The sequence below is a fragment of the Phyllopteryx taeniolatus genome, chromosome 4, assembly GCF_024500385.1.
Source record: "Phyllopteryx taeniolatus isolate TA_2022b chromosome 4, UOR_Ptae_1.2, whole genome shotgun sequence".
Classification (NCBI taxonomy): domain Eukaryota; kingdom Metazoa; phylum Chordata; class Actinopteri; order Syngnathiformes; family Syngnathidae; genus Phyllopteryx; species Phyllopteryx taeniolatus.
The window spans coordinates 25,479,020-25,551,108 of record NC_084505.1 but is presented as its reverse complement, the minus strand read 5'-3'; the positions used below and the strand labels follow the sequence as shown (position 1 = coordinate 25,551,108).

Below are 72,089 nucleotides of genomic sequence, written 5' to 3'. Positions count from 1 at the left end.
TTCATCACTGTTCTATGTTTTCACCATTTGTGAATAATGGCTCTCACTGTGGTTCGCTGGAGTCCCAAATGGCTTTACAACCTTTTCCACACCGATAACTTTCTTTGTCGTTTGTTCCTGAATTTCTTTAGATCTCGGCATGATCTATTTAAGTGATTTCTTGATTGAGAACAGGTGGGGCAGTATCAGGCCTGGGTGTGGCTAGAGAAATTGAACTCAGGTATGATAAACCACAGTTATGTTTTAACGGGGGGCAATCACTTTTTCACACAATACTCTCCAATGTTTACATATGTTGTTTTAATCTGCAACTCAAATAAAGATCCGCACCTCGACATTGCACCGCTCCGTGCAGCGTGCCCATCACGAAGCCCTCGAGGCACACGCACACGAAGCTGCCGAAAGTATTCTTGCATGCCCGGCGCGGCGGGCAGGACACGCGGCGACACTCGTCCACATCTGCAACACACACATATTCAAGCTTTCAGCAACGACCCAAATAGCAAACACTCAATGTCGCAGGGGCTTGCCGTAAAACAACAATTAGCCGCCCAAATGACTATCTTGACCTTGAAGGCGGCGCTTTGAAGTGGGAAGCGCTTTGAACAAGCGCTGACCCAAAACACGCAAACACGTCCCCCTCGGGTCCACGATAAATCTTTCATGAGCCCTGCGACCCCCTCACCCTCAAAGCCAAATGCCTGAAATTGACCCACAACAGTTTTTTTTTTTTTTTTTTTTTAAAGGTGATCTACTTGACAAGAGGCCTTAAAAAATGGTCTACTTCATCTGGAATGCACATAAAAAGGCATAGCCAATAAAAGCATTTCGTTAGCATCACTGCCGAAGTAAAGTTCAGTTGTATTTAACTTTTAAGTTAGACACGTTTGCATTTAATCTTTAAGAACTATTTGTTTTTAAACATTTATGTAGGTACAATTTATGTGTAATACATTTTCATTGAATCATTATTTAAGTACAGTTTTTAAAAAATATATATATTTACAGGTAAGTACAGTGTTAATGTTCAAACTATGCATAATGTTCCAAGGGCTTACAATATTAAATATACCTGTTTTGGAATAAAACTCTTATTCGCCTATTACGCTACTGTATTTTAATGTTGGTCATTCTGGCGGTACTTCAAATTTAAATATATTTTTTTAAAGTGATACTGAAACCAAAAACCACTATTTTTTTCTTGTTGTTTGGATAAAAACAAAACAAAAAATAGTAATATTGCAATAATAATAATACTGTACATTAATTTATACATAACAAATAAAAGAATGTGTGAGCTTCCCATAAACATTTTGGGTAATAAATAAATACTCGTTATAAATAATAAAACAGACGATGAAACCAATTTAAATAAATAAATAATTGAATAAATACATTTTTTAAACCCTTAACAACAATGAACAAACAAAAAAGAAATCATGACCAAATATACATAAATGTATTTATGTTGGATCATAAATAAACAAAACAATTAATATACAATTAAATAAAAAAATAAAAATAGGTAAATGAAAACAAATTTAAAAAAATAGAAAACAGAAAAATACAAACATATAACCTAAGTCAGAAACTTAACCCTAAACTTCTAACCCTACCCCCTTAAACATATACACATACATCAACACATGGTTTTCTTTTCTTGGCGTGAGACTGGGGGGGCGGGGCTTGACATCATTACATTATAATTTAATTCATGTTTTACATTTAGTGTTTATATATAATTTATAAAACTTGTTAATATTCAATTAAAACTGTGAAACTGAAACATATTTTTTGGATCTGAAATATGATAAGTTAATTATTTATACTTTTTAATTTTACAATATTTTCTTTGCATTTCATTCGAATAAATTTAGATAACCTTTTAAAAATGGATGTTTCTGATTTTGTTTTGTGATTTATTTTATTTTACAAAATGTATTACTTCCATTTACAATTTAATTTGTTTTATTGATAGAAAATGTTTTATAAACACATACAATATTTACAACGGATTTATTTTTAATTAAATTGCAAAAGGAATGCGGATAAAAACATTGACCGACTCTTGTGGGTTGATGACAACATACAGTACAGTAAGTAACTGAGCCCGATGAATTCTGCCGAGCAACAAGTGACCAGGCACATGTGACCAGGAAAGCGAAATGAAGGAATTTCGGGTTAACCATAAGGAATCAAAAAAATTTAGTTATGGACTTGAAAGTTGGTAAATTCCATTTCCAGTAGCTCAAAACCACTGGAGATATGGTTTATGTGAATCTGATAACTTCTGAACTGCGAATGGACTTACGCTGACAAACGCTGCTCACATTGGTCCATCCTGGACAACAGGAAGTCATCAGCCCGTAGCTGCACAGCCCCGACTGGGCCCGACCCAAAGGAGACCCTGTCGCCCCATCCTCGTCTGACCTGTTGTGGGAGAGAGGGTTACTCATAAAAACAACATTTCAATATATGATTAGATGAGCACCAATAACGTGGAGAAACGATGGTGCCTCGAGAGAATCTTAATTGTATCATGGACCTAGAACACTTCCCTGTGGGGTGCCACGTAAATTAACATGCTTCACATGCACACCAATATCCTGTCTGTTTTAGTATTAATGACAACATAAAATTCTGCTGGAACATGTTCTTTAACAACAAGTATGCTATGTATTAGTAGATGAATCTCGTGAACATGATAAAATGTTATATTTTTGTAATTTTAGTTCCTGGGGAAGAGCCAGATTTCCGAATTTGGGGTCTTGAGATGCAAATTCTATGTCCAAATTTGGTGAGTTGATTTTGTTTGCAAAGAATATACTCCTAATTGTGTGTAGATTTGTCAGACTAACGTGTTTTGTATTCAATAGAAAATTTTAATTGGGAAAAAAAATCATGCCATTTCCAATCTTTTACATTTTGAAAATTTAACTATGCACATCAAATTTGTGATTTCTTTTCTAAAAGCATGTTTTGTTATTAAATACACTAAAAAACAAAAAAAATTGTTTTTTTTTTTGGGCTAGCATAAAAGACATCTCTATGCTTAGTGTTTGTTATTTTTGAAAAGCGTGCATCCACATATTGCATGCATTTTTTGTGAGACTTTTGAACCAAAACGTTTTTTTTAACCGTAAAACGCATATCACCAAATTTTGTGATTTTTTTTTCAAAGATTTATTTTAGAATGTATGTACAGTAGCTCAGAAATGCATTCATTTTTTGTTACTGTCCAAAAACATGACCAATTTTTCTTTTACATTAAAACAAATAAATATCTGAGAAGTGCGAAAAAAAAAATTGTAATCTGCACATAACGACACATTTTGTGAGTTGAAAAAAACAAAACCTTACATTTCAAGTGATTTTTTTTTTTTAAAAGCATGTTTTGCCAAATTGTGCTTCTTTTAACTTTGAAGACAGTCCAGCATGTATCTACAAATTTTTAGTTATTTTGAATCCAATATTATCTCCAAATTGTATCTTTTTTTGTTGGACTGTCCAACAAAATACATGTACATCATCTACATATTTTCTATTTTAACTTTTGAATAAAAAAAAAATAAGAAATTTGGCTTCTTCCCAGTATATGTGGATGACAATACTGTGGTCATCCACATGTAAGGCATCATTTCCCCCCCCTACACATTATTTGGAAGGAATTAGTACAAGTTGGGAAATATTCAGTATGCTTGTTATTGGACAGTCCAACAACAAATCCGAAAGCAACAACAAAAACTGCCGGTCCAACAAGAAACACACATATCTCGAAATAAAAACATCAAATATCAACAATATGGATTTTGTTACCTGGGCTGCTGATGAGCCAAGCAGATGGTAACAAGCTGTAGCAGCACCACAAAATCTTGACACCTTAACGAACTCATTTTCTTTCAGCGTAGATTTTAATAAAAAGCTTTACCGACATATTAGCATCCGCAATCCATCAGTGCTCTTCCCCAAAAAAACACACGCCCACACACACAAAGTTCTTCTGCAGGCGTCGGCTGTCGTCCTCTGGGGAAGGGCTGGAGGCGGCCTTGGGGGAGGTCACCTGGTTTAATTGCAGGGTGCCGGAGGTGAGAAGGTGCGACCCTGTGAAATGAAAGACGAGGTTAAAAAGGAACAAAAAAACATACACCAAAAAGGATGAAGAGAAAAGAGAGAAAAAAAATCCAAGAAATGACAAGATAGGAAATATTGAAATTTTTTCCCGTGAATCAAAAACGCACCCAAAAAATAACTGTAAAAAAAATATAGTGCTTCTCACACACGCGCACACACACACACACAGAAATGCAAAATGAACATTTGGAGGTCAATATTGCTGTTGCGCCGATGTTTTTGCACGTGCACTTGAAGTAGACATGCAGGTGCACATGAAAAGAGAAATATGAGGCCGTACAGACAAATGGAGGAAATAGCTGAGCAAAGTGCCCACCAAAGTGGTCTGGATGCTTCAAGACTCCACGCAGGATTCGGGTTAGCGTTCGGGGGGTCCACGAGCTCCAGGGGACCACTGTGTTGGTCTGAGCTCCACGTGTCTGAATGAATGCAAAATATTTTGCTACAGTTCCAATTGTTATGTATTACTTTTTGCTTAAATTCAGACACATTTTGGCTATATTATATTTGCTTGAAATCCCACTATTTTTTTGCGAGGCATTTTTTGGGTTGAAATTCTACAGATATTTTTGTGCGTTACGCTAGCAATTTGTTTTAAATCCGTCATACTTTAGTGAATTATTTTTTTGCTTGAAAACATGATATCCTGCATTTCTTTTGTGAGGTATTTGACACCATTTAAGAACTTCTTTTTCTTGAATTCTACAAATATTTTGTGCATCATTTTTGTTTGAAATCCTCATTGATTTGTGCTTTTTTTTAATTTGTTGAGTTGGGAGTGACTTTGTAAAGTTAGTTAATTTGCTTTAAATATTTTTTGTGCAGTATTTATTTGTATGTTTTTTTTGTTACAATTCTTACTTTTTTGGTCTTATTTTTGTTGAAAAAATACTGTTTTTTTTTAGTGCATTACCTTGAAATATTTTCTTGTAGATTATCTTATTTGTTTGAAATCTTACAAAATGTTTTAGTGCATTTCAATTGTTGCGAATTTTTTTAAAAATGGATTACTGATTGAGCTCTTACTCTTTTTAGTGCACACTTTTTTAGGAGAGTTTTTGTGCATTCTTTCTTTGCTTGAAATTTTTTTTTATCTACTTTGTTATAATCTTTTTTTAAAATCTTATTTGCTAAAAGAAAATGGCATTACGTTTTTTGCTTGAAATTCTAGAAAATGTTTGAACATTTTTATTTTTGCATGAAAACAAAAAGTTCCTACAATCAGTAAGGCACTTTTTGGGGGGTTAGACATCCTACACGTATTTTAGTGTGTTAATTATTTGGCTTGAAAGCCAGATGTTTTTTTTTTTTTTTTTACAGTGCATTACTTTTGGCTACTAAATGTTCTTGTTCCTGATTTTCTGCTTGAAACCATGCATCAATTTTCAATACCGCTTATCCTATTCAGGGTGCTGGAGCCTATCCCAGCTGACTTTTGGGCGAAAGGCAGACTTTTTAGTGCTTTATCTTTTGCTTGAAATCTCCCATTTCTTTGGTGGATTATTTTGGTGTGAAATCCTACTAAATTTGTTGTGCTTGGTCTTTGATTTCCCAGCTCTGCTGCGTCAATTTTGCAAGATCTCTGCTAATCCATTATAAACATTTGTATTGTAATGATTATTGACACGGGTGCCAACGTACAAGTACACGAGCTTAGATTTGCCGCCTCCTTGCTTTCCTTCGGTGCTTTTGCGTCAGCGTGTTCTCCGTGCCGCCAGCTCGCCACGGCAGCAGCCATTGGACACGGAGCTTTGCACGGATTAGAATGCGACGCAGGCGGCCCCGCGTACCAAAACAAGGATTAGCGCTTTGGCGAAGGCGGTGCGAAGAAAAGAGAAAGCGCCAAGCAAGAAGTGAATAGGCAATATTTTTTCTCCCCGTGTTGATGTTGTTTACTCGTCTCCATTTTAGGAGCGGATTTATTTAGCATTCATTTTTGGAGCCTGATTGGATGCCTTTCAATCGTTGCGTGTGGGTTTAGAATTTTGTTATTAGAGCATAGCCAGCTTAGCATGTTAGCATGTACCCCTTTGTCTATTACAGTGCAAGCTTCGGTTCCCTTGGGTTGAAGTCGTCTTAAAACCAGGGCGCAGGAAGCGAGTTTTGTTAGCTTAGCATGTTGACCTCAATCTATTACAGCAGTACCTTTAGAGTTTTTGTCTTGAGCTCACCTTAGAAACAGTAAGCAAGTGATGTTAGCTTAACATGCTAGCGTGTTCGCCAGTATCTATTCCAGTAGAACCTTTTGTACGTTTGTGTGCATCGGCCGCTGGCTGGCTATCAGAAGTGGTCACTTAACGGGCAAAATTGGAGTAGCGATTGCAACCGCTGTTTTCTGTGTTCCACAGCGTTTACGCTAATCACCTAATCACTATACACCACTAATTTCGACAAATGATAACACTGATGTAGAACAGGTGTCCTACTTTTAATAAAAACAAGTGCCCACGTTATAATATTCGGACGTACATTTCCTGAATCTATAGTTGATAAACACACCTCAAAAACTTCTAGCTGAGTAAGGACATTTTTCAAATCCATAAGCGAATCTTGATTGTATATTTTCTATGTTTCTGCCAAATGTAATGTAAACTGGTCGGCCTGCACACACATTTTTGGGACCCACCGCTGACCAGGTCCCTTATGATGTTACTCTGACTCTCTCATTTGGAATTTGATATCTGCACCACATTTTCAAAGGGAGACAACTCTGGACTGCTGGTGGGCCAGTCTAGTATTTTTACTACAAAGCCACGCTGTTGTAACACATGCAAAATGTGGCTTGGCATCGTCTTGTTGACATAATCAGGGACGTCCTGGAAAAAGATGTTGCTTGGATGGCAGCACATGTTGTTCCAAAACATATATGTACCTTTCAGCATTAATGGTGCCCTCACAAATGTGCAAGTTACCCATGCCATGGGCATTAACACACCCCATACCATCACACGACGTCCATCCATTTTTTGTACCGCTTTTCCTCACTAAGGTCACGGGCGTGCTGCAGCCTATCCCAGCTATCTTTGGGCAACAGGTGGGGTACACGCTGAACTGATCGCCAGCCAATCGCAGGGCACATATAGACAAACAACCATTCACACTCATATTCACACCTACGGGCAAATCAGAGTCTTCAATTAACCTCCCACGCATGTTTTTGGGATGTGGGAGGAAACCGGAGTGCCCGGAGAAAACCCACAGAGGCACGGGGAGAACATGCAACACACACAGGCGAGGCCGGGATTTGAACCCCGGTCCTCAGAGCTGTGAGGGAGATGTGCGAACCAGTCGTGTCGTTTCAAATTGTTTTTTTTTCCCAAAAAACAATTTGAAACGTGGACTCGTCGGACCACAGCGCACTTTTCCACTTTGCATCAGTCCATCTCAGATGAGCTCGGGCCCTGAGAAGCAAGCAGCGTTTCTGAGCCCACGTGGCAACATCCTTTACACAATGCTGCAGATTTTCAATGCAGTGACACCTGAGAGATTGAAGCTCACAGAGAGTCAATGTTGGTTTTTAGCCTTGCCGATTATGTGCAGATATTTCTCCAGATTCTCTGAATCTTTTGGTGATTTTATGGACCGTAGATGATGAAATCCATAAATTACTTGCAATTGTACGTTGGGACACATGATTCTTAAACTGTTGGACTATTTGCTCACGCAATTGTTCACAAAGTGGTGATTGATTTGCAAAAAAAACCCCAGAAACATTAATCAGTTTGAACATTTAATATATTTTCCCCATTAGAATTCAATAAGATTTTGTACAAAATACATTGTAATTAGTAGAAATTGAACATACTTTTAAGTTATTTATTTATTATATAAAAAAAGATTAGTATACCATTATACAAACCCCTAACGGCTAAAATTGTAGTGATTATGATCTATGATTTATTTGGTTACTTTGTATTCATTTTCAGCCCCCGTCAGTCTTACCTGTGGTCCGGATCTCGGCGACGGGGGTCTTCTCATGACAGATTGAGCCTCAGTGGGACGCTTTTTTGCATCACTCCATGGACAAGAGTCAGTACTGAGATCTGAGCCAGTAAACAAGCTCGGAATCTGCCGTGTGACGACAGAAAGGTAAAGCCAGCATAATAAATAGAATAGGAGATATCATCTGATAACAAATCAGTGCTGGAGCCAACACACAAGGTCCCACTCAATCCAATGTTGCAAGATTTCATACAAAAATGCCATCTAATTGTAAGAAAATGAACATATTTTCGAGTTAGTAAAGGCAGCATACTAAAAGTACAGTAAATGCAAAAAAACTTCCAATTAGAATTTTGGAAGGCTGAATACAAAAATACAATGTCATTAGTAAGAAAATCAACATATATTTGCGTTGGTAAAAGTAACAAAGCAAAGTTAAAAAAAAGTTAGGAAATCAAAATGCTCAAACACCAACCCCGTATTGCAAAGATTTGAATAAAATATAGTAATTTTGGGGGTAAATGTAAACCATTTTGTACAATCTCCTAGTGATTTTTGTGCACCAGATCCAGAGGTTTTATTTTGCTCACATCTGTTGCTTGGTTTATGATGCTAAACAGCGAACACCTTTCGCAATATACTTCGCCTTATATCATTGGAATTTAGTAGGATTTTATGCAAAAATGCACTGTAATAAATACAATATGAATATTTTTTTTGTGTTAGTAAAAGTAAAAAACCTAAAAAAAAAGTAAAAAATAAGATTATGAAAGGAATATGCTTGCAGACCAACACATCATTGCTAACATTTTAGTAAAATATAGTCATTGTACTAAATGTTTCCTAATTTCCTACTAATTTCTCTGAACAAATGAAAATGTATTGCTTTGATCACACTGCAAATGAAACATCATAAGCCAAAAATTGAATTTTGTAAGATTTTCTACTAAAACACTGCAGTAGTGAAGTACAGAATAGGGAAAAGGCATATGTGTCATATGATACTGGTCTAAATGAAGGTTTAGTTCCAAGTCTGACGTCTAGGGGGCTGTCCTTGATTGCATTCAGCACTTTTCCTGATTCATCACTGCAACACTGGAACAACTCCCATGTCCAAGATGGAGGCGCCCATCAAACCAGGATTCACATCCTACAAAAAACATTCTAGAAAGTGAAGTTCCGAGAGTGATAGAACATAACATTTGAAGTAGGGCTGTCGCTATCGAATTCTTTTTAGAATCAATTTTCCTTCGGATATTTCATCGAGTACTCGAGTAATCCCCCCTCCACCCCAATAAATTTTTGTGGTCGATTTAGCCGATTTCTTTTTCACAGCGCTGTTTAGAAGGTAAGTAGTGCTTTAGCTTGGGTATCAGTGCATCTGCATGTTAGTTATCATCTTTCACTGAATTCTATCAATTGATAGATTTGACTGATGTTTGGACGTAGACCACTATTGCACTCAACGTTTTTGTTTTAATCCCAGTTGGTTTGTTTTCTTACAGGTAACCTAGATGATACTGACCGGGATCCAACCTACGAAACAGAAGAAGACGACAGTACCTCAGATGGCTTAAGAGCCGGGATACAGAGCAGTTAACTGCAGTTGAGATGGTGAGACTTTGAAGACTGGGATTTGGGGCAAAGTCATGCAATGCTCTGTCATCCACAAGTAGCAGGCAAGGATTGTTGTCTGAATCCACAATTCACAAAGAGCAGGACGAGGAAACTCACGCTTTGTTGTCTTAGTAGCAGAATCCGTGATAGCCACGGGGACAGGCAACCAAACATGCTAATAAGGCAGAACTCGTAGTCGCAGGTAAAAGGCAGAGGGGATTCACCGGGAAGTGTTTTGCGTCTTGCATGTACGAATGTCGAACAATCTGACAATGAGTGAGTTGTCAACAAAGCCTTAAACGGGTGGGTGTGGCTGACTGGCAGAGGTGGGTGTGGCTTACCGTGGTTGACAGACTGTGACAGCGCCAGCAGTATGATCCAATGTAAATATCCAATATGCCTCCCAAAAAACACAATTTCTGTTAAAACAAGAATGCAGAAGTCAGCATTGCCATATAAATCACCGAGATAAAAATCCCTCAGATTTTATTGCAGCCATAAAAATCGAAATCACTCTCCTGCAGAATGACAAAAATATAGTTAGCCCACTGTAGTTCAGTCTCTCGATATTGCATTTTTTTTTTTCCCACCTATTGCGGGTGTCTCCGGAACGTATCTCCCGCAATAAACGACGCTTCACTTTAATGATTTTTACTGCATCGAAACGACAAAAAGCTCATTAAAACACCAATGGAGGACATTCACATTGGTGTATACAACATCAGGGCCGTCTCAAGTGTTTGGTATACAGTCCACCTCTTCCTTCTCCTTCGTGTTTATTCCCAGTCATGTTTGGGAAGAGATAGACCACCGGACCATGAAGGGTCCTCTGGGAGGAAAAAATTATTCCAAAAATGAAAGGTCATGATTCATGCAGCTGATATATGATGTGTAAACTCGCATAGATTGGACAGTTTGGACTGGACGCCAATAGACAAGGGTAGGATTGCATTACCACTCACAATATTGCAACGTGTGTGTGCGCGCGTGAGGCAGTGTGGTGGGTGGTCTGCGCTCGCTATCATTAAACAAGCCAAAACCTCATTGGTATTTTCATAAGGAAATTAATATCTACATCGTGTGTGTGTGTACTTCCGAAAAAAAGTGAAGTGAAAAAAGATCACCCACATTTTCCTGTGTTTATTAGCATCATTGCTCTTTTTTTTTCTATTTTCAAAAAATATATATAAATAGGTACCAGAAATAACCGTTTTACTGACCACATTGTCTCAGTGGCCTTCAAAGTCATAGACGGCGTAGATATAGAAATATTAAATGATACACCTAAAAAGAAACACGCCTCCTTTCCTGCCCCACAGGGTAAAAAAAAAAAAAACACTAGGGGGAGTTTTACTACATGTTGCAGCTACATATTTAATCATTAAAATGCATACGTATAGAAATATTAGATAATTTTGCTGATATACTCTTTAGTTTAGGTTTTATTGGTGGAAGAAAATTGAGCATTTTATGATACAGATGTTTTCAACAGTTAAAAACAAATGTATAACAAAAATACATGATTACTGTGATTCATTTTAGCAACAAATATTGAAAAAATGTAATTTAATTTCCACATGCATTGTACAAAACATTTTGATTTATGTCATTTACTTATGATTGTTAAAAAAGCTAATATTTTTGACATTATAGAATATAATTGGTACTTTTTAATATAAAAATGCATTTGTACATTTCTAATGCAGCATCTTGTTATAATGATAAATAGAATTTGTGGAGAAATATATCATTTTTTTAAATCTAAAGATTATTTGTATTATTTGTGGAGAAATATATAATATTTAAATCTGAAGATTATTTGTACTAAGTGTAGTATCGGAGTATAACATATTCATAATAAATGTTTATTTATCATTAATACATTTTAAGATTTTAGATAAGTATAAGCAATTTATTTTATGGAAAAAAATAAAAGTCAATTTTTTAACAGAATGTTTTCTTATAAAATATAATTGTTTATTACAATGTACCGTATATATGAAAAATCATATTAAATACAAAAATGTAGGATTGAATAACTTTCGGTATTATGATTTATTTAATATAGTTTTAAAAAATAAAAAGTGTTTTTTATTTTTTACAAAAATAAATAAATAAATGTCTCCTAAAAAAAAACAAAAAAAACACCAACCCTCAATAGACACCTGGTACTCTCTGCAGTTTGGAAAATAGACACCCTTGGAGGGAAATACAAAATACTCACCTTTCGGTTATCTCTGCCATTTGGCATCTTTTAAAAATCAAGTGTTCTTGCTTTGTCCTGTTGGAAGTAGACACCGAACACCCACATTTGAGACATGCTATAGATTTTAATAGACATATTGATATTTCTGAAGAGAGAAAGTTATCCCTAAAGTTGTATTTACAATACATGAATGATACAAAACAAATATAAAAAGAAAAATACACACATACAGTACAATGACATACTTAAATAATTATCTCATTTTGTGTAACTACTACTTAAATAATGAAAATGGTTATTCTATTCACACCATGCCGTCTCAGCAGCTACAATGCAACAACGTTCACATTAAGTGCTAACAAAAAAACAAAAAAAAAACAAAGAAAAAAACAAAAATCTTTTTTTTTTTTTTTTTTTTTCATTTTACAGCATAAAAATTCCACTGTGGACTTGTTTTCGACCAGGTAGACTTATTGATTTATGTCAACAAACACACCAGCGAGGTGAACCAATACAGGTTGAAACCAAAAATAATACTAACAACAACAGCGTGTTGGGGCTTGAACACAAATAAACGCTAACATCGTGGATCTGTAGTGAAGCTTTGTGTAGCGTATTATTGGGGGACGGGCGTTTAAAAAGCAAGCTGCAAGTACACTAAAGGGACACAAAGCTTAGTGTAAAATGTATTTTTATAAACACCACTCTCTCCCATATATTATTACACTTAGAAAAATAAACCCCCTCTATCATAATAATGCTATGTTTTTTTTTCATAATTTTTATTTTTAAATGTTTTAATTTTTTTTTGGAAAGCTAAGTAGTAGTGGGTAAGCTCTATAGAAGAATATACATTACCATTCGCTACCTCTTCTTCTTCTTCCCTTTATGGTTTGGATGTCCACTAGCCCCTTTTATACCGCCCAGGAAAAGACGGCATTTTTAAATTAAAAAAAAAAAAAAAAAAAAAAGTTTTTTTTTTTTTTTTTAACAGTGTCGATGTTTTGTGTTAAAGGCACCGACACGACATGGAAGGTGTGCGGGCGATGGAATCAGCCTGGCATTTTTGCGCCTTTGGAGGTAGTATCTAATCTACAATGCCGGGGTATACATTTTAAAACCTTGTTGCGTCGAAAGCAATTGTTACTGTCTGGAGTCGACCCGGCAATTTTGAACCTTCGGAGGGAGAATCTGAGCCGTAACAGAGACGGGACACCACCTGTGTGTAAGGTTATTCTGCAATTGCAAGGACAGGGGTGTGAAGTGTAACACCTGACACTCACTACTCCGGCCTTGATGTGTCGAAAGCAATTGTAACACCAGACACTGATGTCATCAAATTTTCTGATTGCGGGATGCTGTTTCACTGTGTGGGGTGCCTTCGCTGGATTCTGTGTAAATGTTGGTGAGTGAAGTCTAACACCTGAAACTAATTTTTCCAGCCTTGTTTCGTTGAAAGCAATTTCCTCACATCAGACACAGAGGTCGTCAAATTATCTGATTGCGGGATGCTGAGTGGCTGTGTGAAAGCAAGGGTTCTGCGCAAAAGATGGATAAATGCTTGCTCTTGTGTCATGAAGGTGCCAATTTTACAGAACACGAACAGGGAAAAAAGGCGTAATGCACGAATGGAGACCCGTAACAGAGGGTGGGGCGCCACAGGAACTGAAACTCACTACACCCGCCATGTTGTATTGAAAGTAAATAGTACTGTTTGACAAGTATTCTTTTTTTTTTTTTAACGTAACACCAGATGGTGACGTCATGTAATGATCTGATTGTTGGAGTGCTGTGTTCCTGCCTGAAAGTTCAGACAGTTGCAGCAATATGCCGCCTTTGCTGGGTTCTGTGTGAAAGGCAAAGGCAGAAAAGATCTTTCCTGCAGGGGAGGCAGTATCAGAGCTGTAACAGAGGCGGGACGTCGTCACGCATGTTTGTGAGGGGGAACTTATTTCTTCCGCCCTGAAATCACTTGTCGCGGCCCGACAAGTATTTTTTACGTCACACCAGGCACTGACGTCATCTAATTATCAGTCTCTGTGTGAAAGACGTACAGTACAGTTGCAGCAGTATCTCGCTCCGTTACAACTCTGATGCTGCCCTTTTGCGAGGTCTCTGTGTGAAAGAGGCCAGTGTTAGGAACCTGCGCAAAGGTGTTTGTGTTTGTTTTTGAAACGTTTTGTCAAGAATGCAGCGCGGGGACACGGGGGCGGGTTTGCAATCAGGCGTCTCTTCTTCATCCTGCGTTGAAAATGTCCAACAGTTGTGGATGTGTCCTAAAGACATCACAGCAAATCGCCAAAATAATCGGTTACTCCGTTGCCGTGTTTTTTATATTTGTCCCGGAGAGGAGCAGAAATGTCTTGGCGGGGCGTTTTCTGTGACTTGGATGCCAGGCCAGGTGCTCAGGGGAGCAAGTAGCTTATCGTCCGGTGAGGAACCGTAACGTCCGGTGGTGTTGACAAAAGGCAGCTGTGACGGAGATCCTTCTTTCTTTTGTGTCAGCGTGGGCCCCCCAAAAAATTAAGGCTACCTCGTTGGAGTCAGCCGGTGGCGCTAGGCAGATTCGTGTAGGTGGTGCAGTCTCTCTATACGATGTAGCTGGTCAGGTCTAGGAGGTACGAGGTCATGTCGATGATATGGTCCAGGAGGCCGTCCTTCTCCTGATCGTTAGGCATGCCCTGCTCGCTCTGCTCGCACTGGCCGCCCGAGTAGCCGCTCTTGCACAGGCACTTGTTGGGCTCCATGCACACGCCTCCGTTGCGGCAGCCTGGATCGCACTTGGCTGGAAAGGGAGGGCGGGTAGAGAAAAGACAGGAAGTGGTTACGGTGGGTCGGATGAAGTCATAATGAAGGTTTTTGAAAGGTGAAGTTTGAAGAGCGGTGGAAAATTGTGACCAGTAACGCCAAACAGCTCCTGTATAGTATTGAGCCTTTTTGAACACTTAGGACCACCATACTTACAGTATGCAGAAGTGGGCTAAAACTGCTCTTGTCATATGACTAAAAAGAAAACATTTACTATAGCAATGTGACAAGAATTCCCCAAAATGACAGTGTGTCAAAATGCTGAGTCTGGTTGAAATGGCCACTTCAACTTGAGTATACAGATGATTTTGAAGTTTTTTTTTTTTTTAATATAGTCTTTTTGATCCCTTTAGGGCCACCGTACTTCATGCACAAGTGGGCCAAAACTAGTCCGAGATGGCTTTATCATCGCAACAGGTAACTCCTAACCCGGGGGACCTGTGGCACATTTAAGGTTAACTCTACATCATGTGGAATTTAGAGGTGGTGTTCGTAAGTTATACCCAGTTTGTCTGCCCATTGCAACACTGAAATGGTGTTTAAATTATGACTGCTACTACTTCTATTACAACAACTATTAACTTTCTCCCCAAAAAACTTAGGGTGGTCAATCACCCTCAAACCAATCCCTGGGTCAAACCAGTACAACATTGACCCTTTACAGCCACTGTACTTGTTCTTGTTCATGTTGGGCAATACCAAAGTGAGGCAAAACAAGTCCTTATTTGGTGTGTTTAACAAACCACATCATGTTTGTTTGTCCCGGGGCACAAATGTTTGTGCATTCACATACACACATTGTAAAGGTCAGTGTGAGAAGGGGGGGGGGAAAAAAAATGGAGGGAACAAGTTTTTTTTTCCTTTTAAAATTATAACCACTGATACCTCTAAATTTCATGTATAGGGTGATCGCCCCCCTTCCCAGTCCACTACTGAATCCTTTTGACTCTATAGGAGCACCGTACTTCTTGCGGGAGGAAGTAGGCCAAAACAAGACCTTGTCAGCAAACGTCAAAGAATTTATTCAGCAATGCTGACCCTGTTCACGTCATTACTGTCTTCCGTCATGCCAAACTGGGATGGGTTGAAGGCTGTAGCGTACGTTCTATATGGTACGCAGGCGCACCGAGTTCGCACACTGAACGCATGAGGTCAGGGATAGGAAGTGTAACTGCCTCACACTCCAGCCACTCCATAAACGATGCACACAGTGCATTTCAGCGTCTGGCTCGCGGAAATCAAGGCTAGCGATATGCTTTTGGCAGGACGTCAGACTGCTAGCTTTCTAGGACGACCAAAGACCTTTGAGAGTTTTAGCATGATCACAACTTAAGTCATGGCACATTTGAAGAAATTTGAACAAAACAAGCCTCACCGATGCGGCACAAGAGCCCCTCCCAACCAGGGCTGCAGCAGCACTTGCCAGTGGGCGTGCAGTGTCCGTTCTTGCAGTGTCTGGAACAAGCTGTCATCAACAGCTCGGGAGGCTCCACCTGACGCTGGCACTCCTTGGGGACTAGGGGCCTGGAACAGTTGGAAGAAGGGGGGAAGGCAAAGTCAGTTTTGTCTGTGTGGGGTGAGGGACATGTTCAGAGACTCCGTTCGCGAATTAAAACATTTGCGAACTGAAGCAACGGATTCCACTGAAATGAATGGAAACAGAATGAATCTGTTCCAACCCCAGAACGAAGTTATGTTTACCCTGTTTTAAATCGGTGCGTATGTAAAATAAATACAGTACAATATAAAAATAAGTGAAAAAACACTTTTTTAAAAAAATGAATAACAGTGTTTGCAAGCAAATTACTGAGGGATTTCTGTGCCTTTTTAAAATAAAGAGGCTATAGCGATAGCTAGTGATGCTAACACTATAAACAGTCAGCTCTTTTTCATTTTCCCTCACCAACAATCATTTTTCTACTGCTCATGAACCAAAGCATAGAGCTTGAACTGAGGCAATGTTTCATCTAAAATGTAGTTTGTAAACCCCATTGTTCATTAACTGGGGCATTTGTGAGCTGAGGTTCCACTGTACCAGGGAATTTGGCCAAATGAGGCCCAATCGGACGCAGGTATCGTAGAGAGAACATTTTACAGCTTCTTTGCCCCTACGTCATCTAATGAATTAAATAGCCCCTGACACCAGTTTCACATATCGACACGCAATTCGGTGTATAGGTCAGTCATAATAGGATGCATGAAAAAGTCTCAAGGACCCATGCTCAAAATGGAAGAGGAAGGCAACCATTTCGGTTTGAAGGAGCCATTTTGGGTGAAATCCAAGGCTTTTACGAACTCCTACTTGGGAATTCACCCAAATGCTCGCCAATCAAAACCAAGTATCCTAGACCAGTGGGTCCCAAACTTTATTGAGCCAAGGCACATATTTTACTTGAGGAAATCCCCCAACACACCGCCAAATAAAAGTGTCACATACTGTCCACTGAAATAATGATAATCCACAGCACAGTGGTTGGGAATCACTGTCCGAGACAGATGGCCAACGATAAACTGGAATAAGATAAACTGAAAGTTGTGGGGAGAAGGTGCGTGAGGGCCCTTTCATTCCCACCCGCAGATTAAGTATTTGTTTGAATCTGCAGCTGAAAAAAGGCAAAAAAAATCCTATTTTTCAACCATATGACTATGACAAAAGTAGGGAACGCAAACTTATGATGTTTGACAGGTCGAGTAATGGATGGTCTCTTCCTTACCCCGAAACAGGTTCTGTTTGTCTGTAAAAGCTTTTGTGCAAATAAATTTTTAGGGGTAACAAAATACGACTCCCCCCCCAGAAAACATAGAACAAGCAAGGAGCGGAGCAAAAACAAAACTTATTTGTTGGCCCCGGTTTATGTCATAATTCAACACATTTGGTTGGAGCGGTGCCGTAGGAAACATGCAGCATTGTGAACCAAAGATTCCTGAGCCAAACATGTACTGTAGGGGTCATCATTTACGAAACAGTGACTGTCTTGAACTGGTTGCTATGTTTTGCTGAGGGACTGGCACACTTTCTAAAAATTGTCACTTGTATCCTGCATTATGAAATCCTAACTGAGGAATAAAAGTGCAGCTTCAGATAAAAACCAGACCCACCGCATATTCAACATCATAGCAAGCACATGGCTAAAAAGGGGGTTTGGAGGGGGGGGACGGGACATGCTGTGATCATTCCGTATTAAGACAAACACCCAGACACGCACATCGGCAAATGGGCTGTAAAATAATTATTCCATATCACGCGCTACAAATCTGGAAGTAATACGCCAAGTGCATAATCAAGTTCAAATGTGCTCGCCACACACACACACACACACACACACGCACACACACTGCGACAGAAGAAACACTAACGAAAAGCCCAACACAATGCGAGTGACCAGGAATGGTGACTGGACTCCCGATGCTGGTTGGAGGCCAAGGAGAACTTGGAGGCCTGGATACTGACGTCAGTACGTGTAAGTCAAGTCCACAAGAACAGGCGTCATCAATCACGGCCGGGGGAGCAAATGGTCACTCGGCAGTCGAAAGGGAAAGTGGAGATAGGATTTAAGACCGACTACTGGAGAGATCACGATGCGGATGAAAAAACAGGCGCCAGTGTTTAGTTTAATTTACCTAAAGCACTTTAAAATCACTAGGGGAATTCAATCAGTTGCCTTTCTGATGTTACTTTTGTGCGCTAATGTTCCTATGGCTACAGAGGTTCTGACTGATAAACTACAGGGGGAAGGGACATAGCGTGAATCCCCGTTTATCACGGGGGACGCATTCCAGAACCAGCCACAAATCTGCAATATTTAATGTTCTGCAAGCGTTTATTAAACGGATGAAAAGCGCATGGACAACTGCGGCTCTCCTTTATCACATGCGAAGGCATTACAGTAAGTAAATATACTGTAAAAAAAAAAAAAACATTTAAAAAATAAATAAATAAATGATTGCTTAAAAAAATCTGCGGGGGCGTGAAAGATATAGAAAGTATATTAAAGAAAAAAAGATAAAGAAAGTATATTGGTAACATGATATATTTTGGTAAAGTATCGATACACCAGCATCAGATAACGACTGTAGGTGTACGTATGCGAGTAATTATGTCGACTTTTTAGTACAGGGGTCTTCCATTTACGACAAGTGCCATTGATACAGTGGCGATGTAAGCCAGATTTGTATGCAAGTGGGAGTGCCAACTAACCTATGCTAGTGCTATGCACGCCATGCATGTAGTAAAGTCAGAATTGCAGTAAATATTTGTATGGAAAAGACTTCTAGGCCATAAATATAAAACAGTCAAATGGAAAACAGTAGTGTGGTACCGTAGCGATTCTGTAAAATCTCTAATGTTCCATGTCATGTTCACTTTTGATAGAAAAGAAAAGATTCAAATCGCAAATAACCTTATATCTTCAAATTTCATTTAAGAGTAACAAGTCAAATTTAAGATTTAAAAAAAATGGCAATTTGTTTTGTGTCGTAAAATATATCGCTATCGTCTGATATGAAAAAAAATATCGCAATAGGCTTTTTACCCCCCATATCGCTCAGCCCTAACGTCTTTACAAGAACTGCACCAAATCAGCAGATCGTGCTGTGAGTCATTAAGTTCTTCCAGTGAGGTTGGAAGGTCGGGTAAAAAAATGAGTACCTCCTTTGAGAACCGTGTCATGTGCACTCTTGGTTATAGTGATTCGAGACTAATTAAAAATGTGTCCAATTTTTTTTCTTTAAAGTGTGTCAAAGTATTTCAAAATGTTTCTGAGGACAGCCTGTTTTTGTACAGTGTCCTTGAGCGCCCAGCAAGGTGCCTGCATGTAAAAACCAATCGATCAATCAATCAATCAGTCAAAACTTTATTTTTAAGCGCTTTTCATACAACAAAGAATGCAACCCAAAGCACTTTACAAGTAATGTATTATGATGTGGAAGAAGACATTTCCACATCTTTAACCTTCCTTAGTTATATTGATATCATAAGGTATTGCAGATGACTTTCTTATAATTTAATGCAATCTTGCGATATTACCGTCATTGTCAGCAAAATATTGCATAATACAGTACAGTGGTACCTTTACTTATGAGTGACCCAAATTTCGACTTTTTCAAGCTGTTACTTTGTCGCGTTTTGCCTTCTGTTGCTAGCTAAAAACAGATATGCCGCTGCTCAAGTGAAGTGAAAAAAAAAAAAACAATAGCGCAATTAAGGTACTGCAATGCCCCTGCATGTAGGCAAGGAAGGGGCTAACAGTCAAACACACAAATTCAAAATGAGAAGACTTGCAAGGAGCTGCGGTGGGCTTGAGCTTCACCGGGGACGCTCACACGCAGACTGACCGGACAATTTGACTCCAGCTCCTGATGTCACTCAATAGGCCACACCCCTTAAAGGCACACACAATACAGTGCTATTTGTCTTGATTACGAAAGTAATTAAAACATTTGTGGTGTTCTTTGGGGGGCTGGAATGGATTCATGAGATTTAAAATAATTTCAATGGAGAATACTGATTTGAGTTACATTGAGTTACGAGCTTTGTCACGGAAGGAATCAAACACGTAAATCAAGGTAACACTGGAATTGTATGAGTCCAAGACGATGCTGGGTTCTTAAAATTTGCCTCCAATTTCGGAAGATGACGATGGTGACGGAGAAGGGGCGGGATTCCCATGCTCCCATCAGCACCCAGCACTCTAGACTTCATCCCTGCTGGCCCTTATTTGTGGCAGGGAAAAAGGGAGTGAACGAGGGGAAAAAATAGAGGAAAAAAACCCTTGGGGATTGTAGAGGGAAGGGGCGTGTGAGTGTGTGTGTGTGTGTGTGTGGGAGGGAGGGAGTTCCACAGCGAACACTGTTAATAGCACGCATGGGGTCAGCGGCGCAACTAAACAGTCTACGACTGCCAGGGTGGCTGTGAAAACAGCACCTGCTGGTAGCGCCACTTGACAAAGGCAGCTGGGTCAACAGCCACTGTGGGAATTTAGCAACTTTGGGAGGGGTGGGAGCCACAGAGGGCTCACACATGAGCTAGTTACACCAACACTGAGCATGAAGTCAGATACATAAAATGCTAATAGAAATATGATATGAAATATGATAACTGATTTGTCCATGTGATCTCTTTTGCCAATCATTGTTGGGCTGGCTGACTTTTGTAGCTCCTCTTTTTAATTGTGCGAGAAACTGACTTTATTGTGAAAGTTGCGGCTAGTCCAGCTTGAATAACCAGAACAGAGACAGAGTTGGACTTTTTAATATGATGCAAATCTCATTATTCTCATTGTTCTTGTCCATGTGTAATCAACAGTGCTTATCTAAACGACCAAAGCAAAAGGCTGTTAAGTTCAATTAAAAGCTATGGAAAGTGAGTGATCCAACCATGATAGTGGAGTGTTGTGACACTTTTCATTTCTGTTCACTTCGATTATTTTTTATTTTTTTACCATGTGAAAAGAAACCAAACCTATCAATTCATTTGAACCAGCCAAAAGCCAGCTATCAGTTCAATTAAGCCTGTTTCACGTACGAGTCAGAGTCATTTTTTATATCAAGTGTGGTCGGATGTAGTTAGGCACGTCATGTACAGGGGCAACAGAAATGAGGATGTTAAGAAGAATCAAGAGAGAGACATTGAAGGATCAGGAGAGAAGTCACATTAGGACCTAAGAGCTAGGGGTGAATGATATCAATGAGAAGGTGGAGGAGATCCCAATAAGGTGGTATGGACGTGATGAAGATGGAAGAGCATAACCTTGTTCGGGAGGGTATGTAGCTGCAGTTAGAAGGAAAAACAAACAAAAAAAAAAAAAAAACTGAGGGCCAAAGAGAAGATACTGTACTGTACATCAGGATTTACTCCACTTCAAAGTGAAGGCAGAGGATGCCCAGAACAGGAGTTCCAGGAAGTTAAAGACAAGGGCAGCTGACCCTTGCAGTTTAGTGAGAAAAGGTGTAGGAAAAGAAGAAGAAGAAAAAGTATGGCGCTAACTGCTGCTGCTGAAGCACTAGTTCATTGTGCTCTGTTTGTAACCACAAAAGATCATAAACAGAGGAACCCATATACAGCAAATCGCTGCTATATCGCGGTTCCTCTTTCGCGACCACCTCTATATTGCATATTTTCAAGCGAGCTTTTTTATCGGTCTTACGGCATATACAAGCAACTTGGAATTCAGAGTTGCGCCCTTCAGTGTAGTACCACGTTTCGCCGCAATAAGTAAGGTAGCACTAAACTCGTCTGGATGTAGATACAGCATAATGAAGAGAAGAGAAAAAGAAGCAGAGAAGGTCTCCTACTGCGCAGAAAGAATACAGTGTATGCCTGTGAGCAATTGTAGTATTGTATGGTTTGGTTGAACATTTTGGTATTTAAATATATGTTTGATTCTATTTTGTTATATGTGATGCTCCTCACTGTGTGTCAAAGTACCAGTTGTGTGAAGGTTTATAATTCCCATAACATCTGTACTAATTTCCGGTAGCCTGTCTATAGCTTTTTACTTTAGATTGTAGCACTAAGCTAGCAGAGTTGCGTTAATATAAGGTTTGGTTGAACATTTCGGTGTTTAAATATACAACCCCAATTCCAATGAAGTTGGGACGTTGTGTTAAACATAAATAAAAACAGAATACAATGATTTGCAAATCATGTTCAACCTATATTTGAATACACTACAAAGACAAGATATTTAATGTTCAAACTGATAAACGTTATTGTTTTTAGCAAATAATCATTAACTTAGAATTTTATGGCTGCAACACGTTCCAAAAAAGCTGGGACAGGGTCATGTTTACCACTGGGTTACATCACCTTTTCTTTTATCAACATTCAATCATGGCACCCACCTGTTCCCAATGAGCCTGTTCACCTGTGGGATGTTCCAAACAGGTGTTTGATGAGCATTCCTCAACTTTCTCAGTCTTTTTTGCCACCTGTCCCAGCTTTTCTGGAACGTGTTGCAGCCATAAAATTCTAAGTTAATGATTATTTGCTAAAAACAATAAATCATTGTATTCTGTTTTTATTTATGTTTAACAAAACGTCCCAACTTCATTGGAATTGCGGTTGTACAATGTTAAATTATCTTTTGTTTTAAGTGTCAGTTTTTCAGTAAATTAACTGCTTAAAACAAGCACACTCTGCCTCTTATTTGGCAAACTGTGTGAATGAGAGCGTGAGAATTAAGGAATACTTTTAAAAGTCTATTAATAAATTTGAATCTAAAAAGTGTAGGGTACAACTATAAATAAAATGTTTTTATTTTATCTTTCTACTGTATATCACATGTATTTTTGCAGGTAGGTCTGGATTGTATCAACGAGGTTCACTGTATACCGCGTGTATATTCTTGCAGTAAGAGGTGGTGCTGAAGAAGGGAGCGTGTAAAGTATACAGAAAGAATTTTCCTGTTTGACAGCCAACGTCACACAAGTCACATATCGGCGAATGTCTCCAGCTTCTTGTTTATACGCATGTATTTATCTGAGCGTGCGTGTGTACGTGTGTTTGCTGTGTACAGATATAAACTGTGTGGGTGGCGGGTACATGCGAACATGCACATCTGTGGGCCTGTGTGAGCGTGTGATATGCTCACTCCCAGCATGGTGTCGCACAAAAAAAAAAAGCCCTTTCTTTTCCTGTCCCCCTTAAATCTTTCACTATCTCCGCTGTGGTCCTTGCCTCAACAAAGCAGTCTGAATAGCGGCTGCTACAATACACAGTAAATATTCTTGCACAAATAAAATGAGTGGAGATACAAAAGATGGCAAACCCCAAACAATGGATGGCAACTTTTTTTTAATTTGGCAAGAGTTGTAACGTTAGAAGAAAAAAAGTTGTAATTTTACGAGAAAGTCATAATGTAGAGGTGTACGTAAAGTTGCGTGAAAAACATTGTAGTTTTATGACCATAAAATCGTATTACAAGAAAAAACAATTTTACAATAAACAATAAAGTCATTCTAACATGAGAACAAAGTTATAATATTACCAGAAAAAGGTTGTAATTTACGGGAATAAAGTCATAATGTATTGGTGCACTTTTGTGAGAACAAAGTTGTAATGTTACGAGAATTGTTTTTTTACTTTTATAAACATAAAATCACATGAGAATAAAGACAATTTTACAACAATAAAGTCATTACAATACGAGAACAAAGTTATATTAAAAGAAAAAAGTATGAATTTTCTGAGAATAAAGTCGTAATGTAAAGATTTACTTTCATAACAACAACGTTGTAATATCAATTGAAAAAAATACATTATATTGTGAGAATAAAGATATTATATTACAAAAATAAAGTTGGAATGTGACAAGAATTTTTTATTTTTGAGAATAAAAGGCATAATACGAAAAAAAGAGATAATTTATGAAGGCATTATATGACAAGAATTGAGTCGGAATGTTATGAGAAAAATATGAATATAACCAAAAGAGAAAAAAAAACCCATTGTGACACGAGAACAAAGTAATATCAGGAAGAAAAAAAACCATATTGGCACAATTCAACGTTTAAAGCCGGATTTCTGGCCTGAGTCAGAATCTGCAAAATTAGCAGGATTGGCTTACTTCAATCACACCGCAAAACCATAAACCACCACAAGCTTTGCTGTTTTCTCTCTTTGATTTACAACCCCCACATTCAGCAGTTTTCAATGCATGGTGGCCTATTTATTATCGGAGGCACACTTCCACTGACAAACAAATACCTCCAAATGAAGTCATCGGGCCAAGACATGTTTACACAAAAACTGCTGAGGGGTTTTATGGCTAATGTTTCCTTGAAGGGCCTTTAGCGTCCTACCCAACAGCTCCTCCATGTTCCCAAACACACACGAGGAGAATTAAGTCACAATGACATGACAAAGCAGACATATTTTTATGACAATAAAGGCGGAACATTACCAGGAAAAAATGACATAGTTACGTTGAGGCAAAAATGTTGACAAGCTACAAGAACAAAGTAAGAATTTTGCAAGAATAAAGTCGTAGTGTCATGCGTAAGCGTTATACTTTGATGACAGTCATTATATTACCAGAAATTACATATCACTTCATGACAATAACATTAAGAAAAAAAGTCAAATAATTTTGATAAAGTCGCAATGTTAGGGGAAAAAACATTTTATTAAAGAAAATGTAGTTGTAATATTACGTGAATAAAGTCATTAGGAGAAAAAATAACATCTGAATTTTGCGAGAATAAAGTCGGAATGTTACCAGAAAAAAGGGACTTTTTTTAAAAAGTTGTAACGTTACGGGAAAACGATCATTTTACAGCAATAATAGAGTCGGAATATGAGGAAAAAAGTTGAAAATACAACCCCAATTCCAATGAAGTTGGGACGTTGTGTTAAACAAATAAAAACAGAATACAATGATTTGCAAATCATGTTCAACCTATATTTAATTGAATACACTACAAAGGCAAGATATTTGCCTTTGTTTTTAGCAAATAATCATTCACTTAGAATTTTATGGCTGCAACACATTCCAAAAAAGCTGGGATAGGGGCCAAAAAAGACTGAGAAAGTTGAGGAATGCTCATCAAACACCTGTTTGGAACATCCCACAGGTGAACAGGCTCATTGGGAACAGGTGGGTGCCATGAGCTTCCCTGAATTGCTCAGTCATTCACAAGCAAAGATGGGGTGAGGTTCCCCTCTTTGTGAACAAGTGCGTGAGAAAATAGTCGAATAGTTTAAGGACAATGTTCCTCAAGGAATTTAGGGATTTCATCATCTATGGTTCATTATATCATCAAAAGGTTCAGAGAATCTGGAGAAATCACTGCATGTTAGCGGCAAGGCTGAAAACCAACATTGAATGCCCGTGACCGTCGATCCCTCAGGCGGCACTGCATCAAAAACCGACATCAATGCGTAAAGGATATCACCACATGGGCTCAGGAACACTTCAGAAAACCAATGTCAGTAAATACAGTTCGGCGCTACATCCATAAGTGCAACTTGAAACTCTACTATGCAAAGCAAAAGCCATTTATCAACAACACCCAGAAACGTCGCTGCCATTTCTGGACCCGAGCTCATCTAAGATGAACTGATGCAAAGTGGAAAAGTGTTCTGTGGGCCGACGAGTCCACATTTCAAATTGTTTTGGGAAATTGTGGATGTCGTGACCTCCGGCCAAAGAGGAAAAGAACCATCCGGACTGTTATGGACGCAAAATTCAAAAGCCAGCACCTGTGATGGTATGGGGCTGTGTTAGTGCCAATGGCATGGGCAACTTCTGTGAAGGCACCATTAATGCTGAAAGGTACATACAGGTTTTGGAGAAACATATGCTGCCACCCAAGCAACGTCTTTTTTCATGGACGCCCCTGCTTATTTCAGCAAGACAATGCCAAACCACATTCTGCTCATGTTACAACAGCGTGGCTTGGCATGTGGCGCATTATGAAGCGTAAAATACGACAACGGAGACCCTGGACTGTTGAACAGCTGAATCTGTACATCAAGCAAGAATGGGAAAGAATTCCACCTACAAAGCTTCAACAATTAGTGTCCTCAGTTCCCAAACGTTTATTGAATGTTGTTAAAAGAAAAGGTGATGTAACACAGCGGTAAACATGACCCTGTCCCAGCTTTTTTGGAACATGTTACAGCCATAAAATTCCAAGTTAATGATTATTTGCTAAAAATAATAAAGTTTATCAGTTTTAACATTAAATATCTTGTCTTTGTCGTGTATTCAATTAAATATAGGTCGAACATGATTTGCAAATGATTGTATTCTGTTTTTATTAATGTTTAACACATCGTCCCAACTTCATTGGAATTGGGGTTGTAAAACTCCAAAAAATGTTGTTGGTGATTTTCGTGGGGCTGGAATGGAGTAATGGCATTTCTATTGATTTTAATGGGGAAAGATGATATGAGATACAAGTGTTTTGAATTTCAATTGTGGTCAAAGAACAAATTAAAATCTTATTTCAAAGCACCACTGTATTACGAGAGTAAATTCATTTATCGTTATGTCTCAGAGTGATGGTTAGTGACCAGGCACCTCCACAGTGTGGAAGACCTGCCCGACTTTATGCTGCTCTGAGGTCAGAAACTTTAGCCCTCCCCCGTCCTCTCCATAAGAAGATCCGAATAACGTTTAGTCTGCAGACTAAACAAGTCCAGTCCACGGTGGAAAGAATTGTTGTGACGGGGGGGGAGAAACGCATCGAGCGCTGGAGCCAGAAAACATAAATACGGAGCAAGTCATCGGGGCCCCTTCTTGAAACATCTGCGGCGTAATTAATTGCGCAGACGCCTGGGTGGCACTGTCGTCACCCGCGACTGATCAGCTGCATAACATATTTCAAGTGTGATTCCCAGTCTGCTTTTTCGACGTAATCTATCTCTCTTCATTTAAAAGGAGATACTTCATTGCCAGGCTTTTCGTTTGGCTCTTCCCAGTTAAATGCCACCCATTTACTGACACGGAAAAAATATGTGCACGCGCTGCGTACAGTGGAACCTCCAAAGTCAAAAATGCTTCGCTACTATTAGAAATAATGTAATGCCGTCTTTTACGGGCTGTGTGACAGAGGGCTTCTAATACTATTTCAGAAGGCAGAAAATTGCCAAGGTCGACTTCATACCTCCAATTCAATGTCGGTGCCATTTATACAGTACAGCGAACCCTTTCAAATTCGCAGTTCAGCATTTACGAATTCGCATATTAGCAGATTTTCTTTTTTGAACCTGTCATCCGTTATTCACTGAAAATCTTGTCCATTTGCTGTTTTTTTTGTGCTCAGGCAAAAGCAGTAAGTATTACTTTGGCTTCATGGGCTGGAATCTTGGCATTGTTGTTAGGTTTAATTAATCGATAGTTTTAATTTTCTGCATTTCAGATTTCCTGTTTTGTTGGCGGGAATTAAATGCACCTTGTGCTTTCAAAAAGGGAAACTAAAAGTTTCTGCTTCTCTCCCATGCTGCTAATAATAGCCCGTGTAGTCTACAATTTATTATTGTGTGTAAATGGAAAAAGGTGAGAACAGTGACAGTACCATTTGCGTAAAGTGCAGTGCACACATTTGTTTGCCCGTTTGTGTCACATCAGTTTGTTCTAGTGTCTTATTTAAACTAAGTTGCTAGATAATACTATTGATCCAAATACTGTTGATCGGCCTCAAGTGAAGGTGGTTTGTTTGTGCTGAATAATTTAACTATCGAATACAGTCCTTTATGTAACATGGGTTCATGATTGTTTACATGCTAGATCCACGGTGTTGGTACTTTATGATCCTTTCTGTTTTAAGTGCTTTGCCACCATCTTTTGGTATTTATACGCAATTACAGACCCCATTTACACAAACGATATTTTGTTTCATTTTGCTCCCTCACTGTACTGATTGTGAATTGAACCTTGAACTTAAAACCAAGGTACGTACAGCGAATGTGCTGTGTTAGCGAATGTGCTGAAATAAATGGCGTGTCAAAGTCGCCGGGCGGAACGAAACAGGTGCCCTGGTGTTTTTCCGCCACTCTCAGCAAAATAAAACCTGCAGTCCGACTGCTCTGAAAATAACCGGCGCACGGTTACGTTGCCAATTACAGCGCGCATCCATCCAGCTAAGCTGTTAGCAATACCTGACACTAACGTAGCGAAATGCAACGCTCGCTCTCCGGTTACATTTCCATGCTGGCGGGGGCCGAGGCAGGGCGTACCATCATGTGACGACCCATTGGCATTGGTGAGGATTTGCAAGACTGGTGATTAACGGTGGCCTTGTGGGTTGCATCAGTGCCGGATCGTGTCACACCGGCCATTTTATTGGGTACACTTCCACTATGGCTCCTCTGCGTCTAATTCTGCCTCCTTGAAGATATTTAAGTCCACAACCTACTGCACACATCGTTAAGTGGCATTAAAAAAAAATGGATAGCTGACACCATACGTTTGCAGCAGAAAGATCCAATTCTGAATTTGTGGTATGTGCACCCCGGGGGCTGAGCGAGATTTAAAAGTGTAATGGCGATCTGGTATATTAATTACACATTTACATTATGTTTTTCCGACGTGTGCATGATTAAACACGATGCCTTGAAATTTTTTTTTTCTATTAAGGCAAGAGAGGGGGTGCACCATCTCTGTTGAAAAGGTTTGAACAGCGTTTTTGCTTCTTTACATTTTTGAAATGTTCTGCATATAGGCAACAATGTCATTAAAATGCAGCCATGTCGCACACTGAATCACAAAATTGCCTGAAGGCAACGGAATTTGCAAATCGTGACTGTATTGCAGGCGCACCAAAGTACCTCGCCAAATATTTTAGTCGTTGAGAAATTTCAGTTAAGGGACGAGAAACATTATCTTGATTAATTAATCTTGTTTAAGGAGGGTTTCATACTTTGAGACCTGTTTGTGTGCGACTTTTTACTTGAGTCTGTGTGTGGGGAAGAGCACCGTGCAAGCAAAGATGAAATGTTGAAAGGGGTGTGCCTGGCTTAAAAAAGTTGCGTCTGACATACTCACGCATGGACATCCCATCCGTTTTACAAAACATCTTTCAATGTTACAATGGCTGTACATTGCTGAAAAAGGACCACATAGGGACCACCACAACGTTTTTAAAACTCACACAGAATTTCAAAATTGCCGGCTCACGTTTGCAACTTTTTTTTAGGGTGTAAGCAGGTAAGAACGGGCACACCATCTCTATTGAAACGGTGAAAGCTTTTTTTTGTTTCTTTGTGTTAATTTTTTAAATCCAACTGATTAGCCTCTCTGTATTTATTAACAATTTTGATTTGTGAATTTGAGCTATGGGAGGAGAAGCGTTATGAAGCTCATTATAACAACAGCAAGGCTGTGTTCAACCACTGACGGATGAGTGCACAAAGTTTAAGAAGAAGTGCTGAAGTGTACCTTTTGGGGTCCACCAACTTGTAGAGTTTCCCACTGTGCGACTGCGCCATGCTTTTACTGCTCGCCAGTAAGTAGCCTTCACCTGAAACGAAATGGAAAAAGCTCACATGAAAGACTTTGAAACACTCACGACAAGGAAGCATGCGGGGATCATTTAATGAAGAACAGCAAAATTCCATAAGGGGACAATGTGTAAACATGTCTGCGGGGTCCCGCGTCTTTCGGGACGCACGCCCGCGAGCGGGAATCTAAATACCTCCTTAAAAACAGCAAGTGTGACAGCTGGCGTGGGCGAGGTGATCAAACATTTATGATGGCTGTTGTTGAGTGACTGTTTGACTTAATCAGAAACACTGCAGCTGACAGTTTATAATCCCGCCAGTGACTGGTGGTCTGCAGCTGATATAATGTTCTGTATCACATTAGGCCGCTCACCTCACTTCACCCGAGCGCTCCCAAGTTGACAGCAACACAGTACACCCGTGCAAAACATTGCACCGTAGGTGGCCCGGTATGCAAAATGTGAGGGTTTTGGATTATATGTGTGCTGTTTTATGGAAAGGACATTTAATCCAGCAGGAAGTACAAATTTAATATCCTGCTGACTGAAAGACAAAACCGTATTTCCTCAAATGGTGGCGGTCCCTCGCAGGGTGGGTCATCCACTGACAAAACAAACGCCTCCCTCAAATAGTAACGTTGCTTATCTCGAATTGCTCATACACGGAAATTCAAGCGTTAACTGCATCCTGTTGCTCACCAAAACAGCAGCACCTACCAAAGCATGTAAACAGTCGCTAACAATGATTAGCAGATGTAGTCAATAGCTACAGTCTGCTTCTGTCCTCGTTATTGTTTTAAACTCTTGTTTTGTTTAGCATAAATTATAAAATGGTAACATTGGTTAGTATTAGTTTAAAAAAAATAAAAGACCTCCCACCAATAAATGCTACCGACCACCAGTATTGGCAGCAATAGAGTAAGGTTAAAGGTCACTTTGAAAATTGCAGTTTTTCCCCCCAATCTTGTTGCCAGAGTCATGACAATTGATAAATATATAGATATATATATTAACAGTTTTCTCCGGGCTTCCTTCTACATTCTAAAACCATGCATGTTAGGTTCAATGAAAACTCCTAAATTTTACATGGTGTGAACGTGAGTGTGAATGGCTGTTTGTCTACATGTGCCCTGCGATTGGCTGGCCACCACTGCAGTGTGAACCCCGCCTCTCGCCCAACGTCAGCTCGGATAGGCTCCCACACACCCGCGATCCTAATACAGCTACAGAAAATGGATGGCTGTACTACACTGGTAAGCTTGTTTAATATTCCTCAAATAAAGGCCTTGCGCCAATAAATATTACCAGCCAGTATTTGCAGGAATACGGCAATCTTACAAATCCCTTTGAAAATGTTAGTTCATTTTACTCCCCTCAATCTTGTTGCCAGAATCATGAAAATTTTAAAATGATAAACCAGAATAACATTCATCCATCAATCCATTTTCCATACCGCTTGTCGCGGGTGAGTTGGAACCTGCACTGCAAAAATTAAAATCGAACCAAGATTAAATGTCTCAAATCAGGGAAACTATGGTTTTTATTTTTTTGTCTGCCAAGATATTTCTTCTGACCAGGGAGTTGTGTTTTATTGTAAGAGCATTTCAATTGCTTTAAGCATTTGTAGATTAAATTATTCCTCAATTCATTACAGGTCATTTGTAGGGCAAATAAATAATGAAAAACAATTCATCATCATTGCCACACTGACCCAGTTCATCTTCTCCGAATCCCAGGATGTTTCCCACTAGCATGGAGCCGCAGGATCCGGCTGAGCCCAGACAAAGCGGTTTCTCCTGCCACTGGTCGCTTGCTGCTGACGGCGTTATCGATGACTTCTGGAGAATCCGCAGGTTTCTATGACAAACACATAGATGGGACATAACAACAACAACAACAAATAATAATAATTCTTGCTTGCTATTGGTTGGTTAGAGAATGTCATGGAGCACATGACCTCGTAGACTGTCCTCCACTCCAATTGATGCCTCAATTAAACATTGGGTGTGGCTTCCAATTGAATGAATAAATGCTGAAACTCAAATGGAAGCATGGACGTGCCATCTGTAAAGCCGATGGTCGAGTTCAAAGAGAAAGTGCGGCTATATGCAGCGTGGAACATTCCAGAGTTTGTTTGTCGGCTGTGTCACGTTTTTACTGTAAAACACAAAGTTGCCTAAAGAGTCTGACATGGTATGTGTAATGCTTACAGTAGAGGTCAAAGACAAAGAAACGAAACAGAACATGGTTATGGAGCATTTCAGCGAATAGCTGATAGGTTCCACTGAAAAAAATGTGAATAGCTAAATTTGTGAATATCGAACCGTAAATAGGTTCACGGTATGTCAAATATGGACAACATTGTGGAATGGCCACCTCTCTACTGGAGCGTTACATTACATGTTTCAGTAGGTCCTGCTGTTTTGGTTCACGACTGAGCACAAACAGGTTAGCTTTTTTTGTGTGAGCACCATAGTTTATTTGTGGAAATAAGCGATATAATGTTATTAAGCTAAATGCCTTAGTCATTGTACATGCTCTTTACTCTCAACAGTATAGTAAATAAACAACCCTGTGGCTGCTATATGAGAAAATGTGGTGATAAGGGGTATTTATTTAATTTTGTATAGCGATAAAGCGTGTGAACTGTTTACTTTGTGCAATATGGTACTCTGACCACTTTCCTATGAAGCCACTTGAGACATCGTTGCATCACCAAGACTTTTTTCAGCCACAACAAAACACCCGCAAATTGGCACGTAATTAAGGCCACCGCACATTGTTTCAAACCCAATCCCAAACATCCTAAGAGGAGGGGAATTTTCTTGCCGTTATTTACTTCCTTTTTGCCTCTTCAAGCGTCAGCGTTTGACATCAACAATCAAGGATGAATTACAAACCAAAGAAAAGTGTGAACAGCGCAGGGCAGGATGTCTCATCTCCATTTACACCGAACTGGCCGGGCCACTGTGGCGAGAGTAACACAATATCTGCATCCCCCAAATCCCACCCCCACGCAGTTGGAACTTTGTATTTACCCTGGTACGACCTGATGCAAGGGACAGACTGAATAGGCTGAGAACGAGAGAAGACAGTCGTGATCATGTTTAAGTAAGAGCAAAAATGGTGAGCCAGTCTCGTAGATCAGAGAAACAACAAAACTTTCTGAGGCTAAGAAATACAAGATTTCACAGGTTATTCTCAGGGCATTGAATCAATCGTAACTGGACTGTTCTGTTTGTTTTTCTAAGACAAACAGAACAGTCCAGTTGCGATCCATTCAATGCCCTGAGAATGAAATGTTCTGGATGAATGAGAATATTCACAGGCACATCACAGGTTATTGTGGCAAGAGTTGACTGCGAAGCCCCTTTGAAAGTTCCCAAGTCTGTCTGATGGATACAAGTGTGTGTCGCACCTTTAACTGTAAAACATGCACATGCCGCAAGGGCGCGATGTGACATCTGTAAAGCTGACGTTAGTTTGAGAAGAGAAAGTACTGACATAGGGCTGCAGCTCGCTATCGAATATTTTTAGAATCGATTATTCTATTGATTATTCCATCGATTCTTCCTTTCTTCGAAAATTATTTTGCAGCAGTTTACTTCAACACCATTTTACCAAATGACTGTTTATTAACTGATTTTTGTTGTTTATTTGGTATTGTTTAATCATTAAACAATACCAAATAAACAACAAATAAATAACAATTAAGCAATATCACACGAGAGGGAGAGACATTGTACTCACCAACCTTTTTGAAACAGAGCTACATCTTTGGTACTGATTAATGAGAAGGTCTACTAGTTCTATATACACTTCTGAGGCTGCTTCAGGTTGAACTACTACGTCAGTTGCAGGTTATTCACACTATGGCTGCAAAGAATGATTATTTTCATAATAGATAAAAGCTGACTTTATAATGTCCTTACCCAAGCCTATCTCCAAACACGTAACTGCCATACAATCTTCTAGACTGGCAACCCCTGTAGATGAAGCCCCCCACTGGTGGTGCTCCTCGAATGGACTGCAGGTCGTAGACGGAAGGTTCGTTCTCTGCACAGTGTGAAGAAGAGGAAATTTGGGGATTTAGTCAGTTGTTAGTGTTACGATGGTCTCTGTGTACCGAAAAAATATCAGAATCAATCCCCTGCTTCACAATAGGTATACTAAAAGCAGCAGAAACCATGCAGCATTTATCGTATCAGTCAGAATGAGACTACCTGGTTTTGCCCCCAAAAAGTGTCAATAGTGCGCAGAGCCGCACAGGGTCGAGTAGGTACGATGCCATTTTATGGCAATATTTTCCCAGCGATAATGATAATATTACGGTAGAGTGATCATGGGAAAATGGATTGTGAACGGGGTCAGCAGTATTTTGTAAAAACACAACACAAACGACTTGGCATTTGGTGGAGTTAGTGCACACAAAACAATCCGTACTTGTTTATATTTGGACAGGGACAGTATTGATATCTGTTGTTGCCGTATTGATACTGCCTTACAAGAGATAATGATGTGACATATCGCAAACACACTCATTAGACTGTGCAGGTAGATAACATTTTGTGAGTGTATATCTTATTAGACAACACTCAGATTGTAAAATTTGTATTATTATTAAAATAAAGTCATATTTCTAGGTGGAAAAAAAGCTGGGGGGTTTCAAGAGAAAAAGTATTTTTACACAAATGAAGTCATACATTTTGAGAAAAAGCATTAAAATATTACATGAATAAAGTTTTTTTTTGGGCGCAAATTAGCCATAATAAGAATAAAAACATTTCCAGAAAAAAAGTAGCATTTGTTTTTATGAACGAAAATTTTATTTTTCGAGAAAAAAAGTTGTATTACAAAAATTGTCATAGTATTAAAATAATACATGAATATTTTCTAGAAAAGGGTAATAATGTTATAAAAATCAATTTTTTATTTTATTTTTGTGTGTAAAAAAAGCAGTATTTACTATATAACTGACAAACTAAGTACAGCATCACTGAGTATCTGGAAAAGGGAGGTTAGAAACTAGTGTCTTGTCATAATTACAGTATAGTTTGTGAGAAAGATTAGGCCAAACAACAATAGCGCCATGGCCATTAAATGTGACAGTGGAGCCGTTTCTGAGGTTTTCGCGGAACAACTCTCTGGGTCGGCATTTTGTCCGTACCGCATGGACTTTGGCAGACGTCCGCACTGTCCCCCTGTCCGGTTCATAAGTTTGACGCTGATGTAATAAGACTTATTTTTGGAGTGCAGTGGTCTTGGCAATGGGAAATGTGAATGGCGGCTGGCGCGCTGATTTCCCAACGGTAATGACTTTCCAGTTGAGATAATTGGCCCCTGTCGTGGACCATCCCTCATGGGGGGGCAAGTATACAATCTGGTTGCCAAAGTCGTCGTTATTAAGACAAACACCCGTAATTTATTTGTGGAAGGAAAGTGGGTTAAAATGATCAATACCACCATTTTTACCCTCTCATTGTGAGCGGAACCCCGCTGAGATTTGCGTTTTCAACAATGCTTAGCCGTCACCCCTGCGGTTATAGCTGTCGACAGCTCTAAATCGAAAGTGTGAATGTAATTTTGCACTATGTTGGCATATTTATGCTGCACAAGAGGGGTGAGGATGGAAGTGTGTGTATGTGTGCGTGTATGTGTGCATGTGCATAGGGGGCGTTATTTCTCTGGCACTCACAACATTTTTACATTTAACCTTCTCTACCTCGGCAGTTGTCCTGAATTGTTTCTCAACATGTAGCCAAAGCTGTGTTCTTACAAAGTGCCATTTGTAAAAGAAGAGGTGGAGAAAACGTTTGAAAAATCTTTGTTCTCGATTTAAAGCCAAAATCTCAAGCAGGCACTGTGTTTCCAACAGTACTTACATCATGAACAATGCTACAGAATAAAGGAATTCTGAATACCACATTTCTTAAAATACTTCTTTGAATTAGACGCCATACCTCAATTAGTTGCTGGGCACGTATTTAAAAAAAGAAATAAATAAACAACCTCTATTGTATGCATGCCTCCATTTTACTACCCATTTTTGTCGTCATAGTAATTACTATATCAGTTCACACAAACATTAAGCTGACCCCATTTGAACTTCATTACTAACCAACACAGCAACATCCACCGAGGCCCATAAGCAGTTACGTAGATGAATTCATGTGTGGAGATGAGTTTCCTCAAATAGAAGTCCCCTTTTCCCCCATTGGTAAAGAACATGTTGTTCCCATTAAAGAATTTATTGCTGAGCCCAGTTGAAAACTGTTGCTAATGAATTCAGGAGCAAGCTTAGATCTCATTCAGATGAAGCGTGGAATCTTTCTCTGTGTTGTCAACAAGGTCCCTCAAATGGACACCTCGCTTTTCTCCACCGGGAAGAAAATGTAGACTGTATGGTTCCCAAACAGATATGACAAGAGTTAACTGCTGAGCGCAGTTGAACTCTGTTGCTAACCAAAACTCTCTCAGATTAAGTGAGGAGTCTTACCCTGGGTGTCGCGCTCCCTGAAATAGACACCCCTTTTTCTCAATGGAAGAAGATCCATCCATTTTCTTTTATCGCTTATCCTCACTAGGGTGGCGGGCTGCTGAAGCCTATCCCAGCCATCTTCGGGCGGGAGGCGGGGTACACCCTGAACCGGTCACCAGCCAATCGCAGGGCACATAAAAACAAACAACCATTGACACTTACGGGCAATTTAGAGTCTTCAATCAACCTACCACACATGTTTTTGGAATGTGGGAGGAAACCGGAGAGCCCGGAAAAAACCCACGCAGGCACGGGGAGAACATGCAAACGGCACACAGGTGGGGCCGGGATTTGAACCCCGGTCCCCAGAACTGTGAGGCAGATGTGCTAACCAGTCGTTCACCGTGCCGGCATGGAAGAAGACGTCACCAAAAAATGTTGCTAACCAAAATAGCAGCACCATACCACATACACAGTCTCTCGGGTAGTTAGGAGATTTACCGTCTGCACAGTATTAAAGATGAGCTTACATTTTTACCTTTTTCTAGTATGATAAACTCCAGTTTCACATGCTATAAATTGTAAAATAATTCTAAAATAAATGCCTCTCCCCCATCTGCAGTTGAGTCATTTGCACCTATACAGTAAGAAACTTGAACTCACCGTAGTCTTTCCCCTTGGACATCTCCAATATTCTTCCCGTGGTGGAGTTTTTGCCACTAGCATCCGTGCAGAGCATGAGGAGGCTCCCGTTCTCCGTCTGGAGCCGATCCACACTGCACCTACGCCACATAGAACGGCAAAAAATTAACACAGAACAACACAATATGTGTGACGTCTGTGTGTTCCACCCCTTTCTTTTTTTGTGATTGACTAACCTGCCCGGGTCATGTAGGCCTTGTGCAAAAATTTCCGGGGGCTGGTTGGTGCTGTTGAAGTACGGGTTGTCCCGAGGTATGGAATAGGGGGACGTGCAGCCGTCCGTGTCCACGTCTACCCTGAGCATGGACCCTGTGAAATCACTGCGTACAAATGCACCCTTTAGGCTTTGGACCACCTTCTTGCCTTAATACCGTTAGAACCTTACTCACCTGAGTCCATCCATCTCCTCCATGTCGTCCAGGGTGATCATCCCGTCCCCCAAGACGATGTACAGCAGACCGTCGGGGCTGAAAAGGAGCTGCCCACCCAGATGTTTCCGGTGCAGTTCGGCCACTTCCATCAGTACCCGAATGGTCCGGGTGTCCACCTGGTTTGGGTTCTTTCTGAGGGAAAAAAGAAAAAACAGACTCTTTCACACACGGATCCTGTGTCACAGACCTGGCATGGGGTTGTCTATGTCTTTTATACTGAACCCAGTGAAGAGAGCTATCGCCATGACAGTGTTCACTTTCAGCAAAGTGACACAGAGCAGCTAGTATAAAATAGTTGTCGTTAAAGGTCGGACTCGCCATCTAAATCCCCAATCACTATTCGCATTGACAGTAAAAAATGACAAGCAAATCAAAACTGAATCTTTACTGTTTATACTATTCCCAAATAAAGACACCTGCATGTCATTGTCCAACAGATAAAAAATCCAATTTGATTATTTGAAAACTATTTATGGCCTCCTGGTTACATCCTGGCAGGTTTGTGTGTGTGTGTGTGTGTGTGAGTGTGTGTGGGTTTGTGTGTGTGGAGGGGTTGTTTTTCGCAACACCAAAGAGGCTGACGCATTTTGGTAACTGCCAAAAAGGTTTTCAAAATGCTTCTTTTTAAGATCCCTTGCCGTACTGTGGCCGTATCGGTGCAGTAAAATGCGTAAATGCCTCCAGATCTCAATCAATCAAGAGTTCATACCTTTCTCTATTTAGTTTTTTTTTTTTTTTTTTTTTAGGCCTTGTCATCATCTGTGGAGGTTTAAAAATGGAACAAGCCTATTTTAACAAAGTAATGAGTGTGAAGTACAGATACTGTATCGGTTTTCAAATGGAGGTAGTAAAAATACAGTTGTCAGAAAAATAAATAAAATATAGATACCTGAAATATCTACTTAAGTGCAGTAACAAAGTACAGTGAAAACCTGCATGTTTGCAGTTCGGCATTTGCAAATTCACCTATTTGCGGATTATTAATTTTTTAAACCTATCCTTTGTTATTCACCAAAAAAACTTAATTATGAGTTGATTAGTTTCATGTAGTTTCAAAAGTAGTGCTTTGCCATCATCTTGCTGGATTCTCTCATCAATGGACTACGTTAAACTGAGTTGAGGAGTTTCGTTTTGACCCCCAAAATTGTGCTTTGCCACCATGTTGTGGCATCTTTGTGTCAAGAAACTACGTTGAAGTGAGTTGAGGAGTTTCATTTAGAAAAAAATAGTGCTTTGCTGCTATGCTATAGTATCTATAGGCAATCGTAAAATCATCAGTGGGGGGACCTCAATTAGTCGTAGATTTTTGCTGTTAGCGACAAGGCTACATCCCCATGTCCCACGAATAACACAGTGGTACGTTGCGATACAAACTTTTTTGCTTTGACTTGCAAGTAAACATTTGAGATAGGAGCGCTGTATGGTGGCAGTGAACTCAACTCAACTCACAACAAGCAGCAGTTTGGTATATACTGAACAATTCTTCAAAAGAGGCTTCAAGCTGTTTATTGCCACTCCTAGTTGAAGTTTCCCTTCAAACTAAACCATTTTTTAAATACACGTATATTTAAGACAAGTACATAACTTAAAGTCTGTTAGCTTAATGCTAACACAAAATGGGAAACGCCACAGAATGGCTAACGAATAGCATCTATATGGCAGTGTTCTATTAATAACACTTAAAGCAACCTTATTTGAACACAAATGGTGAAAAAAAACATGTAGACAGAACATAAGAGTACTCACAGGCATACATTCTTTATCCTCTGCGAAAATCGACTAATATTACTGCAGCCTTATGGCACTTAGTTGTAAAACATTTTGTGTATATATTTATGCACGTACTTTACTCTCCCCTGGTGGCCAAGTTGCACACAATAGAAGGAGCTGCAAGGAATTAATCATGATAGAAAAACTAATTATTTGCATTCCATTTAATAATGTCATTACTATACGTCTTTAATGAAGTACAAAATTATAGAATGCTACGTTCCTTATTAAAAAACACATAGCAAACATAGTTCTTGGGGGGCTGGGGTGTGGGGGTCCTGGAACAGATTAATTGCATTTCCATTCATTTCAATGGGGAAAGATGATTTGAGATACGAGTGTTTTGAGTTCTGAGCATACTCATGGAACGAATTAAGTTTGTAGCTGAAGGCACTACTGTTTTTGTAGTTTTACATTATTTCCCGCCACTGATGAACGAAAGGTAAAAATACTGACTGAGACCAAGTGAAACCCATCAGTGGCATTAAAAAACCTAGAAATGTCAAATTGAGACACGAGGCAGACAGTGGGCGGGCGATGACATTACACAGTCTATTGCAAAGTGAGGCTTTGGCTTCGCTCGTACGAGCAACAATTAATCCTCGCTTGTTTTCAGTGACTAAAGGTCCTGCAATTTGCCAAAATAAATACATAAATAAATGAATAAATAAAAAGCAGCTTTATAAAGAAAATAACGACGCTGTAAAAGTGCCATCGAATACTCTAATTGAGTTACGGCCCCGTGCAGCGCAGTCAGTCAGCAAGACGGCGTGCCAAAACTGTAATTAAGATTAGATCATTAAGGCAAATGGACTGGTGTGATTGAAAAGAGGTTTGTGAGAGAAGATTGTTTTCACCAACAACCCTTTATCGTAGGAGATTCAAATGAATGCCATAATGTTAATTTAGCAGAACGCTGAGGTGTGCCTGCTCTTAACACCTTTTTTTGTAAACTGTCTAAAAACTGAAGTATTGAGGATTTAGAGTCAATTATATGATAGCTCGAAATGTCCCGCCCCCCCAATATTTTATAATTATTATTTCAGTGACAGAGGCTTAAAAATGTATCATTAAATTGTCAGAAATAATACGTTTGTTAACTTATCGTTATATACAGTCCCATCCAAAAGTTTCAGAACGGCGAGGTCAATTCCTTGTTTTTGTTGCATATTGAAGACATTTGAGTTTCAGATCAAAAGATTATTAGACAGAAGTTCAGAATTTCAGTTTTAATTTCATGGTATTTACATCTAGATGTGTTGAACAACTCGGGACAGAGCACCTTTCGTTTGAAGCCACACACTTTTCAAGTGAGCAAAAGTATTGGGACATGTGAGTGATGGGTGTTTGTAGTTGCTCTTAGATTGATTGCTTAAACATTCGATAGTGCTTGTTTTTGCCTTTGGGTTTCACCTGTGAATACTGCATTTGCTGTTAAGCAAACATGAAGACCAGAGAGCTATCCATGGGAGAAAAGCAAACCATTTTGAAGCTGAGAGAAGAGGGAAAATTGCACAACCATTGGGCGTAATACAACAATAGTGCTTGTTTTTGCCTTTGGGTTTCACCTGTGAATACTGCATTTGCTGTTAAGCAAACATGAAGACCAGAGAGCTGTCCATGGGAGAAAAGCAGACCATTTTGAAGCTGAGAGAAGAGGGAAAATTGAAGAGGGAAAATTGCACAAACTTTGGGCGTAATACAACAATTTCGAATGTCTTGAAAAAGAAAGAAACTACTGGTGTACTGAGCGACAGACATCGAACAAGTCGGCCAAGGGTATCAACAGAAGTTGATGATAGAAACACTGTGAGAGCTGTGAAGAAACACTCAAAGACAACAGTCAGTGACATCACTGCCAACCTCCACAGGACAGGGGTGGAGGTATCACAATCCACTGTTCGAAGACTTTGAGAGAATAAATATACAGCCCATACCACAAGATACAAACCACTCATCAGCAAAAAGAATCGAATGGCCAGATTGGACTTTGCAAAGTAGTACACAGATGAAATACAAAAGTTTTGTAACAAAGTTTAATGGCCTGATGAGACCAAGATTAACCTGTACCAAAGTGATGGAAAGGTCAACGTATGGAGAAAGAAAGGATCTGCTAATGATCCAAAATACACAAGCTCATCTGTGAAGCATTGTGGAGGTAATGTCATGGCTTGGGCTTGCATGGCTGCTTCTGGAACGGGCTCACTTGTCTTTATTGATGTACAGTAAATGTACTGGCCAGTTATACTACTTCTGCTTGTTAGTTTTACTGGCAAGGTAGCTTAAAACCACAAATTAACTTCATGCGCATAATGACAGTTTGGACGTTTCCATACACTTTGAATTATTGGCTGGCGCCAATACGTATTTTCTCTAATGCATAATGTATACACAGAGTATAAAGCGCTCTAACACCAGTAAAAGTAAAGGCTGTTTTTTATATTGACTATAATATGATTAAATATTTCATTAAAAACAGAGTAATTGTTTTTGTAAAAATTACAACTTCATTCTTGTATTTTGATTTCTGTGCTCATAATAGTGCAACTCCATTTTTGTATGATTGAGTCTTTTTCTAATAATATTACAACTTTATTCTTTTTTGTTCTAGTAATATATATATATATATATATATATATATATATATATATATATATATTTATATATTTATATAGGAGTAATATATTAATACTTTTTGTCTCATAAAATGTAATTTTTTCTCGCAATATTACTAGTTTACTCTAGCAATCATTTTTCTCGTATTCTTTTCTCATATTATAATGACTTTATTCGTGTAAAATAAAATAATAATTCTCGTAATTTTATAACTTTTGTCCATTTTATGTCATAATAGTGCGAATTAAATCTCTAATTATTTTGGGTTTTCTTCATAATATTACAGTGTAGTTACACATTTTATTTCTTGAGATTTTACGACTATATCCTTAGAATATAATTGTTTTCCCCTGTAATATTACAACAAATGTTTTTGTTTTTTTCTCGTAATATGACTGTAATCTCGTATCTCAAAATATTACAACTTTTGCCTCCTGTCACAATGTCTTCTTGTAATATTACAACAACCGTATTCTTGTAAAATAATATTTTTTTCATTTTCCATAAACATATTTGGGTTTATGTTGGACTAAAATCATTTTTGTTTAACTAAATATGCAGTTGCATAGAACTAACTTGTGCACTTGTCATATTTGTAAGATTTGTGTACTGTTTTTATTAAAAATGCAATGACAAAAGTTTGCTTAATGGAAACCATCCGCGAATATACCTTTTCATAATATTTGTAAACAACCTGCGCCAGGGTACTTCTGGCCGTCAGAAAGTGATATTCTACTGCTGACTTGAACTGAAAACGATAACACATAGAACACAACGTTAGATACTTTCTGCTTAAATACAGTAATCCCTCGTGCATAGTGTTACTATACACTATGTATATTTTATTCGTTGTAATATGGTTTAATAAGTTTTTTTTTTTTTTTACAAACAGTTTGAATGTTTTAGGCCAGGAAGCGTTTATTTTACCACAAAAAATTACAGCACACTCAAAATCCCGCAATATGGTGAATTGTGCGGAATATGAAGGTGAACTGCGATATAGCGAGAGGAACACTGGAATTGTAAATGTTCATACGGACAATAAAACATTACCACACCCATATTCTATCACTAACCGGGATTGCTTTCTTTGTGATAACAGAATGTGATCAACGTGCACTTGTGCTTGACTGGTCTTACGTTACCTGGACACGGTGTACTCCACTACGCGGAGAATGTGGTCGTGCGGCCCGATGGCCCAGCGCTCCTGGTTGGTGGTGTAGGACACGTAGAGCTTGCCATTCTTTTTATAATTGGGATGGAATGCCAGGCTTAGCAGGCCCCTTTCATCTCCGCCCTGCAGTCAGATGGCAAAGCACAAAAGATCCAGGAGTTAATTATGTCCCGCCTCGGCCTCTCCTTGGTCGTGTGAGTTCGGAATCGCCCCCCTCCACGTCCCCCCCAACACACCCTCTAATCCCCCTTTTTATTTATCCATCACATTCTCTTTGACAGCCATCGCATTCTCTCATTCTTCCCTTTCAAACCATCGCCTGTTTCACTTCACACCTCCACCAACCTCCTTGAATATACCATTACCCGCCATTATAAAGCATTTGACTCCGAGCGCAGCGGTTCGCGCCTCCTCTTACAACCCCGCCCACTCCTCTTTGGTTATGTGCGCTTGTCCTCAGGGATCAGGGTCCCCGCAGCCGCCCACCCCACCCCTCCCATGATGCCCCGGGGCCCTCCGAGGTGGCCCCCCATTGTGCGGTGATTTGTGTGTGTAATCTTTGGGGGATATCCGTGAATGCGGAGCTGAGTGGCTCAAAGAATTTATTAGCTCGCTCACAGTTCATAGAGAGCACAAAAGTGCAGAGTGCTTCAACTCCGTGCCACCCCACCAACCCAGTCGTCCGCGCTCCTTCCTGGTTTCCACAAAATGCATGCAAAATTCACGGCTTAAGGGGCAAAGGAGGGAGGGGGGTGCGGGGGGTTAAAAAAAAAAAAACTACTAAGGAGGCTGCCAACTCCCACTGTCTTGGCAACATGTTTAGAAAACATCTAAATTGCTTGTGTAATATGTAAACCTTTGTCCCAGCCCCAGAGACAGCTCTGCCGCTTGTCACTACCCTGGTGGTCCTGCCGTCATAGCTCGCTCACTTGCTGTAATAATCAGCAAAAGCACCAAGCCAAGCTAGGCCGGGCCAGGGAGATTGACCATTTATGTGGCACTCTTCTTCACAAAAGAACGAGCACAGGCTTTTTAGGTGTGAAGAATGTTTATGAAAGTGCTTCTGGATGGTGGATGATACATATTTTACACAAAAATCATTCCATCCATCCATTTTCTGTACCGCTTATCTTCATCCTTTAAGAAAAAGCACAATGCATGAAGTCGAATCGCCTCTCCATCTACATTACCTCAATACCACACATTACCAAAGGATGAGTAGTTTTATTTTAGCTTTATTATACTGTTAAATTGTTAACAGTACTTATACACTTGTACGACAGTTAAGAACGTTGCATGAAGTCAACTCACATCTCCAGGTCCCGCAACGCGTCTTTAAATGAGTATTTTTTTATTTTGTTTTTACTTTACTTTTATTACACTGCAGTTAACCTATTTTTCCACTTGACTGACAGTTAAGAAAGTGGAAAAGTGTGACGCATAAAGTTGGTTCGCCTATTTCCCTAAATGTTAAGTTTTTGTTTTATATTCCATTTATTATACAGAGGTCTGCGATTGGGCGAGAGGCAGGGTACACCCTGGACTGGTCGCCATCCAATGTCAGCTGGGATAAGCTCCAGCTCAACAAAACTGGACCAAAGTTTGTACATCACGTAGTGATTTACTGCACCACTCGAAGTCGTGTTTGGATGGCGTAAGGTGTATGCAGACAGTGACATGCGCCAGTTGTGGAACCAAAATGGATGACATGGCGCACTGGAATGTACTACAAGTGCCGAGGAACAAGAACAGAGACCCACACCAAGAACCTTGGGGGTTCCATTGATGTTGTGAAAGTTGTTGAGATGCATGACAGTCTGACGAGCTCGCTCAAGTCAAATAAAAATGGGGGGGCACAAATTTCAGGATGTTTTATGGAGATGTCTATATATTGGATCTGGAGATGCAGCGACCCACAGCCCTAAAATAAACCAAAGGTAACTGCAATTCCAAAGACGCCGTGATCCGAGGCCAAGGGGGTGACACCCTTAATAAACAGTGTTGCAACCGAATGATCTTTTTCCTCCCTTGGTAATAACTCCTTGGATTGCTTCATTGTACAATAGCCATCCCTCTATGGGAGTCCTAATCACAGCATCTGTCAGCAGACTTCCAGTCAGGCAGGGGGGGTCCGAATGAATCTTTTAAGGTATTATCTTTTCATTTGTCATAAACACCTGCTGCTGCATTCCTTTCTTCCCTCCACTTGTGTTAACTGGGGTATCTGGCTTTGGCATTGCAAAAAATCTGTAAAAGCAGGGATGAGGAAGGGTTGTATAATAACATCTCAAGATACAAGCAATGGTAACCCCGTCCTAGTTTTGGGTACAAATACATGACAAAGGTCTGGTAAAAATTGGAATGTACAGATCGATGCCCGTTCGCATGGACCTCCAAAAACGTTATGTGCATGCCAAGCCAGTAGTTGGCGATGTTACTTTGTAAATACTACATCAACTGCTTCTCCGAGCATACAAAACGGTCTTCTAAGACGAGAGTAGATCCGAGTTTAGAAGTTGACGCAACTCGGTAGCGGTATAGTAAATTACTCATGCCTAGACAAGACACTCATGTCCCCAGTTTTGACGGGTGGGAATTGCAATGCTGTTCTTCAAAAACGTCCTCAAAGAGACCCATTTTTGAAGGCCGTGCTTACATTTTGATAAAAAAAACTAACATCAATTGGTTTTCTATAGCATGCATACTGTATGTACACATTTAGACATATTTCACACAAAAGTCAAAAGGAAAACACTTTATATTCATATTCAGTCAAAACCGGTTTAAACTGTCACTTTGGCTGCTTTTACTCTACACGACAAAGGCCCTGTAAAATCGTGAACATACAGATGACTACGTTGACGCAATGATAGGCAGTTCACATTGACCTTCAAAAACAACAAAATATTGTTTAATGCCCAGTAATTGGCGATGTCACGATATGTATTGTGCACCGACTGCTTGTCCTTCCCTCTGAAATATCCATCTGTCTATCTCTTGCTGTGAAAGTGCGTTTAGAATTTGACGTAATAAGCAACATTATACACCACATTCGAAATGCGAATTCTACAACTGCCCTGTGTTTTGCCATTGTTGTTTACATATTTATGCATGCCTAGGCTGAATGCACATTCTCCATTTTCACTGGTGGGAACGGTGACACTGCTGCTCTTCAATTACCTCGTCTTTGTAATCCATTTCCAAGTACTGTACTTGGGATATTTATGATTTTTTCGGGGAAGGCATTTTCCTTGGACAGCATATGTACACATGTCCAGTCTCTCTAAAACATGCCATTCTTCGGTGCGAAACACCGTTGTTATGTAAATGTGTGGGAATCCCCCCCCCACAGTTTATATATGCATTTAGTGACAACAGGTTTAAATGGTCCCTTGGGCAACACAATTATGGTGTTTTGTGACACAATTTGGACACGGATAATGGCAGCGTAAAGACGAAAACAAAATACAGGGAATCGGATCCCTTAAGATCAGAATCAGGCCTCTTAGAAATCAAAATATCTGCCAACGTGACTGTGCCGTAAACATACAGATTAGATCTACCCTGTCGTCATCTGAAAATAGCAATCATAATGTATATACACGAAGAAGATATACTTGTTTCAGTTGTTTAGTAAATGCAAAAGCAGTGATATTGGAATTTAGGTCACATATACATACACAATACATTTAATAATAGGCCCTATATTGGAAGTGGAGTCTTTGACCTGCAGTGTAAATCCAGCCTTAAGGAATTAAAAGCATGTGGAATGTCTTTATCTGCTCCATAAAAATAAGAGAAAATCAATCCTTTTGGCCAGCCTTGTACGTATCAGAATGTCATTTATTCCAAGTTTGTCTGCATCCAAGATAGCCGAGATAAAGAGGATGACGCGCTGGAACTTATTTATTCAAACTATGATGTGATATTTCACTGCTGCCGTTTTCAAGGGCTGATACGTGTCAGTGGTCTGTCGGCTTGCTGTTGTGGCGCACAGATGTCTTCATTGGGAACATTTTAGAATAGTTACGCAGCTTGTCTTTTCTAAGGTCGCACAGAATCTTTTAGAAAAAGCTACAGTGGTACCGCGAGAATATACGATAAATGTCACAGAAATTTTTGAGATTGGACCGTCTTAACGCGATAAGTCATCAGGGCACGTCACTAAAACTAATTTCAGCAAGCCATACCAAGTTGGCCTAACATTGATGTGGTTCTTTTTATTTTTTAAGTTTTCTACATCCTGTTTTTTTTAAATGTCCTATTCTGGTTTGGTTGATAGAATAGCCACTAAGTTTATTTACCTTTATTTGGATTACCTGTGACATTCGAGACCATCTGTTTCCATTGTTTGACAAAAAGGAGCACAGAGTGAAGAAGATGTAGACCATAGACGATGCTAAATTAGTATCGTGGCTAAGTACCATAGGCTTGTCACTTTTGATCAAAAGATAGAGTAATACTGGTAGTTTTTACATTACATTTGGGAATCGGGCAGTGTGAAGCTTTTGTATTTTAGGGGTCTTGAACTGACCACTAAAACTCGCCCAGTAGTGCATAAATAAATAAAAATTGCCCCTGACGGTAGTTTCACAGGTCAACATGAAATTCAGTTGATATGTCATAACAGGAGGCATGAAACAGTCTCAACAAAAAACAAAACTGAACAAAACGTGAGCCAATTTGGTTTGAAGCAGCCATTTTAGGCGAATTCGGGGCTTGTACTTTGACGAACTCCCACTAGGAAATTTGCCCAAATGAGCACCGATCGGAAACAAGTTTCCAAGACCGATGAATTGCTGAGCATTTTTCCCTACGCCACCTAATGCGGACAGAGCATGTCGTCAAAGAAAATGGGGGTACGAGGTCTTCTTTGCTGCTGGTTTGAGGTTTATTTCCCTCATAATTAGTCATTAAAGAGAGTATTCGTCATGCCAAGGGAAGAAGTTTTCATACAAAAATGAGCCTCAAAATTGGCAGTGACATGTCTCTCCCCCTTAAAAAAAGCTGCAGCTGCAAGTAAATACATTCAAGCTGAGTCTTGTCCAATCACATTAGAGGTGAGGGAGGAAAATATCAAGCAGTTGCAGAGAGACCGCGGTGAGGATGACTGAGGATGGTGCACATTTGCGGCGGGGACAAGCGTACAGAGATCGAATTACAGGCAGAACACCCACAGCGCAGCATCGAGCCCACACCAAAGCAGCACGCCATTGTTTCGCTGCAGCTTAATTGGCACATGGAGAGGACGAGGAGGGTGGGCGTCCATAGAAGGACTGGAGTGTGCGTGTGTGTGTATGGGGGGGGGGGGGTAGGAGAAGGAAACACAGGACATTACAATCAAAGCATGGCCATGAGACTGATGATAAACCAGTTATTTGGTCCCTCTCTAGGGGGGGGCCTCTGTATTGAAGGCAGCTCCATCCTGTTGATGCTGCCGGTAAACACCTTGTCCACTCTGTGTGGCTGGAAAGGGGCCGCGGGGAGGAGGGATCACAGAACAAGACTCGCGGGATCGAATCATCATAACGATGGCTTCATCCACATCCAGCGATGATGCCAACGATAAGAGGGAGCATGCCGAGTGTCCCGCAAGAGGCCACTTATATATTCAAATACTCTGCTTGCTTTGACTCCCGATAAACAAACTGTGAATGGAGGCATGCATGAGGGGACAAACTTCCTGTCCGGGAGCGTGTGGACCCCTTCCTCCTCCTCCCCAAAATATCCCGGCAATGCCATCTCCTCATGCAATCTGAAGAATTCAAGACACTTCCGATCACTCCTTGCCTGCACAGCTGAAACTTAAAGGTTGAACATCTCTGGGATGCGAGTCTAAACTTCCGGTTTGTCCATATTTTTAAACCAATTCTTCCAAAATAATTTGTTCCAAGGTTAAACTGTCACCGTGTAACTGTACAGGCAATGTATGCTGTACGTCGCTAGCACAAATAGATAAGCAAAGACACATTATTCATCTTAATTTGCCACTAACCTCTTCCACACAAAAATTCAATCAGAGCAAAAAGAGTCGTTTGGGACACAACAGTGTGGAACAAGTGTGAAATTTAACACTACCTATTCTTGCATTCCATTCCCACTCTTCTCTTACACATCTCGTTTGCCTAAAAGCATACTTGTCTAAGCCATTTTTAACTTACTGTCACAATATCAATAAAAATAACAATGTTCATGCGAAACGTGTTTTTTTTCTTCTTCATGTCAGTATAGATTCTCAGTCATCCAGGTCATGGTAATCCGCAAAGACTGAATCGAGGCAACTGGAGTCTTTTTGTTTGTTGTGTTGTTTTCGTAAAACTGTCAAAAATGACACCTGTAAAGGCAATTATGCTCTTAGGCCAAAATCTGAGTTACGAGTGAGCTTCAGGGTGTGTTGCCGCTTGAGTGGAAAAAATTAAAATAAAATAAATAGAAAGAGAGCGAGAGCAATTAAAGTATTGTAAGTCGCCAATGCACTTTTAGGCTTTTATTGAACGGGACAAACAGTCAAACGAACAAATACAACATGAGAACAATCGCAAGGATTTGCTGTTGGCCAGAACTCAAGCAACCTGACTCCAGCTCCTGATGTCACTCACTCGGCCACGCCCCTTAAAGGCACACACCCAACACACTAATACTATAATACATACAGTAACTACACTTAATAAACCTTTTATTGTTTTGTTTTATACAATCCAATGTTATTTTTCTTTATCAAAAAGGATAAAAAGTTGTGATTTTGTTGGAACGGATTAATGGCATTTCATTGCATTTTAATGGGGAAAATTTATGTGACTGAGTAAATTGATTTGCAAGCTTGTTCACGGAAAAAAAGGTAACTCGAAAGTCAAGGTACAGTACCACTGTATTTCCGGTTCTTTGCTTACCATCACACATCAAGGAAAGAAAAAAACCATCCAGAGAAAAATCACTTTTTGTTTGACTTTTAAGGTCTATTTTTCCAGAACATGTTGCCCGAACTGCCAAATTATACCACTTTTGGGGGGCTTTCAACTGTAATTCAGCGTGACTCCTTAGAGGAACAATGTGGGATAGATTAGGCGGGCCATTAAGCCATCTTGTGAGAGCGAGCGCCGCAGCACAATGCGAGCTGTATGTACAGTTAATCAGCAGAAAATAGCGCCATGATTGGCTGCCATCACGTTTGATGAATGGTCTCTTGTTTGGCATAACAATATAATTGGAACGCTAATAGCGAGCAGGCACTGCCGAGATGTTCCTCAAGGTTCCTTGCGGGTCCTCCTTACCTTTAGGCCGCTCTGCACCAGCTTGTGGATGTCCAGAAAGGGCTCCTTGAGCAGCTGCAGGTCGTGGGTGAGTATCCGGACAAATCCCCCCCGCTCCAGTACAAAGAGGCGTTGGGATCCGTCGCCGCAGTGCACCACGGCCACCGGCTGCCGCAGACCACTCAACACCTCCTGGGCACAGTAGCAGTTGTGTTTGTGTTTCCTGGGCAATGGCGGAGATACAAGAAAGTCAGAGAGAGGTGTGAATCATCCAGTTGGAAGGTGAAAAAAAAGGGGCGTGGGAAAATCTAAAGCAATGGTTATAAGTGGATGTTTGATATGAAATTATATTATACAGTGAACCCCTGTTTATTGTGGGGAATACGTTCCAGATCCACCCGAGATTTTAAAACTTTTTTTAAACTGTTACCCCTCTCACACCATTTAAAGACACACTCAAAATTATTAAAACACACTTTTTCTAAATATTTCTTAGCACCTGTATATTAGATTTTATATTTAATTTGTCATATTTTTTTACAAATACACAATTTCAAGTAGGAAACATGTTTGATAAATATACTAGCTTTAATAGATGCATTTGTTACTCTGCTGCAGAGAACAATGGGCATCTGGTAGCGGGTGAGGGGTTACTAGGGTATATAAATTTTAAAATAAATAATAATTTGTAATTATTATGTAATATTTAGTTAATTAATTATATTTGGTTAAACATCTTTTTAAGTGGGGAGAACCTGCACATTTGTTGGCTGACTAAATACTTTTTTGCCCCACTGTATTTCATATTGCTACTATTTATTTTTATTTGTTTTTACATTCAAAATATTCCTGACTCTGCTGTTACGTCTACATCTAACATTATTTCACTGTGCCTTACTGCTATTTGCTTTGCATAGTTTATGCTGGTCTTACTATAGTTTTTAGATTTTTTTTTTTTTTCATTTTCAAAAACACAAACTTGGAGGTTCGACCCAATTTGGTTGTATCTGCACTAATGACAATAAAGGCTTTCTATTCTATTCTCCAAGGGGGCCTACATAGTTAAATTCGCCCCTGAGTTCTGTCAGTGTCTATAAGAACAGGATGCAAAAAATCCACAAGGACCCCTGGCTGAGATTAAACAGGAAGTCAGCCATTTTGGTATGAAGCAGCCATTTTGGGTTAGTACTTTGACAAACTCCTGCTAGGGTATTCGCAGAAATGAGCCCCAATCGGAAGCAGGTATACTCCACAGATTGCATATTATAGATATTTTGCAGGGCTGTAGAGACAGATTTAAATGAAAAATATCTAAACATTCTAGACCAACACCTCTGAGTCACACATCCAGGTCAAGGCTGACAATCAACTCATCACATTGACTCCATGTGTGCATGTTTCCGCTCAGTGTTAGTCACTTGAACTGTCCTTGGATTTGAAAAATGGGGCAAATGTAGCCTAGTCGGGTGGCAGATACAGTCTGGTCTTTTGGCCAGTAGGAAGTGGCGATAAAAGGCCTCGTCTCAGAGAGGGGACGTTTGCATTGTGTAAGCGAAAGCCCCCCCTGAACAAACTTCAGCACACGACTCCACTTGTTGCTACTACACAATCAAGATTTAATGCCTGAATCTGATCCAGAAAAAGAAAAAAACAACACGCTAACTAAAACGTGACCACAAACCTGCTGATATCTTCCATCTTCTCGTCTCCCAAGTAGTTGGAATCTTGGCCCTGTGCTTGCTTTCGTTGAAAATCTGGAAAGCACAGGCCACCATCTCGTCTGCCGTAGTATTGACAGAACTCATCCACGTCAGCCTGGAACAATTCTGCGCAACAAACAATAAAAATAAATAACATATGGGCAGGTACATTTTAGAAACGAGCCAGAGCAGAAAATATAACGGCGTATGAGATTGTCGGTCATTGGAGAAGAAAGAGGAGACGAGTGATGGACAAGAAGGGAAAAAAGATATGATGTGTGTGTTGGGTCAAACCGAACCACAACGAGCAAAAGACAGCGGGCCAAACCAAATGTGGACAGGTTTTTTCAGGCTAAAACTGCAAGGAGGAGAGAGACTATAATTTACACTGACATGATTTTGGCTTAGGGGGCGTGTTTGTGCATATCGAATAATAAATACTCGACTTTGTGAAAAACATTTATTGACGATGTACACCAACTGTCAGTCTGATATGATTGCAATGCGGCGTCTCCTGGTGGGTGAGCGAGAAACGACGCATTTGGAGATTGGAAAGCCTCAGGAACTCAGGGAAATGTTTGGCCTTCGGTATATAATAAACAGAACAGAGTGGGTTTAGGATATTAATATTCTCTTTAGAAACAAAACTATCATGTATCAGTGTGGGAGGTCGATTCGAGAGGTGCACTGTCAATGTGTACTTGTCTTTTATGACCAACCAAAGAGGAAGTCAAACACTGGCCTTTCAATGATGCTGCTCGACTAGAAAGAGAATTTATCCGGTGGGGAATAAAGCTAACATGAAGTAAAACGACTCCTCACAGACATGGAAGAGAGAGGCAATATTTTCTCAATATTTTTTCGTGTATGTAATTTAATACGACTAATACTACATTGTATTTACATAGCGCTTTTCACAGTACTCAAAGTTGCTTTACATAACATAAAAACAACAATAACTAAAGATAATGTGAGGAATAATGCAAAATTCTCAGGAGTGGAATTGTAAGGAGATAAATGTGAAAAGGGCAAAATGCAAGCAAATGGTAAATATCGGTAGTACAGAGGACAGATGTAATTAAATAATTTCATTCATTCCAAAAATATTGAAATGAAAACTTTATTCATTGCATTGTTTTTCATTTATTTTTAAATACATTTTATATTTATTTGAGGCTGATATTTAAATTTATTTATTTATTTTATTCAATTTAAATAATTAGTACTTCTTTATTATTAAATAAAAAAATACAATTAATAATGAAAATATATTAATGTAAAGTCCACTTCTGTATAAATTTTGTTTATTTGAGAATCTTTAATTTATTGAAGAAAATACTGGTAGGTGTTGCCTTAAAGGTTTGCTTTAATGTCATTAAATGTGTTGCTGTTCACACACAATCTATTTATTTTGCATTTGGTTCCCTTACTGTACCAAATGTTAACCCAAACGTGACCTTAAAACCAAGGTATGTAGCGAACCGTGATTTTTGGCACACCCCAAGTATTTATGCATGTACAGTATGAATCCTTATTTCTTTTTGACCGCCCTAAGAGTAAAAGTGATATTTTAGCCACACACATACAAAAACAGCTCCGGCACAACATTATTCCCAGAGTGTCCTACCTCCGGAGCCCCCCCCCCTTTTGACCTAAAAACAGTCTTACCAATACTGTTTCCTTTGGTCAAAGCCAGAGGACAGACAGACAGAGGTGGGGGGGGGGGGGGGGGGGGAGGAAAGCAAACCCACCCGTGATAAAAACACAAATAGGGTCCCACCCCAACCCCCTCCTTTCATCTGCCACACTGCAAGGGCTGACCGCAGCAAATAGTGGAGGTGATAGGATATCCCCCTTGAACATCTAAACACAACAGAGATCAAAGTAGCACAGGAACCCAAGCACGCCGACTTACCACCCACCCGCTTGTGTCCGCAGTTATCTTAAACACACTGGTGTGGGAGCTCGGGTTGGGGAAGGGAGAGCAAGGGTAAGAGGGAATGGTGGTGGTGGTGGTGGGAATGTGGGAGTGAGACCTAATGGAGGGTTTCATAAGTGCAGCTACCAAATACAAGGGGCTGAACCGAACAGTCAACGCTACTACTCCGCATCAACGTTTAAAGCTTGAAGTTGACTAATCGCTAATCGTGTTTTTGACACCTTGTTTTCCAGTCGGCCAATTTACAGACGATCTTCGACTTGTCCGTCTGCTGACATTGCCAGACTCTAGGAGCAGCGAAATGTCCGACATAGTCTTAACTGACGTCAGTATAATATGTGGCCATTTGGATTCTTCAAGCGTTTAGAAATATTATAGGAAAATGTTCATCCTCAAATATAATAAAAGCACAAGTGAAACAGAAACACTGAAACAGAGAAATGCTTAAGTTTTGAAGTCTTGCTAAGATGTCCGACTTATAATATGCTAAGCTATGGAACACAAGATGCAACCTCCTGGTTTGTTTCAAGAGAAACATGCACAGGACTCCTACTAATTGAAACTATAATTAGCATAATGGCAAGTTGCATTTTTAATCATTTGTTTATATTTGTTTCAGTGCCTTTCTGTCGAAATGTCTTACGTGAAACCAGTCTGTGGCAAAAACAACAAAAGTTTGATACTACCTCTGAAGGCGCAAAAATTGCAGTTGACGTTTTCACCCGTTATTCATTAGTGCCATTCATACAGAAAGGAGACATGAAAAAAGGCAAAAAAGTCTGAAAAACTCAAGTGTTCTCTCGCCTGGTCATTTTGAATTCTATACGTCACGCCTCAAATTATCCGACCGCAGGATGCTGTACCTGTGTGTGAAAGCACACACCGTAGTGGCATTAGTTCTTGTTCATTGGGTTCTGTGCACAAGGCACAAGAGAACAAACAGCACATCGCCAGTTGCAGAATCTCTGTATGAAATGGCTTTAGTGGTCTGTTTTCTGGATTTTGTCCCTGAGAGATCTTTCAGTTATAGCTTTTATGGGGCAATTTTGCGGGATATCTGTTTGAAAAAGGTTTTAGACTCCAGGTCGCCTGCCTTAAAACGTGGCTCTAGGATTTGAGAGCCACAATACCAGCGACTTTTTTACTGTTACAGTTCTGAAGAAATATGCAGACTCTGTGCGGAGGCAGTTTCACTTTGGTGGTACATATGGTCACTGTCCAATAAAAAGCATCTCCATTTTGGCAGTTAGGGTAACGGGTGAGGTGGAGTGGGCACCAGGTACCCCCCCCCAAAGGCCTCATAAAGAAGCTGCGGGCATGTCCTAAAAAGAGCTATCCAGCGATGGGAGACTGTGATTTCCTAGGAGTGCTGTAGAAATGACCATTTGAAAAAGTAAATACTTGCAGATATAGAAATAAAGTCTTGCAAATGAATATTTACATATGTCCCAACTTGTTTAACTCATTGATTATTATGATAAATACTGTAGTTTTCACTAAATGAATATCATTAATTATTAATAATAACATACAATTAAAGGTAATTTGAGCAAATTTGTTCTCTCAGAAGTTTGTATCTCACTGGTAGCCCTTCGCATTAATCAGTACCCAAGATGTAGCTCTCAGTTTCAAAAACATTGGTGACACCTGATTTACAGTCTTCAGTGAACCAAACACAATTCCAAACACAAATTTTGGGAATTTGGGAGGAAGCCAGAGTAAATTAAAAAAATTTAAAAAGTAAATAAGTAAATAAAAATGAATAAATGAACAAAATAAAAAAATAAATGAAAACATTTAAAAAGCTGAGCCTCAAACGCTGAACCTCAGAACTGTGAGGTAGACATGCTAACCATTGACCCAAAGAGCCGAAATGCTTTTTTCGTATAAAAATCAAACTTTTGCCAAATTGGGAGATGTTTATCGGACTGCGACGAAATACCGTGTCAAAAACAAGGACACCTGCTACGACCATCCATTACTAATGTGCTAAAGTCAATGTGCGCTGTTCCATAAGCGTGTGACTTGAAAAATCTTCTTGTCCATTTTAAATTTGAAAAGAAGGCAAAGTTGAATACAGCAAAAGAGTGAGCGAACATGCTGGCAAGAGGCAGCTAGCGAGCGAGAGAGACACAGAGAGAGACACACAGAGAGAGAGAGAGAGAGAGAGAGAGAGAGAGAGAGAGAGAGAGAGAGAGACAGAGAGAGAGAGACAGAGAGAGAGAGCTGTGTCCATATTTGCGGCTCCCCGGCGCTGAAGCTTCCATCTGGTTATCTTCCAAAGGCAACCTGGGTGGCCCGGCGCAAGTACTTGACATCTTGATGCACTTCAGCAGTTTTACATACACACTGGCTTTGTAGAAAAATAAATGTGTCATTCGTCACCACATATGCTGATCTGTGGCGGCGGGGGCCCGTGGAGAAGGAGCACAACACAGGGCGGGAGAAAAGGGGGGTGGTAAGTAAAAGGGGAGGGGGGGCTCGTCCTTTCAGTTTTTTTTTTTTTTTTTTTTTTGCTTTGACTCCCCGAGCCCACATGTTGTGTCAGCTCCTGGGCAGTAACTGCCAACCAACCGCACCTCCTCTACGCGCTGTGAGCTAATGTCGCAGTATGTGCCCGCCAGCGCAGACAAGGACGAGTTATGTTGCAATGTTTGATATTCTGTTGTGTTGCATATGCAGGCAGGGTATTTGATCATGTTTTGGAATGCACTACTATGATCTTGCATCCTTTCAAACGGAATTCTGCTGTGGCTCAACGAAGGATGGTAGCAGTGGTGTTGAATGGATTCCACCATCCATTGGAAGTGGCTTCAAACCAAAATGACATACCTCCTGTTCAATTTCAGGCATCGGTCCTTGAGACTTTTTTGTGTGTTCTATTATGACAGACGTGTTGACTAAATGTCGTGTGGATCGGTGAAACTGGTGTCAGGGGTTAATGTTTTTTGTTGTTTTTTTAACTTTCCAGTGGATAAAACTGAGCTGTGGGTCATGTTTCGGACTCTGTGAAGGAATTAAGATTAAGATTTTCTGTTCTTGTTGGGGATTGCCCAGCCATAACGCAAAGAGTCTTTTCTTCCATTTAAAACAGTTACGCTTTTGGATTCATATTGGATTATTTGATCATTACAATCGGTATAATCTAGATAATATACAGCGACTTCAGATGGACATGAGAGTAAATTTACTTATGGGATAAAAAAAATACATAAATAAAATAAAAAAATTTAAAAACAATGTTGAAAATGTATTTTAAAGAAATACAAGAATGCATGACAAAATGAAATGAAATTCGGTTTCTTTTAATTTTAAATATTCCGTTCATTTTCGATGTCCGAAAATACTCAGGAAAGCTTGATCTTTTTTATTTTTGTATTATTTTTTGTGTGAAAAAAATTAAAAATGTGATAGCATAGCTGAGATCCTGTTATTCTCCTTTAGACCACAAACTAGATGAGAGTGAATCAACAGTGCCTCTAGTAGTTGCAGCCAAGTAGTACACTCCATTCTGCCGTAATTATGCTTCAAGACAATATATATAAAAAAAAAAAACTGAATTGTCCCCGTTATAAGAATCAATATATCCACAGCTATATATATATATTTTTGATATGATAATCAATAGCAAATACAGTTGGGAATTTTTCCTTGATCAACTTGGGGGAGAAATGACTTACAAAAAAAATCTACAAAAAAATGACAATTGAAAAAAATCATTTTTAAACATTCTATTAATTTTCAATATCAGGACATATTAAGGAAAGTTTATTTTTTCCACATGATTATTTTAAGATTTTTACATTTTTTATTATAGAAATATGCTGTGATTGCTTGGCCCACCTGGATTTGACAAAATTTCCTGGATCTGACTCTGGGGCGGGGAAAAAAAAATTACAAAAAAAACTAAACATTTCCAAAAATGTGTAATAAGTCACAGACGATTTCAAAAAGGTGAAAAATACTGAACATTTTTCAAAAATGGTACAAAACATTAACAGGGAATGGAAGAAACTAAATTTCCTCGATTGACTATGGTGGGAATAATGATGAAAAATTAAAAGAAAATAATAAAAAAATAAAAAAATATTCTTTATACATATTAATTATATATATCAATCCATCCATTCATTTTCTATACTGCTTATCCTCACTATGGTATTGTTCCATTTTAACACATCTTTATTTAATTAAAAAAAAAAAAAAAAAAATTTATTACAAAATTCTTTGCTTCTCTTGTTGACTGCTTTGCTTGCTCGTTTGGGCTGGATTTGACAAAATTTCCTTGAGGGAAAAATTACATAAAATTTTTTTGAAACATTTAGAAAAATGTAACTTAATTCTTGAAAATGTTACAAAAAAACAAGATTTTGATATTTAATTACTATTATCAGAAAATACTAAGAAAAGATCATTTTCCACATCTTTATTTTAAGAATTTCTTCTACAAAAATCCTGCTGTTGTTTCTTAGTCCATAACTGGCTGCTTGCTTGGGCTGGCTTGTTTTTGCACCAGATTATTTTCCACGCATATGTCAGAAGGTAACACAAATCTGTGCGTGTGTGTGGTTGCGACAATCAAGGTCAGGAAAACATGTCCGTGTTTGTTATGCTAATTAAAATAAGCTTGCAAAAAAAAAGATACAAGGGAGTGAGAGGATGAGTTGAAAAGAAAAAAAGGGAGGACAAGCTAGCAAACAAACGAGGGGTGGTCGGCAACAAATGAAGGAGAGGTCAGATGAGGTAAGGCAATGGATAAATAAATACACGCGTAACATCTGACTGACCGCGAGTGAATCTTACAAGGTAACCAAACAAAGCCTTGTGATTTGGAGACGTTCTGTCGGGAATATTTACCCGGTACGTGTCCCCGGCAGGTGTAGTAGAACTCGCGGCAGAAGTCCTGGCAGAGCTGGGGCAGGTCGGGCTCCCTGTGTGGCATCCTGCCTGGGTCTGACGCGTGGAATAACACCTGCGCGTTGGGGGAGCAGCGCGCACACTTGATCTCCTCCAGCAGACGGCCGCATTCCGTGTTGTTGGTGGTGAAGATCTGGGGAGACCACACACACATACACACATTCAACAAGGATCTACGCCTGATTATTTTTTAGTGTTGATTAATCGTGTTAGGTTTGAAAAAAATGGAGTGAACTACTTGGCCTGTTTGCTGTTTGCCTGTTCAAAATGATTATACACATAGGATTTAGGTTAAATAAACGTTTTGTTCATCTGAGAGGTTTTTGCATATGTTGTTTCACCTGTCCATTCTATTTAATTGGTCAAAGACAGGTTTGATAATTACTTTCCCCACATGAGCCTGATTAAAGGGAAATTAGGTTGTTCCACATAATTATGCAAGTTACAGTTGTTATGCATAACGCGGGGGGAAGACAGATCTTCGACATTTCAAGAAAAACATCACACTGTTAATTCATGTTCACAAAAAAACGAGTTTGTTCCTTTAAAGGCGTATTAAAGCAAATGCATGGTGAAAAATGCAAATAAGCCCACGATTAAGTACAATTATGTGTGGGAAAGTTTCTGTGAGGCACTATGTTCTATATGGAGTAGCTGTTAAAATAATGCAGTTATTACTGGCCACTCATGTGCTTGAGAAGTATCTGCACCATTTGCACAATTGACATTGTTCCAGATTATCGCATTACTAGTCATTTTAAACTGCATAATTTCTTGAAGCCTCTGAGCCATGTGCACAATGGTCACTGCACCAGACTACTGTATTGTTCTAGTAGTCATTTCAAACTACTCTAAATTGTTAGAGGACTCGGCATCATTTTCACAATTGTCAAAAATAAAAATAAAAATGTATCGGCATTACCCCATTACTGGTAACCTCTTATTGCTCAGTGATTGTCTTTTTATGTCTTGATGTCTCAAAAGTATGCACTGTCAATTGACTGTCTGTTGTCGTACTAGAGCGGCTCCAACTACCGGAGACAAAATCCTTGTGTGTTTTCCACATACTTGGCAAATAAAGATGATTCTGATTAAATATGTACAGGTGTATAATGAGTTTAGAACAATGCAATTAAAACAAAACCCTAACGAAAGAACTGTGACTGGTAAAGCAGTTTCCCAGGTGAGCCTAATTAAAAAGAAATTCCTTAACGAGGTTGTTCTGCAATATATAGTCACAGTTTTTATGCATGGTAAGGTAAATGACTCTTTCTGCTGATGACAAGCACAGAATATTTCAATGCCTTGCCAAAGGACAGAAAACACTGGATATCAAGAAAATCATTGTACTGTTAAGGCGTGTTAGGGAACGCTTCTGTGGCGCACATTATTCACTGATGAATGCCGCGCTACTGGATTGTCTAGATGGATGGAGTTCTGGATGGTCGGTGGACGGTCAGCATGTCCCGATACGGCTGCAAAGTCAGTAACGAGGCTGTAGAGTGACGTTTTGGGCTGCAATAATATGGAGTGAGATGGTAGGGCCCTTTAAGATGCCCGAAGGTGTCAAAATGAGCTTCTAACGAGCCATTTCCCCGACATGGTATATATAAAAAGAAGAACTGTGCCTTCCGCCTTCTGCAGAAGGTACCATTTTAAGCTGTGGCTTGTGGAAGCTCTATGAGGGTGGATGCCTGAACAGTAATTCTGGGAGGCAATTCTTGCATCCCCAAATGAGACAGAGATTTTGAGAAATGTTGAGGCGTCAATTAAAACAGTTTAAATGGACAAAAATCAGCCAGACAGACAGTTAAGAAACAACACATTCAGCCATAACTTACGACTATCACGGGCTCTACACTAACTTTTTCATTGGTGGCACTGACTTTCTCAGTCGGTCACACCCTTTTTTGGGGGGTAAAGCACGACCATGCATGCTGATGAACAGTTGTCGGCTCAGCTCCTGCTTCATCTAGACAGATCGATAGAGGGACCGCATCACTGCACCGGTCTGCCTGTCGATCTCCCGCTCCATTCTTCCCTCACTCCTGAACAAGACCCTCCACTCATCCCCTTTGGGCAAGATCTAATTCCCGGCCTGGAGAGGGCACGTCACCCTTTTCCAAATGAGTACCATGGTCTCAGATTAAGAGATGGTCAGAAGGCGGTGCGTGGACCAATGCACATGCGTGGAACGTTTACCGACGTAAACCCTGAAATGTAGTCTGAATGGAACCATGTGCCAGTCCAAAGCAGTCTGTGTACGCACAATGTGAAAACTAGCCAAGTGGGAAAAAGAGGGTGACTTTAAACCACAATGTCCAATACAGTGCCTGTGTTAGAGGGAGCATTAAAACATATGCACTTCCACAAACGTGACTACAAAAAAAAGGTCGCAATCTCAAGCCCTTTATTATAAACTATAAGATAGCACACCAAGCACAATAGTGACCTATGACCGAATTAACACCACGTCCCAATGAATCGCAGGGTGTGTACTTCAAACTTAAGACTAAAGACTTCACCTCAAATACATGTCTGGTACACTTTGCAGAATATAGTACAGGTCGTGAGTAAAATGGGTGGTTTAATTTTAAATGACCAACAATAAGCCGCGCCAGACAGACAGTCAAGATAAAACGCATTCAGACATCACTTCCAACTATTATTAACTATAATACAGCACCAAGTGCAATAGTGGTCATAGCAAGTATACCACCAAGTAATCACTGGATATGACATCTACTTCAAACTTAAAACTATATGCTTCACCCCAAATAGATACCCAGTAGTCTTTGCAGAAAACGGTGTGACGAGTAAAATGATTGATTTAATTCAGATTTGGAGACCACGCCATCAATAAAAACTGCACAAGACAGTTTAAATGACCAACAATAAGCCAGCCCAGACAGACAATCAAGGTACAACACATTCAGACATCGCTTCCAACTATTATAAACTATATAGCAGCAATTGCAATATGGCCAATGCTCAAAATGATGTCGTGCAGACCTTTCCATTAATACACACCTGGTAGGCTACTCTCTGCAAAATTAAAAAAAAATTTAAAACTAAATGCTTCACTCTATTTACACGCTTGGTACTCTTTCTTTAGTACGTGTAGTGAATAAAATGGGTGGTTAAGCGTAAATTTTGTGACCACGCCATCAATAAAAACAGCAAGTAATGCATAAAATGGGTGGTTTAACTTCAATTTTGACTGCTGCGTCAATAAAAACTGCACAAACCAGTTTAAGTGGGCACAAATCAACCAAAGCAGAAAGACCGTTAAGGTACAACACGATGATACAGTAATAAACTGCAACTGCACCAAGCAGCAACTGCATTGTTTATTTTTTCCTAGGTCCAATGCCAACATCGTCGGGTTGTGCTACCAAAAAAAAGAAAAAAAAAATAATAATCAGCCTCACTCCACTAATTGTCACTGGTAGCCTTACCCCATTTTCCCCACATAAAGTTAGACAGTAAATTAGCCTGTCTGGAGCACCAAATTATCCCTTTTGGTTGGCAAAAGTCTTCTTTTTTTTTTTTTTTTGACAACTCCCAGCCACGGGACACGTGAAATGAAGGAAGCAAAAAAATAAGAGCTCGACTTCGGGGGATCGTTAGTAGCCCGAGAGTTAATCCAAAAAGCAAAGAGCAGGATTATTTATGTAGCAAATTAGCTGCAATAAAACACAATGTAATCTGGTTTGGGTCAAGAGCAGTTGCCGCTTGGGCAAGCAGAGGCAGGCTGGCAGTACTTTACTCTGTGTGAGGTCCATGTGTCAACACAAATGTAGAGATAGACAGGCACATCGTTCCCTCTCTCTGGTATCAACAAATTAGCAGTCCGTCCAAGTCAATTAGCTGCGAGGACCCAAGGACAGCATAAGGACGCCTTTTCCCTGATTGCGGAACAAACTGCCACTGAGGGGGAAAGACACTCTGTTTGGAGGCTGTGTTTACCCGAAAAAGGTAGCAAGAACCACAAGCGCCAAGCTGATTATGCTAACGTATACGGAAAATTTTGGACAGTCCAACACGATACAACGGAACCTCAAAGTTTGAATGCCTAAAAGGTTGTATAATCTGAAAGGTAGCAGAACCTCCGTTTGATCTGATGATGCTTATGTACAGTCCATACCCATACAATTTCACATGACAAAAAATGGAACTCAAGGCTCAAACACTTAAAAAGTCGTACAATTTGTAACGAGTATGCCTCAAAAGTCGCACAATAACTCGATGACATCACACATATTGGCAAATCTCGCAAGTACGATGTCTCGCTAGATATGCGCGACTCAACTCATTTCATCTAGCAAAGTTTATTGTGCACTTTGCTTTTTCTTAAGTTTTTCCCCATTTGTTCAAAGAAGAAAACTAGAAAATTATAAATTATGGGGACAGTACACATTGTCAGTTGTTGGCTATTTTTAAACGTAGAGTAAATGAAGACTATCGTATTGGTTTTTTTTTTACATTTTACATTACACAAAATATGTCGCACAAGAACTGTGTGTAACAAAACGCAAGCGTAAGTTTCACAAGATGTCAGCAAATTTTACAATCAGCGCACACTGCCAGTTCATTTCAGCTAGCATTTCACTTTTTGGGGGCTTTTTTGCTCCATCCATGCCGCAAAAGGATCAGCATAAGAGAAGAAGAAGAAGCATATGCAATGTCCAGTGTCAATGTACACATCATAACTTAATCATCAATCAAAGTTAACGTTGTGTACTGTACAATAGCATCAGTCAAGTCCAGGCAGTGGAGTTGACTACTTTAGCCGCCGAGTGAAAAGCGGCTTTACGTGTCATCAGTTGTTATCAAGGATGAGACTGTTTTTTTCGGAATTGTTTTTACATTTAAGCGCCACCACTTATTGACGTTAACTACGCTTACGTTAGAAAAGTAGCGGAAGTCCAAGAAGTGAAGTTGTCAGCTCTTACAAACTGTTTTGTGAAAAGTTGCAACATTTTGAGCCGTCACTTGTAATCAAGGTTAGTACATTGTTTTTTTTTTTTTTCCCCAGTGCTTATTTTAAGCTTGTATGGCCATTAAGAAAGTAAACATTGCCTGTGCAGTCAATAAACAGAAAAAAACATTTTTAAATCAGAACATTTGTCTCCATTGCCTAAAAAGGAAAGCTCAAGCCCCACACGTGTTCCTCCAGACGCCCTGCAGTGTGGTGGGCATGCCTGCCCTCCTGCTCTAAATTGCCTAGTGACTCCGAGTGGCGTGAGCTGGCAAAGGTTCCTTGGTGAGTAGCATTCGTGTGCTCTCAGCCGTGCCCCGCGTCCATATGTTGCCGGGACGGACTCCAAAATTTCGCCGTCCAATAAGCGGAACAAGCAAGGCTTTGTGTTTGTGTCCTCTTTTTTTCTGGCAGTGGTCGAGCAGAAGTGTAAAAACAAAAAGTCAATGATAGCCTAGCGTTTATGTAGGTTGAATGCCTAAAAATCGGAAAAAGGGGGACACTGGACCAACATTTTTGGAAAATATGCCTTAAAAATTAACCTTTTTGACACTGAACAGTTACAATGCATGATGTCAGCATATCATGCACACCTCACTATACCTCCTTACAGCCAGCATTACAGAATTCATGTGGATGCAGAAGTGACTATTGCCATGCATTTGAGTCTATCTGTTGGAGCATTAAGTAACGACATAGACTGCTACGTTAGCTTGTTGTGTTTACCTCTAGCAGGGTACCTGTCCAGTGGTTAGCTGGAAAGACTCGCTGTCGGACCCGGTATCGATCTCTTGTGATCGTTGTCTCTCAATTGAGTCCATCTGCTTGAGCAGCAGGTAAAGACGTAGACTGCTACATTAGGTCCTCGTGCTTGATTTTAGCTATCCAGCTGCCAATTGGTTAGCTGACAAGATTCTCATCTGGTGGTGGCACTGAGTACTTTGATTTCTGTTACCGGTGTCATGACAGTGAAAGGCCTTGGTCATCCAATTGAGTCCAAATGTTTTAGTATCAAGTAAAGATGGAGACTGCTCAATTAGCTTCTCACACTTGCCTCTTGCTAGTAACTTACTGGTTAGCTTACAACCCTCTGAGTCGGAGCTGGTAAGAATTGAATTTGGATATTCTGCGACTAATGCGGGTATTTGTGTCCAACTATTTTAGCATTGAAGAAAGATGTACACTGCTACATTAGCTTTTCACGCTTGATTCTCAGTTGTTAACTGCCGACTGCTTAGCTTGTAATAGTCTCATCGGGAGCTGGTGACAAGGACTTTGATTTTGGTAAATGATTTCACGCATTTCAGTCCACATTTGAGCACTGAGTCAAGATACAGACCACGACATTAGTTTCTCGTGCTTAATACCCGCCCATTAACTGTGAAACTGATAAAACTCTCAGTCAGAGACAGACTTTTCTTGCTTGATTCTAGCTAGCTGGCCACTGACTGGGTAGCTTATAAGATTCTCAAGCAAAGCTGGTGATGAGGACTGGGATTTCTGTGACTGATGCAATGCGTTTGAGTCCATATGTTGGGGAACTTGAGTAAAGAGTGACAGCTAAGTTAGCTTCTAATGCAACTGACGTCATTTTATACTTCTGACAGTTTTTACCCCTCCTTAAGAGTATTTGTAACAGAACTGTTGACCTAACCATTGTCTGTACAATTAATAACGGTTTTACAGTCTACAGTTCAGCATTTGACCTTTTTTTTTTTTTTTTTTTTTTTTTATAAAAAACAAATATAATCCCCTTTACAGCAATTTTAGGATATGGAAACCAATCGCCAGACATCTGAAAAGAGCACTTGTCATTCAGTGGCAAAAGCGATGTAGGCAACACTAAGCTCCAACAAAACACTTGTCCTCGGGGGAATAGGTGTATCTGGGTTGGCAAAAGAGGAGGGGAACACTCCCAAAGGCATTAACACTTGGACGGGGTTGATGACTGGAAGGAGAGGGGCGGGGGTGATGTTCTCCAGCTTCTCCCATTAGCGAAACCAACAAACACAATGGCCTTGTTATTCTTTGGCCATAATCAGAATGGACTCCGTGTGTGGGCAGTGTAGCTGGGAGGAGAAGTCGACTTTATTCAAACCCAACACCCCCCCCCCCCCCCCCACCCTCAACTCCCTCCTTGCTTATTTGCATGACTTGAGGAAATTAAATGATGCAATAATATGGCTCCCCACCCAGCAGCCCCCTGAATGATTCCAGGAATGGTTTTACATGAAAATAGTAGTCAGGCAAGGAGGGTGAGGGGGCATTCAAGAATGATACATTTCCCAAACATGTTATAGCTCTTTTGGCCTCGCCAAAGTAACTTTGCTTCACTTAATAGTCTTGAAGTTTTTCCACTAAAAATGTAAAACAACAAGATGCAGTCAATGGTGTTCAACTGACAAAAATGAAGTTGTTTAGCTAGAAGCCAGGTTATGTTCTTACCTTTTAGGTAAGCTAACCATAACCCGAGGACGGTGGGGGGCATGTTATACTGACTCATTATTTCGCTTGGTAGAATAGTATGGCAACACTTTGAAAAACATGTAATATAATTGATATGATACTGCTCAGACAGAAAAAAAAAACGTTTATTGAAACTTACCTTTTACGTGAAAATGGTTATGGCGGTGGGGGGCATTCAAGAACGACACATTTGTTATTGCTTTTGATGCCAAGTTATTTTGTTTCACAGAATACTCTGGACAAGTTAATTAAACAAGATAACACATAAGATACAGCAAGGGTTGTTAAACTAGTTGAAATGAGCCAGGTCACGTTCCAGAACGTTTACGTGAAAGTAGTGGTGGGGCCGTTCAAGAAAGGCACATTAGCCGCACATGTTTTTTTGTTGTTGTCAATGTCTTTATGTCTCCAAAGTGTTCTCTGTCAATTGACTGTCTGTTGTCGTACTAGAGCGGCTCCACTTACCGGAGACCAATTCCTTGTGTTTTTTGGGCAAATAAAGATGTTTCTGACATGTTTTTTTTTTTTTACTCATCTCACTTGTTTCGCTTCATAGTATAGCCTGGAAAACGCCGTTTGGCCCACAAAACAACAGCTAAGTCACAACCAAAGTTGTTACACTTAAATTAAGTAATTAAGTAAAAACTATTGGTCGCGTGCCTCACCGTTTTTACTGTACGTGAACAGAATGTATGTGTGTGTGGGGGGGGGGGGGGGGCATTTAAGAACGTCACATTTTTTATTAGAGCTTATGTTTTTGGATCACCAAACTCATTTCACGTCTCAAAACAGTCTGCAAAACGCCACTAAACGGACAAAATAACGGCTAAGACGTTGTTTAGCTAGCAGCCAGGTCACGTTCCTACCTTAACCGTCAAAATTGCAGCGAGGTGACGATGGTGGGGCATTCAAGAACGACATATTTAACGAGCATTTGTAGCTCATTTCGCTTCACACAATGGTCTGTAAAACCTCAGTAAAAACGTAATAGAAAAGGTAACATGCGTGCTAAGTTATTAAACAGGCAGAAATATTAATTATTGATGAAGTTATTACGCGCATGTATTGAGTCACCAGGTCGCCTTCCTTATCTTTTATGTGGAAAATTAGTGGCGGGAGGCATTCAAGAACGACACAGTGGTTACAGACAGCCTGGGAAAACTTCGCAAAGCTGACAAAATAACAGACAATGTGCGGACAGGGTTTTAAACAGACGTCGTTTACTTCGTAGCCCCCGTCGCGTTTTGCTTACCTTTCGCCGGTAAGCCCCCGAGTGGCCACACCGGGAGGTGGGCCGTCACCAATGGCAACGACCTAGCCGACGCACCGAGCGGCACGTAACGTAAAACGGTGCCAAAATGACGTAAATAAAACATTTTTAAAACCTCTCACCCCCCCTACACGAAAGAGTCGCTTTACGGTACAACCTGAGATTACGTCTGTAAAGCGAAGCACCAACCTCTAAAAAGCAAAATAAAACAGCGTAACGACGGTCGTAAAAAGCCCCCAGTGTCGCTATTGTAAGCCTCACCCGGGCATCCCTGCGGTGCGCGATCTGGTACGCCGCTCTTCTGGTGGGACAGCAAGACACTCGGGGGTAGAGCCGGTGACACACTTCGCCTCCGCCGCTGGCGGAGGCGGTCGTGGTGGTCGTGGAGCCGCCGCCGTCCAAGAGGACTTTCCTCTCCCGCTTCTTGAGGCGCTTGGGCAGGCTGCCGTCGTAGCAGCGTCGCCGCCTGGCGCTCAGTTCGCCACCGCGCTCGGGTCCGAATTTGGCGTCGCCGCACTCCCAAACGTTGACAGCGATGGCCAGCACCAGCACGAATTGCAAGTGCTTCATTGTTTTATGATTATTATTCTTTTTTTTTTTTGTAAATGCACAAATAATTAAAAACAAAACAAACCCCAAAAAATATCTGAAAAATCCAAACAAATAAATCCACAATATTTCCAAAACAGGCGGATGCACAAAAATAATAAAGCAATCTGTTATATTAAAACTCTATATATGTGTGAGTTCATTACATTTACATTTAGTACAAGCATGCTGCAGGTGTCTGTCTCCTAGTAAAACAATAAATACACGTGGTTTCCCAGAAAACGGCAAAAAAAAAAAAAAAAAAAGGTGACAATTTATCCACAAAAGCAGAGCCCGGGCGTCCCTTGCGGTTGACAATAATAATAATGATAATCCCTCTTTGTGCAGATGCATTGAGCCAAAAAAAAAAAAAAAAAAAAAAAAAAAAAAAAAAAAAAAACCCAGGTAAAAAGACAGTAAAAGTTCCTTCTTCTTTTCTGCAAGTCCTCGTGAGGGCTCACATGTTTTGCCCGTGCGCTTTCCTCCTTCTTTTTAACCAGCGCGCGAGAAGAGCGCCGTGACGTATATGTGCGGCGGGGGCGCGCGCAGCACACACACGCACGCACATATACACACACGCACATCCACGCACGCACGCGCACGCACACACACACACACACACACACACACACACACGACTAAGTCGACGGTCACCTGGCTGCAAGGAAGAGTGAGTGCGTGCATGAGGATTCAAACACACTGCACAATAATCCACATTTACGATGATATTGGCATTCATGTCAAATAAAACCTGTAATATGTCCAATATATGGCAATGTTCACCCACGATGCAATTAGAACACCCGTTTAAAAAAATATGCAAGGATATTGACATTAATATGTGCTATTATAGTGCTTTAAATGCATTATTTATGACTAGTTATTTACCCACCACCCCCAAGAAAAAATGGACATGGAAATAATTATTTCAAAGGTCAAATTGTGGACATCGTAAAAGCTTTGTCAGTACAGGCATTCTTCACAGTCATACAAGTGCAAAAATAAGCCCACCTCACACTCAGGTCTTAACTAAATTGACAATGAGTGGTGTATGATTCACGTCATAAACTCTTGCAGCATTCTCTATGGTCACGAAAGAGTAAAAAGTCACGAAAGAGTAAAAAGTAAAGTCAAGTTGATTTGTATAGCCCAAAACAACAAAATAGTCTTGCTAAATAAGCAAGAAAAAAACACTCGGGGCTGTATTTTCGTGACCGTAAAATAGAGCCCTCAGTCTAACTTGAATGACGTAGGTAGGTTGAATGTGAAGAAATGCGCCTCAAACTGTTTTTTTTTCTTCTGAATTGTCATATGTCACAAATGTAAAAAGAAGTCAGTTAATATTTAAAAGAGTTTAAAAAAAAAACGTTGCCTTACTTTAAAGATGAACAGCAATGGTTTAATACGGAGAAAGGCACGTCAAGCATTATATACGTACAAAGATCAAGGGCGGACAGGCAATGGCCTCCCAAACGTCTCATAAAAACTGATTCATAATGTTTTCTTTAATTAGCAATTATTCTTATTCGTCTTAATTCGCGCGCTTAAAAACATCCAAATGTATAATCATGATCGTTTCGACCGACCCCCTTACCTTCTAATGCAACGGACTATTCTATCTTCTTACTGCATATGTACGGACTTGATTCAGGAAGAAGGTACCAAAACAAAGTTACAAACTTGTGGGCGTGTCGTGAGGAAAAGAAAGCGGAGTTTTCCCAGTGGAGTAGAGAAGGCAAGAGGAAGGCAATTTTTTTAACAATCAAAACAAACAAAGGTTTTAGCATTTTTCATGGTGACACTGAATGCGCGTGACCGACAACAGCAACAGCCAGATGGTTTTGCCAGTAGCAGTAGCACTGCTGTCAGTGTCAGTCAAAGAGGACGCAGTAGAGATGAAGTGGAGAGTGGCACGAGTGACACTTTGATTGGCGGCGAATTAAGTTGGCTTTCGCGCCTGCCCGCGTCTGCAATATTACCAAAACCCGGTTCTGCCACCACGCAGATCCACGCTGCCCGCGGCGTCGGATTGACGCTGGTCTGAATCTTGAAAGACAGTTGACAGTCATAATTTTAATATCCTAAACCAGTGGTTCTGACTTTCTACACCTCCAAAAAATACTTTGCTCTCCAACAACCATCATCTGAGACAGAACATCTCTTTTGCAATGGTCACCTGGCCAAGAAGGCAGCAAGTTAAACGTCAAGCCCAAATCAATCATATACAAGATTATATTATTATTATTATTATTATTATTTTCAACACCCCTCTCAAAAAAAAACCAAAAAAAAAAAACCCTGGCATTTGAATAGGGGTGTGTAGACTTTTCATATCCACTGCAGCCTTATTCCTGTTATTGTAATCTCTGCTTGCTTAGCCTATACTGTGCTGTTTAACAAGTGGAAACCAAATATTAGAAGACAATTTCTTGGAGCTGAATTTGCCCTAATTTGGGATTTTATTCATCATTTGTTATTTTATACATATTTTATTTATTATGTTTCAGACGAAGTGATATTGTTCAACAATATCTGAATTTGCACATTCATATTTGATTTAGTTATTTTAATTTAATTTGACAGTCATGCTTTAAAAAAACAAAAAACAAATCAGAAGTTACTCAACCAGTTAGTACTTTTTTCACCGAGTTTTGAATTTTGAATTTTCGCGAAACCGGCGGCCGACCAGCAGCCCCTCAAGAAAACTAGTTGCCGGACAACGCACACTGCGAGAGTCCAGTCGGGTTTGGCGGCATCGCTCGGTCTGCGGCGGGCTTTACAGAGATAAGTTCAGAAATGCACGGCTTCACCTCGGTAAGTGCCACTCTCAAATCAAACAGAAACAGTATGCAAGAAAAAGTTGGAAGTTGACCGATCACTTTGAAAAAGTGACTCCACTGTCTGGCATTTGGCATCCCTTGTATAAGGTGTCTTTGTTTATCTTGATACCACCCTCAATGTGGGACAAATCCCCTTTCAGTCCCCCTAAGAGTCACGCTATAGCCATTCAAGAGCTGATGACCGTGGCGATTACGGGAAACAACGCCCCCCCATTTTTTGTTTTGTTTTTAGTCAGAGAATTGGCACCTGTTCTTACTTGGGGGTCTCCACTTCCAGGATGGGGGTCCGGTTTGATTGTGGGCAATTATGGAAATGACCGGCTATGAGGAAGATGCACCCCCATGGTCCCCCCCACCTTCTGCATTCTTTACATTAGCTGGCTCATTTCAGCGTAACACAGCTTTTCCCGTTTTGTTTTTTCTTTCTCTAATATCCCAACGTAGCTGGCGCACCCCTTCTCTTTTCCACACACCCTCCAAAAGAAAAGAAATACCAAGAAAAGTACAGGAAAAAACATCCCTACCTTCTGCATTCATTACATTAGCCAGCTTGTTTTCGTACAATTCAACTTTTCCTGTACCTTTGTCAAGCCGTGCACCGCCTTCAACATGCTGAAGGAGTTGGCGCACCACCTAAAAAAGTGAACAAAAAACAAAACGGGGGAAAAACATCCCATCTTCTAAATTATTTCCATGCTCGTTTATTGCAATGCAGACGCCGATGCTTTTTTAAAAATCCTTACACCCCCTTCAACAGCCCATCAAAACTGCCACACACCCCCTCCTTTATGCATATATCCCATAAAAAAAATGGAAACTACAGGTAAAAAAAAAAATCTTGCAAATATGTATCATCATTAAACCGGATCAGGCCGATGCACTTTTCATGTGGGTCACTTCCGGGGGTGCCCACACTACCATTCGGATAAACCCGGTTGTAGCCCGCGCAGAAGGTCTGTAGCTTCAGTTTGGGAGTCCGCGACGAAAAAACATGTGGGATGCAGCTGTGGAGCAGAGCGCAGCCCATCTACTGAGAGACAGATCATTGCACACACACACACACACACACACACACGCACACACGTGTGCGCACACACACTCACACCGAGCATGTCTGTTCCCTTGCAAGAGTCTCAATTTCCAAAGCCGTCTCATTCCTCGTTGTCTTGTCCTTTTATTGCAATCGCTACATCGGCTTCACGTGAAAGAATTCCGAAGCTCCCTTTCCGCATTCCCTTTCCAGCCAATACCAAACACGATTAGTTCCGCCAAGTGCCGACATGTGAGGGGCGCGAGGTCCTGTATTTGTTTTGATGTTGT

The 72,089-nt window shown here is 40.0% G+C and overlaps 1 protein-coding gene and 1 long non-coding RNA gene across 5 annotated transcripts; one reads left to right on the top strand and one right to left on the bottom strand.

The window, feature by feature from the left end:
- The first annotated feature begins 5,846 nt into the window (after positions 1-5,846).
- LOC133476907 (uncharacterized) lies at positions 5,847-10,464 on the top strand. Its single transcript, XR_009788175.1, has 3 exons — positions 5,847-5,984; positions 8,058-8,220; positions 9,579-10,464. It is a non-coding gene; the product is annotated as an uncharacterized LOC133476907 (long non-coding RNA).
- Positions 10,465-12,000: 1,536 nt separating this feature from the next.
- Positions 12,001-68,198, bottom strand: hhip (hedgehog interacting protein). Of its 4 annotated transcripts, none has more exons than XM_061770913.1 (13): positions 67,603-68,198; positions 58,565-58,757; positions 51,750-51,894; positions 50,090-50,291; positions 42,790-42,941; positions 37,217-37,390; positions 37,004-37,147; positions 36,789-36,907; positions 33,580-33,703; positions 31,359-31,504; positions 29,587-29,668; positions 16,080-16,228; positions 12,001-14,681 (listed from the first exon to the last, which is right to left on the bottom strand). In XM_061770913.1, exons 1-13 carry the CDS (start codon positions 67,909-67,911, stop codon positions 14,485-14,487), a joined length of 2,136 nt encoding a protein of 711 aa, XP_061626897.1. In that variant the 5' UTR covers positions 67,912-68,198; the 3' UTR covers positions 12,001-14,484. The 4 variants fall into 4 exon arrangements, with proteins under 4 accessions (XP_061626897.1, XP_061626900.1, XP_061626899.1 ...); XM_061770916.1 differs by lacking the exon at positions 67,603-68,198 and adding an exon at positions 67,324-67,424; XM_061770915.1 differs by lacking the exon at positions 67,603-68,198 and adding an exon at positions 67,128-67,267.
- Positions 68,199-72,089: the final 3,891 nt, after the last annotated feature.

What these genes read in the sequence shown, in the direction of transcription:
- hhip (XM_061770913.1), bottom strand. Translation starts at nt 67,911, where the DNA reads ATGAAGCACTTGCAATTCGTGCTGGTGCTGGCCATCGCTGTCAACGTT. An exon ending in GGCCTACATGACCCGGGCAG is followed by an intron (nt 36,908 to 37,003) that starts GTTAGTCAATCA and finishes TATGTGGCGTAG; the next exon opens with GTGCAGTGTGGATCGGCTCC. An exon ending in GGGGCTCTTGTGCCGCATCG is followed by an intron (nt 14,682 to 16,079) that starts GTGAGGCTTGTT and finishes CTCCCTTTCCAG; the next exon opens with CCAAGTGCGATCCAGGCTGC.